The 68,058-nt window shown below is 46.9% G+C and overlaps 8 protein-coding genes, 1 long non-coding RNA gene and 2 pseudogenes across 14 annotated transcripts; 10 read left to right on the top strand and 1 right to left on the bottom strand.

Annotated features, from left to right (window-relative positions):
* The first annotated feature begins 622 nt into the window (after positions 1-622).
* LOC4324151 (ATP synthase subunit beta, mitochondrial-like) lies at positions 623-4,901 on the top strand. The gene is made up of 9 exons (XM_015765493.2): positions 623-1,247; positions 2,126-2,201; positions 2,304-2,392; positions 2,536-2,653; positions 2,736-2,839; positions 2,929-3,087; positions 3,230-3,454; positions 3,537-3,848; positions 4,522-4,901. Exons 1-9 carry the CDS (start codon positions 771-773, stop codon positions 4,633-4,635), a joined length of 1,674 nt encoding a protein of 557 aa, XP_015620979.1. The 5' UTR covers positions 623-770; the 3' UTR covers positions 4,636-4,901.
* An 876-nt stretch (positions 4,902-5,777) lies between these two features.
* Positions 5,778-10,031, top strand: LOC4324106 (65-kDa microtubule-associated protein 3). Its single transcript, XM_015773279.3, has 13 exons — positions 5,778-6,027; positions 6,185-6,280; positions 6,386-6,592; positions 7,196-7,444; positions 7,575-7,784; positions 7,862-8,017; positions 8,115-8,274; positions 8,368-8,519; positions 8,610-8,697; positions 8,815-8,891; positions 8,975-9,049; positions 9,139-9,373; positions 9,464-10,031. Exons 2-13 carry the CDS (start codon positions 6,209-6,211, stop codon positions 9,850-9,852), a joined length of 2,070 nt encoding a protein of 689 aa, XP_015628765.1. The 5' UTR covers positions 5,778-6,027; positions 6,185-6,208; the 3' UTR covers positions 9,853-10,031.
* Positions 10,032-12,339: 2,308 nt separating this feature from the next.
* Positions 12,340-13,243, top strand: LOC4324107 (uncharacterized). Its single transcript, XM_015787220.3, has one exon. The coding sequence runs from the start codon at positions 12,456-12,458 to the stop codon at positions 13,020-13,022; it is 567 nt and encodes a 188-aa protein (XP_015642706.1). The 5' UTR covers positions 12,340-12,455; the 3' UTR covers positions 13,023-13,243.
* A 4,808-nt stretch (positions 13,244-18,051) lies between these two features.
* Positions 18,052-22,962, top strand: LOC4324108 (uncharacterized). Of its 3 annotated transcripts, none has more exons than XR_010742509.1 (9): positions 18,052-18,403; positions 18,498-18,618; positions 18,713-18,792; positions 19,753-19,854; positions 20,334-20,427; positions 20,526-20,595; positions 21,302-21,375; positions 21,919-21,979; positions 22,619-22,962. It is a non-coding gene; the product is annotated as an uncharacterized lncRNA (long non-coding RNA). The 3 variants fall into 3 exon arrangements; XR_010742510.1 differs by having other exon boundaries at positions 18,052-18,400; XR_010742511.1 differs by lacking the exon at positions 21,919-21,979.
* Positions 22,963-25,995: 3,033 nt separating this feature from the next.
* Positions 25,996-27,859, top strand: LOC4324109 (gallate 1-beta-glucosyltransferase 84A24-like; annotated as a pseudogene).
* Positions 27,860-30,544: 2,685 nt separating this feature from the next.
* LOC4324110 (gallate 1-beta-glucosyltransferase) lies at positions 30,545-32,464 on the top strand. Its single transcript, XM_015787833.3, has one exon. It carries the CDS (start codon positions 30,676-30,678, stop codon positions 32,110-32,112), a length of 1,437 nt encoding a protein of 478 aa, XP_015643319.1. The 5' UTR covers positions 30,545-30,675; the 3' UTR covers positions 32,113-32,464.
* A 2,603-nt stretch (positions 32,465-35,067) lies between these two features.
* LOC4324111 (uncharacterized) lies at positions 35,068-40,264 on the top strand. Its single transcript, XM_015756390.3, has 7 exons — positions 35,068-35,449; positions 36,619-36,747; positions 37,370-37,561; positions 38,033-38,129; positions 38,871-38,974; positions 39,448-39,499; positions 39,754-40,264. Exons 1-7 carry the CDS (start codon positions 35,151-35,153, stop codon positions 39,964-39,966), a joined length of 1,086 nt encoding a protein of 361 aa, XP_015611876.1. The 5' UTR covers positions 35,068-35,150; the 3' UTR covers positions 39,967-40,264.
* Positions 40,265-42,159: 1,895 nt separating this feature from the next.
* Positions 42,160-44,117, top strand: LOC4324112 (uncharacterized). Of its 2 annotated transcripts, none has more exons than XM_066307355.1 (2): positions 42,160-43,660; positions 43,807-44,117. In XM_066307355.1, the coding sequence occupies exon 1, from the start codon at positions 42,304-42,306 to the stop codon at positions 43,651-43,653; it is 1,350 nt and encodes a 449-aa protein (XP_066163452.1). In that variant the 5' UTR covers positions 42,160-42,303; the 3' UTR covers positions 43,654-43,660; positions 43,807-44,117. The 2 variants fall into 2 exon arrangements, with proteins under 2 accessions (XP_066163452.1, XP_066163450.1); XM_066307353.1 differs by having other exon boundaries at positions 42,160-43,649.
* Positions 44,118-45,560: 1,443 nt separating this feature from the next.
* On the top strand, positions 45,561-48,144 carry LOC4324113 (uncharacterized; annotated as a pseudogene). Its single transcript, XR_003238446.2, has one exon. The product of XR_003238446.2 is annotated as an uncharacterized protein (transcript).
* Positions 48,145-48,351: 207 nt separating this feature from the next.
* Positions 48,352-51,279, bottom strand: LOC9269132 (uncharacterized). Of its 2 annotated transcripts, XM_066312320.1 has the most exons (9): positions 50,928-51,228; positions 50,363-50,691; positions 49,982-50,040; positions 49,703-49,857; positions 49,430-49,497; positions 49,197-49,347; positions 49,017-49,097; positions 48,832-48,924; positions 48,352-48,713 (listed from the first exon to the last, which is right to left on the bottom strand). In XM_066312320.1, the coding sequence occupies exons 2-9, from the start codon at positions 50,611-50,613 to the stop codon at positions 48,624-48,626; spliced, it is 948 nt and encodes a 315-aa protein (XP_066168417.1). In that variant the 5' UTR covers positions 50,614-50,691; positions 50,928-51,228; the 3' UTR covers positions 48,352-48,623. The 2 variants fall into 2 exon arrangements, with proteins under 2 accessions (XP_066168417.1, XP_015635074.1); XM_015779588.3 differs by lacking the exon at positions 49,982-50,040 and having other exon boundaries at positions 49,703-49,774; positions 50,368-50,691; positions 50,928-51,279.
* Positions 51,280-53,771: 2,492 nt separating this feature from the next.
* Positions 53,772-56,364, top strand: LOC4324115 (guanine nucleotide-binding protein subunit beta-like protein A). Its single transcript, NM_001406100.1, has 2 exons — positions 53,772-54,759; positions 55,922-56,364. Exons 1-2 carry the CDS (start codon positions 53,869-53,871, stop codon positions 56,033-56,035), a joined length of 1,005 nt encoding a protein of 334 aa, NP_001393029.1. The 5' UTR covers positions 53,772-53,868; the 3' UTR covers positions 56,036-56,364.
* Positions 56,365-68,058: the final 11,694 nt, after the last annotated feature.

Here is a 68,058-nt window from a genome sequence, read left to right on the forward strand (position 1 = left end):
GCTCGTGAGCAGCTAGCTCGTTATAAATAACGAGCTAAAACGCTGAGCCGAGTGAGCTTTTCGTCCAGCCCTACACATGCATGAAAAATTTGCCATATTTTTTATTGCTTTATTTATTTATCTACAACTTATATTCTTTTTCTTAGCAAACATCCCTGTTCAGTTTTGACAGGAGCAATTTCTCAACCACTTGAAAAGAACCACAATCACTATGTGTTGGTTTGGTTTGAGGCCTATATTGGCCTTACCAATATTTAGCAATTTCAATAGTGTTTATTGTCTATTTGGTTTGGAGCCAAATTTTGGCATGCCTAAGAAAATAGTCCATTTCAACAGTTAATTTAGGCTATTTTGGCTTCAATCCAAACATAATTTTTCCTTTGCCAAAATTAACCATGCCAAAAGTTACCAAAATTTAACATTGACAAAAATTGGTAAGACCAATTTAGGCCGCAAACCAAACTAGCCCTGTATTAACATTTCAACTCTGCTCCGTCACAAGCCGTTAATGACACATCAGCAGGCACGCTCCACACATCTCGGTCCACTGAAGACCGCGTCCATCCGCGAATCCCTCCGCGCACTCCCACCCCACCCCACCCCACCCTCCCCCCTCCTCCTTATTCCCCAGCCCGACCCGATCTCCAAACCCCTACCACCATTCCCCGCAGCGCGGAGCCGCCGCCACTCCCCCCCACCCTCACCCCGCAGACCATTCGGAAAACCTAGATCCGAGCCTTCCCCCTTCCCCTCCCCCGGCGGCGGCGGCCATGGCGACCCGCCGGGCCCTCACCTCCGTCCTCCGCTCCGCCTCCCGCCTCCGCGCCGCCTCCCCTTCCCCGTGCCCGCGCCGCGCGCCGCTCCACCCCCACCGCCGCCCGTCCCCCGCGGGCTTCCTCCTGAACCGCGCCGCCGCCGCCTACGCGTCGTCCGCCGCGGCGCAGGCGGCCCCCGCGCCTCCCCCCGCGTCGGGCAAGGCCACCGGGGGCGGCAAGATCACCGATGAGTTCACGGGCGCTGGCGCCGTCGGGCAGGTGTGCCAGGTGATTGGCGCCGTCGTGGACGTGCGGTTCGACGAGGGCCTGCCCCCGATCCTGACCGCGCTGGAGGTGCTCGACCACAACATCCGCCTCGTGCTCGAGGTGGCGCAGCATCTCGGGGAGAACATGGTGCGCACCATCGCCATGGACGGGACCGAGGGGCTCGTTCGCGGCCAGCGCGTGCTCAACACCGGCTCTCCCATCACTGTAATGCCCTCCCCCCTCTTGTTCCTTGTCCATCACTATGTTTGGAACTGTTTATTTGGATCTAGTCTGACGAAATGACGGACCAGTAGTCGGTAGATTTGATCTAGATGTACGGATCCGTGTATTGATTAGGGCAGGCTCACCTTACAGATCCGCGACTATAGTTTGTTAATGAATCCATGCACTGATTTAGTGCGGATTCACATATCAAATGCCAAATGGCGAGGCCACAAATGGAATTTGACTCTTACGAACATAATTATGCAATACATTTTCTATGTTCAAATGCTGCCCCGTAGATTCATTTTTCCAGTCCAGTCATGCCATCTGGAGATGGAGAAAACATTTACCGTTGGATAATTTGGTAAAGGTACTGAATGCCCTTATGGGCCTTTTCCTTTTCGTCTCTATGGTCCCAGAATCACACAAATCAAGGAGGGGCCTTTTGTCTTTTGGGTGTAGGGGCTTTATGAAGGGAGGGTTGAGAGAAAATGCATGTGACCCAATGTAGGTTCCCAATCTCAAAATGTGCTATGGGATAACGGGAAGTCCAAAAATGTTTCTTTTAAAATAAAGTTAAAGTTATCATGTGAAGTTGAAAGTTATATTTGTTTTCCTGAGAAACTTAGGAAGCTTAAGATTAGGTGATGGGGGTTGACCCTTTTTTTTTTTGTTTTGCTTACAGATATTGTGGTTTGCTGATTATAAGTTCTGTCACTCTGTGCGGCTTATAATGTGTGTCAAACTAAAGATCATTTGTTATTTACCTGTGACAAAAGGCTATATATATTGTCCTTGAACTTTGATGTTGTAATGTCAGTATAACCATCTTTGATCTAAACCATGTTCTTTATATTTCTTTGTTTTGTCTGTTTTAGGTTCCTGTTGGTAGGGCCACACTTGGGCGTATTATGAATGTCATCGGTGAGCCTATTGATGAGAAGGGAGATATCAGTAAGTCTAAATGATATCCATTTGTATATTGTAGGTGTATGCATACATACTATATTTTCTTCCTTATGATCTTTAGTTATTGATTACCTTTCTTTGCCACAGCAACAAACCACTTCCTCCCTATCCATCGTGAAGCCCCTGCTTTTGTTGAGCAAGCTACAGAGCAACAGATTCTTGTTACTGGAATTAAGGTACACTAATTTCTGTCTCTTCTGAAATGATTTTCTTAAACCCTGTGTCTTTTTAAATTTCCTAGTTGGTTAGGTTTCTTAATTGTCAAGAGGCGTTCCTTTTTGTACCATTTTGTCTTACACAAGGATTGCACATTTATCAGGTCGTGGATCTCCTTGCACCCTATCAAAGAGGTGGTAAAATTGGTCTCTTCGGTGGTGCTGGGGTGGGCAAAACTGTACTTATTATGGAGTTGATCAACAATGTTGCGAAGGCTCATGGTTTGCTTTCTACAGAGCTTGATGGTCATATCCAAAGTCTTGTGCTGTGCATTGCCTTATCTGGTTGACCTGTTTATTTTAGGTGGTTTCTCTGTCTTTGCTGGTGTTGGAGAACGTACTCGTGAGGGTAATGACTTGTACAGGGAAATGATTGAGAGTGGTGTGATTAAGCTTGGTGACAAGCAGGTAAATAAGTCACATTTCAAATATGATATCAGTATATATTTTCTCTTTAATGAAATTTCTCCTTACAAGGTAGTATTTTCCTTTGGCAGAGTGAGAGCAAGTGTGCTCTTGTCTACGGGCAAATGAATGAGCCCCCGGGTGCTCGTGCTCGTGTTGGACTGACTGGTTTGACTGTTGCCGAGCATTTCCGTGATGCTGAAGGGCAGGATGTGCTTCTCTTCATTGATAACATTTTCCGTTTCACTCAGGTAAGTTTTGTGAGACCCTTATGCCATCTCATTCTGGCAATTCTAGCAATGGTATTCATGGTAGTTGATGCACACATTATTTTTTGTTATGTGCATTATTATTACACCTGACAAAGCTGTTCATTTGATTATTCTGTATTAGGCAAACTCCGAGGTGTCTGCCCTGCTTGGACGTATCCCATCTGCTGTGGGATACCAGCCAACCCTTGCTACTGATCTTGGAGGACTGCAGGAGCGGATTACCACCACAAAGAAGGGTTCTATCACATCTGTTCAAGCTATTTATGTGCCTGCTGATGACTTGACAGATCCTGCCCCTGCTACTACATTTGCCCATCTTGATGCTACTACTGTGTTGTCACGACAGGTATGCCTACCTAATCTTTTTACAATTTGAAATATTAATATCTTTCCTATCATAAATGGATTTATTTGTACTGGATATGCAGATTTCTGAGCTTGGTATTTATCCTGCTGTCGATCCTTTGGATTCCACATCCAGAATGTTGTCTCCCCATGTACTGGGTGAGGACCACTACAACACAGCTCGTGGTGTTCAGAAGGTTCTTCAGAATTACAAGAATCTTCAAGATATTATTGCCATTCTGGGAATGGACGAGCTCAGTGAGGATGATAAGTTGACAGTCGCTCGTGCTAGGAAGATTCAGCGGTTCCTTAGCCAGCCCTTCCACGTTGCCGAAGTTTTCACGGGTGCACCTGGAAAGTATGTTGAGCTGAAGGAGAGCGTTCAAAGTTTCCAGGTATGTATTTTGACTGTTGTTATTTATTCCCCTTTGGAACAACATTTCCACAGTAGAGTTTTTGGCTGCAAGTTACAATGTTTAGGCTATCGTGATTATTTAGATACAAGAAGAGAGCAGGGTTTTAGTATTTAAGTTGGAACTTGGAGATCATGTGACAAGAACTGTGGTTCATGAGATGAACTCATCTGTTATGGTCATAGAACATAAATTAAAACCTGATGTGGCATAAAAATCAATTTACCTGCTATTTAGCTATGCTAACTTGACAATATTTGTCAAGCCCTGTATCATCTTCCTTTTCCTAAGTCAATGGTTACGTGGCTACAATATAGTACTCCGCAAGGCAGCAGCATATTGTTGCAGTGTAACAAGTAATAGAAAGTAGAAGTGCTAACATTACTCTTGTGAACTCGTGTCAAACATTACCAGTACATCTGGCCATTTTCTTATTAGTGAAGAGATATAGTTTTTATGACAGCCAAAAATGCGTCTAAAAAGCAATATGTTTTGTTATCCTTGTTTCTCATGGTGCATTATCTTTGTCCTCGGGGGTCTTACAAAATCATCACTCCAATGTCTACTCTTTTTTTCCACCAGTCATATGATCATGACTCTTATCTTGTGCTGTCTGCATTTCTACCGAGTAATGAATTTTCTCAACATGTCACAGGGTGTATTGGACGGGAAGTATGATGACCTTCCTGAGCAGTCATTCTACATGGTTGGAGGAATCGATGAGGTCATTGCCAAGGCAGAGAAGATTGCCAAGGAGTCCGCTTCATAAGCGATGCAATTTTTAACATTTGGAGGTCAACATGTTGTGCCTTTTATGTTTGTTAGCCAGGACATGTACTTACATGCAGGAGGCCCGGCCCTGCTGATCGATGTTTTTCCCCTCCACTTTTTTCCAAATAAGGATTTGCAGTGACCTATTTGTTTGGCTTACTGCCCTTCAAGGAAGAATTGAGTTCTCTTTTTGTGTGATGTGCGGCCAGTCCGGCAGTCCGTGAACTTGTTACTTGCTGAAAACACTGAAATATTGGTCTCCCATACAGCACCTCTGTGAAAACTCCTCATTTATACTTCCAACATGTTTTGAGAGCCGATATAAGCCGTGTTTCGATTCAAAATTTTTTCTTCAAACCTTCTATTTTTCCGTCACATCAAATGTTTGGACACATGTATGGAGCATTAAATGTTGACGAAAAAAATAATTGCACAGTTTGCATGTAAATCGCGAGACAAATTTTTTAAGTCTAATTACATCATGATTTGATGATGGATTAATTATGCTTAATAAATTTGTCTCGCAGTTTACATGCGGAATCTATAATTTATTTTGTTATTTGTCTACATTTAATACTTTAAATGTGTTAAAAAAAATTTTGGCACACGAACTAAACACAGCCATAGAGCATATCATTGAGGTTTCTAGCTGTTCCGAATCCTCTTCGAGTTTCGTTTTCAGCGTAATTTGTATGGTTCTATTAACCTGCAATTTCGAAATTTCGATGTTCATTTTTTATCGCCTCGCCTTGCATATTTTCCATGTCGCCTATATAGTTAACATCTTCGGTGAAATATTGCTCTTTTTTTAAGAAGCCTTCCTGAAATATTGCACTTGTAATACGTAGCGATAATTTTCGCATAACCAGCTTATATTTTGTAGCTTAACGTGAGACAGAGGTTAACGGGCCTACAAATTTCGCGTTTAACACCTGGCTAGCAAACAATGGGCCCCACCTGTCAGTACACCGTGTCCCGTCTCCCACGTGTCCCATTCGCATCCGATTTGGCAATCTCCTGCGCCCAGAAGGCCGGAACAGCTCAATCGCGACCGCCCAATTCAAAACGTAGGCCCGGAGATGCGATCGCTGCGGGGAGCCGGCCCAATAAAGGCTCCCTCGCTAACGTCTCTCTGCCGCTGTCCCCTTCTCCGGATCCCTTCGAATTCTGAAATCCCCAAATTCTTCTCCGCCTCTCCTCCCCTCCCCCTACAGTATTTCAAAATATTTCAAATCACACTACACTCTCCGTCGTCTCCTCTCCTCTCCTCTCCTCCCCCTCTCCTCCGCCTCTCTCGCATCTGAGGCTCCGATCGCCGGCGACCCCAGCCAGAATCCGCCGCCCCGTCTCGCCCTCCCCGCTCGACGAGACCGCGCCGAGCGGCGAAGAGGTAAGCCCCCAACTCGCCTGCGGTTTTCTCGGGCCCGAAACCCTAGGCTTAGTCGCGATCCCGGCGGGTTACTGACGCGCGCTGCGGCGGCGGCGGTAGCGGCGCGGCGGGTGTCTCGCTGAGGAGGTTGGATTTGATATCTGTGACTGCTCTGCAGGCCTAGTGTTCTTCGCACCTCGCGATGAGTAGCGCGGTGAAGGACCAGCTTCACCAGATGTCGACGACATGCGATTCGCTTCTACTGGAGCTCAATGTATGTCACCGCTTGCCGATTCAACCATTTCCCGGCTACTCGTGTTGGTTCTGGCATGGCAGTGGAGGATTTACGGGGTTTTTTTCTTCTCTCGTTCTGTTTCAGGTGATTTGGGATGAGGTCGGTGAGCCCGACACGACGAGGGACAGGATGCTGCTGGAGCTCGAGCAGGAGTGCCTGGAGGTCTACAGGCGGAAGGTCGACCAGGCGAACCGGAGCCGCGCCCAGCTGCGGAAGGCCATCGCCGAGGGCGAGGCAGAGCTCGCCGGCATCTGCTCAGCCATGGGCGAGCCGCCCGTGCACGTTAGACAGGTTAGTTTCTGGCTCCACCAATGGCTGTAAAAGAGGTATCGCATGGTTGGATCAAAAGATGGAAGTCGAATTCCTGTGGAACTGTGCTAATTGGCGATGGAAGAAAAGGAAGATTTAGTAGAGAACTAAAAGCTACGATTTCTGTTGTAAGATGATAGTACTACTGCTTGCATTGTTGATCTGATGGAGGTAAACCGTGTAGAACTCCATCAGCAGTTAACATTTTTCTAACTGATTAGTAGTAGCGTATCAATATATTAAGGGAAAGTGTTGGCAGAGCTTACATTTCTTTCTCACTTCTATTCTCGACTTTATGCCCAGTTACTGCTCAATCGGTTCTATACTTTTTACTGCTGTTCCCATGCATTAGCAATTTAGGATATATGTTTTGTAAAATTTATCTGTTTCCTTCAGTTTGAATATGTTCAGCATGAATAATATATTTACTGTTTTACCGGCAGCATGACTAAGTTACTGCCTCAAGTACGTTTTATTTGTTGAATACATTCTACCTTCTTGACTAATCAATTCTGCTTGACTGTAGATTTTAGCACTTCCTCAGCCATTCATGCAGTAACATGCATTTCATCTGAAATTTTGCAGTCAAATCAGAAGCTTCATGGCTTAAGAGAGGAGTTGAATGCAATTGTTCCGTATTTGGAAGAAATGAAAAAGAAAAAGGTCGAACGATGGAACCAGTTTGTTCATGTCATAGAGCAGATTAAGAAAATTTCGTCTGAAATAAGGCCAGCCGATTTTGTTCCCTTTAAAGTTCCGGTTGATCAGTCTGACCTGTCATTAAGAAAGCTTGATGAGTTGACGAAGGACCTGGAATCCCTTCAGAAGGAGAAGGTCATCATCACTAATACCATCTTTATCCATTTTCACCAGTCATGTTGTCATCGTGTCTCTATCTATCAAGAATCCTTTTCATTTCTTGTATAAAATCTCACTATGCCATATACATGTTTGTTTCTCACAGAGCGATCGGCTAAAGCAAGTGATAGAACATTTGAATTCTTTGCATTCCTTATGTGAGGTGCTTGGCATAGATTTCAAGCAAACAGTATATGAGGTGCACCCTAGCTTGGACGAAGCTGAAGGATCAAAGAACCTGAGCAACACTACAATTGAGAGGCTTGCTGCTGCCGCAAACAGACTGCGTGAAATGAAGATCCAAAGGATGCAAAAGGTCAGCATTGCCTGTACCATTGTAGAGGTATCAATGAACACTTTCAGTCTTTAACTTGGTTAATCTGATTCTGGCAGCTTCAAGATTTTGCTTCTAGCATGCTCGAGCTATGGAATCTCATGGATACTCCACTTGAAGAGCAGCAGATGTTTCAGAATATAACATGCAATATTGCTGCTTCAGAACAAGAGATAACTGAACCAAACACCCTCTCCACAGATTTCCTGAATTATGTAATTTATCATCACTGAGATTGCAAAAATTTATGTTCGTACTGTGTTATATTTTTATTAAGATATGAATGTTCATCGACTATACTTATAACTGTAGGTCGAATCTGAGGTGTTAAGGCTTGAACAACTGAAAGCAAGTAAGATGAAAGATCTTGTTTTAAAAAAGAAAGCAGAACTAGAAGAGCATAGAAGACGTGCTCATCTTGTTGGCGAGGAAGGTTATGCAGAGGAGTTTAGCATTGAAGCTATTGAAGCTGGTAAGATACTCTCCTGCCTTACTGCCTTTTATTGTGCCTGACAATTGTCATACCAGACAGAGTTCATATACCTGGTCTGTGTTCTGTTCGCAGGAGCTATTGATCCCTCACTAGTACTTGAACAAATTGAAGCTCACATTGCAACAGTGAAAGAGGAAGCTTTTAGCCGGAAGGATATTCTTGAGAAAGTTGAAAGATGGCAAAATGCTTGTGAAGAGGAAGCCTGGCTGGAAGATTACAACAAAGTATGGATGCTAGCTGAAGCTACGTGGTCTTTGTATATTTGTTTAGCAAATAATGTGGTACTGATATTTCCTGGCTTTGGCTTTTTTTAGGATGATAATCGTTACAATGCTGGGAGGGGAGCACATCTAACACTAAAGAGGGCTGAAAAGGCTCGTACTTTGGTCAACAAGATTCCTGGTAATGTTACTCAATGATTTATGTGTTTGGAACTTCCTTATCAAGTGCATATTTAATTTACAATTTTAACTCTTGCCATTACTACAATCTGATATCCTGCTGATTTGTGCTGAGCAGGAATGGTAGATGTTTTGAGAACAAAAATTGCTGCATGGAAAAATGAACGAGGAAAGGAGGATTTCACATATGATGGTGTAGGTTTTCTTACTCTTACACATTACATTGATCGGGTCTATTTTTGTTTCTTGCTGAAGTGCCTTTCTTGCAATTCTTACAGGTTAGCCTTTCGTCAATGCTTGATGAATATATGTTCGTTCGTCAGGAGAAAGAGCAAGAGAAGAAGAGACAAAGGGTATTATGCTCTCGCCTAATATTCATGTATTGTCTAAATCATCTTTTCACCTTCTGTGAATACGCTCTAATACTTGAATATACCTGCAGGATCAGAAGAAGCTCCAGGATCAGCTCAAAGCGGAGCAGGAAGCTTTGTACGGATCAAAACCCAGTCCATCCAAGCCCCTAAGTACAAAGAAGGCACCTAGGCACTCTATGGGTGGTGCAAACCGAAGGCTATCTCTTGGTGGAGCCACCATGCAACCCCCGAAGACTGATATACTGCATTCAAAGTCTGTTCGTGCTGCCAAGAAAACTGAAGAAATCGGCACTTTGTCCCCTAGTAAGCCCTACTAGCTATCATGTGTCGATATATTTCTTTTTCCTCTTATTTTCACTTGAACATATGTCTAACTCAAGCAAACAATATCAGGTAGTAGAGGTTTGGACATTGCCGGATTGCCTATCAAGAAGTTGTCTTTCAATGCCAGTACTCTACGTGAGACGGAGACACCTCGTAAACCTTTTGCTCAGATCACACCAGGAAACAGTGTCTCGTCGACGCCTGTGCGCCCTATCACCAATAACACTGAGGATGATGAGAACAGGACTCCGAAGACATTTACAGCACTGAATCCCAAGACTCCGATGACTGTTACGGCTCCAATGCAGATGGCAATGACTCCCTCTCTGGCCAACAAGGTTTCAGCAACTCCAGTTTCCCTTGTTTACGACAAGCCAGAGGTAACATTGCAGGAGGACATCGACTACTCCTTTGAAGAAAGGCGGCTCGCCATCTATCTGGCCAGGCAAATGGTTTAACTGTTGATCAATTTATGTACGTAGTTGAAATCTGACTGCATTTTCTTGTCGGTGGCCATTGCGTATGTTGGTCAACAATAGTCGGCCTTTCCAGTAGCACTATTCTGATTTACTGCAATTGTTTTAATGTTTTCTACAACCAGTAAAACAGCTCTATACATTAGCTTGCTCACTACTCAGTACAGCTTTCTCGGCAGCACGAAACATTTCTGTTCTCTTTGATGAATACTTCTTGCTGTGGATAGGGATAGTTACTGTTACATATACTGTATGCCCTCCAGAATAGAAACCTGTTAGTACGGGAGGTATTATAGGAAGGATCGTTTTGGAATTTTGGTGGTTAGCCTGCACAGTAAGTTCCATCAGTTTCTGGATTGTCCCTCGCAAAGAAAAAAGTTTTCTTGATTCTGGTAATTCGTTTGTCCCACCTGACTCCTTGAAAGTCTTCTGGACATGGGAAGCTATCGTATCGTATCGCTCGGGCGAACATGATGTGTGTGTCACTCTCGAGTGAGCAGGCCACCGAAGGCTGACTTGACTGACTCCAGCAACCAACAAACGAGCCAGTCATTTTTCACCCCGGATTTTTGTCCCAAAACACTTTTCCACCACCGTCAAGCCTCAAGCAAAACCAAAACGCTACGTAACGCCCATCAACACCATGAAATCGAGCAGCTAGTTGTGCCTGCTACTGGCCCCCCAGTGCCCTGTACCGCCCGTTCTTTTCAGCCACCCGGGGGACAGAAGAGTTTCCCTCTCAATTCCGGCTGGAGCCAGAGCCGCACGTACGACACAGTACACCACCCGCCGCGCCACGCCACGCCACACCGCGCGCCGAGGGCGCCGTGAACGTCAAGACGGACGCGAGACCGCGCGCGACGACGGGTGTGTGGCCGGCGGGGGCACAACCGCACGACGCACGTACGCTCGCCCGCACGCATAATGCCGCCCAGGCGCGCGCGGGCGGGCGGGGCCCGGCATGTGCGCGGCCCCGGTGTCATGCGCTAGCCCCCGTTGCAACTTGCAAGCACTCTCGCCCTGTCTGTCTCCCCCATGCGTGCGGCTTCCGGGCGGTTTCGTCGGTGACATTATCTGGTGGCTGTGTGGACTTGTGTACTAGTTGTGTGTGAGGAGCTGTATTGCATTGCATCACTTCATCATCATCGGTACAGGTTACGGTTGGATCATGTCACGTTTTTGGTGATGATGAGGGCCTGGAGGGACCGGAGTGTGGGAGTCAAGTCCTGCACCCTTTTCCGGGGTCAAGCTGCGTGTCCCCCCTTAACATCGCACACTGATCAGCTCAGCTGGGCTTGTTTCGCCCTGGACTGTCGCTGTCGCTGTCCGCGTCCTACCGTTTGGGTACAGGTCGTACAGCCTTGTACTACCTGGAATTTGTAGGCGCGACTTCGAGGTGCAGTGAAAGCGAAAATGGTGACGAATGATGAACTGCCGTCCTGGTGATGAACTGCGTGCTGCTTACTCAAAGTTGACGGGCGCGGGACAAGCAAGTTCCGGGTCATTTATCCAGCGGATCAAGTGTGTTCTATAAACGACACATCATCCACGTACTGAGGCCACACACTGATCTATTAATGCCTATCATATGCGCATCAAATTTAGACCTAAATTTCCAAAATCTCCCAAATTTCGGGTTATTTTGGCTGCTGCACTTTTTAAATTTAGCAAAAAAAGAACTTGTTCGAAAATAGCAAAAGTTCTTCATTTTTTCAATATTATTTAATTGAAATCTTGAAGTTTCAGTCCACCCCGAAATGATTGTGCATACCAAAAAGTAAACCCTGCTCACGAGTCATGGAAATTCCTGCGCTTCAAACAAACCTACATGTTGTTCCGGTGTTTCGTGCCAAATAAATATGTCGCCCTGCCATCTCATCCGCCCTACTACATCCGTGCACCATCTTTCCCTTTCAGGTGTTTGGGATTCACCGAACACACGAGACGGAAGAACGAACCAGCAGGTTCCACCACGCGCCGTGCGGCCGGTCGAGCCGATCGAATCGATCGACTCTCTCGTCAGTTGTCACGTCACCGGCGGCCGCACGCATCGCACCAAGCAAAGCATATCATAGGCTCATAGCACCGGACCCGAGCCCCCCGCGCCCGCGGCGCGCCGTGGTCGGTCGGCCCCACGCCCGGCCCTACGCGCAAATCCACTGCGTTTCCACACTTCCACCACCACCACCACCACGACCCGCCCGCGAATCCACCGAGCCGGCAGCCCGGCACCACGTACGCCACCGCCATCTCACGCAACTTTCCCCTCAGAAACACATCTGACACAACACAAAATCACCAACACACCCATCGCGCCATCGAACGCCCAGTTCGCCGCCCGCTGCGCCTTTTCCCTCTCACGTCGTCGTACTCGTACGCGTTTCCGCCAAGCAAAGTCCACGCCACCCGCAACCACCACTCCATCACCACCACCCCACCTATATATCTCGCGGCCTCGCATCCCACCGCGACAAACCAGACACACACTCGCGCACACACACAAACACTGGCACGCTGATCACCCAGAACAAACGCAACACTCTCTTCAGCTACCAAGCGTAGCCGGCGAGCTCTACCTCGTTGGCATGGGGAACCACCTGGCGTCGTGCACGATGGCGAGGGTGCCGGGGGCGGCGAGGGGGGCGAAGGTGGTGCTGCCGGACGGCGCGGTGAGGGCGGTGAAGGTGCCGGCGAAGGCGGCGGAGCTGATGCTCGAGGCGCCGGGCCACTTCCTCGCGGACGCGCGCGCGCTGCGGGCGGGGGGAAGGATCGCGGCGCTCGGCGCCGACGAGGACCTCGAGCTCGGGGGCCTGTACGCCGCGTTCCCCATGAAGCGACTGGGCGCGCCCGCCGCGCCGGCGGACATGGCGCGCCTGGCGGCCGCGGTGTCCAGGGATCAGGCCGCCGCGCGGAGGTCGTCCGCCACGGCCAAGGTGGCGGCCGTCGTGGTGGCGCCGCAGCACGACGCCGCGATGGCCGAGGAGGAGGAAGACGCCGCGCGGCCGAGGCTGGACGAGATGGCCGTGGGCGACGCGGCGGCCGAGGCGGAGATCAGCGAGCTCAAGCAGCGGATCAGCGGCGGCCGCCGGTCGAGGCGGCCGACGTTGGAGACCATACACGAGGAGAGCTACGCTCCAGCAGCAAGATGCTAGTGATAGTTTAATTCAGTAGCCAACAAGTAACACAACTGGGATGGCAAAAGGCCATTTCTCGTAATATTTTTTCCTTCTTTTGAACGCTATGTAAAATATTTCTTTCTTTGGCGCCACCTCTTTTTTCATGTTTTTTTTGAGAGAGGAAAGGGGAATATATGGAAGAAAAAGCTCGGTGGAAAGATGATTAATGAAATGAAGATATTTGAACATTTCACCTACTTATGCACTCTGATTCAGGTCTGTTTGCAATGAAGAAAATTGCTCAGATCATTTTGATCAGTAGGAACTAGTGCATATTTTCTAGAAAACGAACTACAGATCCATCTGTTCTATAGGCTTAAATCTGTACTTATGCTGATCTTTTAAGAAAGAATTCCAAGAATCTCTTCTTTTTTCCTTCTAGAATATTAGAATGGATTATTGGAATTGTATATTTCTAGATCCAAAGTATCTAAATCTAGCGAAAAACTGTTGATTTTATAGCATAAACCATTTTCTGCAAGGTTGCAAAAGTCCAAAAACAATTCTGTATGTCAGATATTTGTGGATATTTTCTGCTCCAATCCTCACAAACCATATGGTCAATATCTGAATGGCAAGTTCTGGTTTGTTTGGTCAAATCGTATCTCATGGGCTCCTTGGCAACTTGTTGAGCTAAAAACACATTAATTCCGTCTCTCCAACACTGGCCGTGATTCTATTGGCACACCAACACAAGTGGCTACTGCTTCAGTTAGAGAACTGAACAAAAGTAGGTTATGGAGCAGTATAAATCATTGACTATCGTGAGGGTAGAATGACTCATGAAGTAGTAGCACTCACGCATGCCGTGCTCAAGACATATGAACCGATTGTCTCGTCAGATCAAGCAAATCATAATGCAAATGATGCTAGTATATGCTAAGGGCTTATTTTGAAATGTAGGATTTAGAAAACGGAGAAATAGGTAAAGCATGGGATTCTGATAGAAATTTAAGTGTAAAATAAATAATTCTAAAACACAACAATATATAGAATCATAGAAAACTTTCTATGAGGTTTGGACCTCATGTTAAAAATCCTCCAAAACTCTTTATGAATTTCGTAGGATTCAATAGTTTTCAATCATTTGTTCCAAAGGGCTATATAAGAAAAAATCTTTTATGATTGGAATTCTACAAAACTTTTATTCCTATATTTTCATTTTAAATAAAGGGGGCCTAAATTCACATAATTTTCTTTTTTTTCTTGAAAAACCAAACCAGCTGGTTGATTCCAGAGACCGAAGAAATTAATGGCTGATCCTTTCAGGAAAAGTGGAGAACAGTGTTCTTGGTCGTTCTCTGGTCTACCATATACTCATTTCCAACCAGTTATTTGAAAAGGCGTCGAAATTATAGAAGTCTAGTGCAAAAAAAGAAAGAAGAAATGTCTTGCTCCATTTATTTATGTGACGCCCATACGTTGCTTCCAAGCTTTATCAAACAGCGACAGCAAAGGCACGTACGACATCTACACAGCAGCTAATGAAATTATTGGCTCTCAGCCTCTCACACTGTGTCACTGCTCCACTCATTGTATTTTTGTTAGTGAATAGATCAATCAACCAACCATGTAATCAAAGTGGGTTAATTACGCTGTTGTTTTCGAAACACTGTTCCTTCCCCCAATTCTTCAGAGGAAAGCAAAGCTGCAGAGTGCAGACATACACATGAGAGAGGAGAGCAGAAAAAGAAAGGTTGACAGATTAATTGACGAAATGCAGTGTAGCTACTACTAGCAAGCAAGATTAAAGCTAATATAAAGATGCTTTGGAATAATGCCATGACGCAACCCACACTATATGGTGGTGCTGTGCTTGCTAGGCTAGCTTTGACGGTGCTGATCCGGACCAGCGAAGCCACAAGTCCCTCCACTATCTTATGCAACTGCAAGAGAGAGACAGAGAGGAAGAGAGAGAAACCGGGATATCAAATCATGGCCTGCGAATGATTAAGGGGGTGTTTAGGAACTTAGGGACTAAATTTAGTCCCTCTCACAAAATTATAAGTCCCTATGGTAGGGACTAATGTTTTTGTGAGAGGGACTAAAGTTTAGCTCCACTTTAGTCCCTCCAACCAAACACCACATAATTGCTTGGAGTTCACTTGCATGCAGAACAAGTTGCAATGGAGGATGGTGAGGGATTTTATTTCTCAGGTCAGAGCCATCTGCTGATTAGTTAGCGGAGATCTCATGCATATCAACTACAGGCTCTAGCTAGCAGCGCAGTGTTTACAATTTCGTTTTGCACATTTCTATAGGCGAGACCAAAATTTCGGGACGAAAAACGTAAATAAATTTTGAGTGACTTTAAACAAATTCACACACACAAAATTTGTTGGGCGGAAAATGGTTTTCAAACCCTGGCTAGCAGTGACGAAGGAAATTTTTTCTTCCAGTTTTACCAGTTTGCGGTGGATGTACTGGCTTGTCCATCAACCAATCTGGTAGGTTAATTTGCTGCGAAAGCTGCTGTTTACTGGTTACACAAATATCCAGTGACTTTGTAAAGATTTCGGGGTGTGGCTTAGAAATATTCTATGACTAACTGTTACACACGTACTAACACGCGCACACACATACATACAGAGGCCGTAGAAATGTACTTCCTCCGTTTCACAATATAAGTTATTCTATCATTTCCTATATACATATTGATGTTAATGAATCTAGATAGATAATATCTAGATTCATTAACATCAATATGAATGTGGGAAATGCTAGAATGACTTATATTGTGAAACGGATATAGTAGAATACTTCCTCCGTTTCACAATATAAGACTTTACAACATTATCCATATTCATTTAGATGTTAATGAATCTAGATATATGTATGTGTTTAGATTCATTAACATCTATATGTACATGGGCAATGATAGAAAGTCTTACATTGTGAGACGGAGGGAGTACAAAACTGTATCAGACCTTGTCTGATAGACTGAAATTCCAGTCGATTCGTATGTACCCGTATATACCAGTATGCCACTAGGCCATGATCCTATGCCATACACGTGGATGGGCCACTATTGCAGCCCTATGCAAACAGGCCTCATTGCCATGAATCGGTGACGATCCTCTTTGAGGAGATAAAGGACAGGGACAATAGACCACAGCGTCGGTGAGCCTGGCCCTGCCATATGCAATCCCACCCTCCGCCACTGGGAGAGAAGGAAAAAGTCTATTTTGACTCCCTCAATTATAGGCCAAGTGTAATTTATGGGCATGTTCAGATTGTAATCAAAATAAACCTTATTAAGTTTTGGCGATTGCCAAAATTTTGGCAGTATTTTTTATGTATTGACTAAATTTGATAACAAACTAAACGTAGACATTTTTTTTGGCAATTTTGCTAAAAAATGGTATGGTAGAAAATGACATCAAAGTGAACAGACCATATATCTCTCAACCACAAAATAGGGTATATCGCTTCTCACAAGTGTTAAAACTGGTACAAAACAACTTTCTTTATTGTTTTGAGGGTGGTTTGGCTGCCTCCTCGCGTGCCGTCTCAATGCACGGGTGGCGTCCATGGATCACCATGCTCTCACCTTGGCAGTCATTGCCACCATCGCTGGCTTCTAGATCCTCTAGTTCCTATCCTTTAGTAGGCTTCTCCCTGGCAATCTGTGCATCAATGAGGAAGGAGGTGGTGGTGTTGGCCAAGGAGGCATCAACAACAAGGACCAAGCGGTGGCGAGTTCTCGGCAACATCCTCAACGGTGGCAATTGATTGAGGAGCCAAAGAGGGGAGCCAATTCAGCGTGGAGAACAACTACGGATCGAGGAAGATAGAGGAGAGTGGATCTGGCGTTGGCAACCTCCCTTCCTAATGAATGCCAAATCCGAAGAGGTGGCATGCTCCACACGATGTTATCCTAGCGGTGAGCTCGGGGACGGGACTGACAAGAGGGTGGCGACGAGCACTGCGTTAAGATGCCATGATGCTCGGGGCAGCAACATGCCTCCTCCCGCACTGATCTAGGGATCTAGGGCTGAGCCCGTTGAAGAGGACTGCCTAGCCTCCACTGAGCTCCCCTTGCCATCTTCCTCTCTTCATTGCCCAAAGCGTCTCTGGCTCCCCTCACCACACCATCGTCATCTGGTGGAGCTCCGCCTCTCCGAGCACACCGGTGAGTTCACCTCCCTCTTCTCTCCATCCAGTCGCTGGTGGCCTCCCTAGCTACGCACTATCGTCCCCAATGTCATAGTGGCCAGTCGCAATCGAGCGGCGGCATCAACTTCTTGAGTGAGAAAAAGGACGAAAGGGAGGAGAAGGAAGAGAATGACAGGTAGGCCCAACTTTGTTATGCATATATTTTTTCTAAGAGCCTTATGTATGGGTCTCACCTATTTTTAATTTTTAATTATTCTTGTTTTCATATTGAAATGGTGTGTAAGCGCCACATAGGCGCTTTGTCATGTAAAATACAAAGTAAAAGTGATATGTAGATGCCAAATAGGATTTTTTTAAGACAAAGAGGCAACAACCCCTGGATTATTTATTTGAGAACTGGAAGTACAACTAGTGTTGCATAACAGTCCCTTAAGAAGGGGGAATTACATAGAGGTCCAGATTTAAGCATAGAAGGATAAAGTAAAATACTTCCTCCCTCCCATAATATAAGCCATGGTCAAACTTGGCACAGTTTTCAAAACTAATCTTTAACTTATAATTTCTCATATACTATAATGTTTATTGCAACAAAACTATAACCATCTTAAAGTAAATTTAAATATCATTCCGATGATATTAATTTTAGCAAATAAAATTTAATTTATATTACACTCCCTCCATCTACTTTTGATTCATATTTAATCTTGACACATGTACCAAGAACAAGTAATTCTACTTATCATTTATACTAATATAAGAAGGAGTTCACCCCTAACAATCTTACAGGCCAAATCATCACACATGATCTCATCCGTCCATCTGCCATGACATCTAATCTCATCCGGTCTTGCTGCAGATGAGTTCGACGACCCTATCCACTCCACCGCCCGTACTCCTATCGCAATGACACTCTGCCTTCGCCCCCCGCATGCTGCGATGACTCCGCCCTCCTCCCATCCCCGCGCTATACCTCGCTCCGCACTGCTCGCTTCTTCCCGTCGCCGCCGCACACCACCACGCCCTGCCCCACCAGCGCCAGGTGGATCTCCTTTCCGCCGGAGCCCCCGCCAGCGCCGGGTGGTTCCCCTTTCCGCCGGAGCCCTGCCTGGGATTACCCGTCCTCCGCCCTCCTCGCTTCTTCCCGTCGCCGTGCACACCACCGCGGCCTGCCCCCGCCGGCGCCGGGGTGGTTCCCCTTTCCGCCGGAGTCCTGCCTGGGTCTACCCGACGGCGCCGAGGTGGTATGCCCTTTCCCAGGACCCGCTGCGGCACACGCCACTCTGGTTTGCGACTCTCCTCCCCTGACGACATTTTGATCCCCTTCGCATGCCTAAGCAACCCATGTGAAGGACAACGCCTCCAGCTGCATCGCCTCCAAGCCATCGACTGCGGCCGGTATAATGGAGGTGATAAGGAGAGGTTCGCGGTGATTTCTTCCCTCCTTTCTTTCGCCCAGGTGAAAAAGAAAAATCCCCTTTATATATACTCCATTAGTTTTGGTTTGCTTCCATTACTGGCGCACTGAGACATGATCTTTTGATTCTCTCTAGCACCTACTTTTGGTTCGACTGGATGAGGCAATTAGCCAAACAATAGCAGTGGCAGGATGCAAGCCATGACAGCCATGGAGGCAAGCCTATACCTCCCCATCTCTTCTATATCATTATATATGTGTATGTTAGAGTGTACATTAGATTAGTCCTATACCTCCCCGTCTCTTTTATATCATTATATATGTGTCCGTTAGAGTGTACGTTAGATTCATCTACATCTCGCACATAGGGAGGAATCATTTGATCTCCATGTTGGTAATTTTGTTTTTATTTGATTCTATTGTCAAGATGGATTAGGGCATGGTAGGATTATTGTATATAAAATATGTAGTAATCCATGGTCAACTCTAGGTCTGCAACTTATTTTTATGCATGACAAACACAGGAGTTTCTCTGCCTTTTCTGATCCGATATTTGCATCTGTTTATCTTTACATAAAGATATTCGAATATCTTTACATAAATTTATCGTACTTTACATAAATTTACATAAATTCATCGTACTTTACATAAATTCATCGTACTTTATCTTTACATAAATTAATTTGCCTTTTATGTAAAGTACGATAAATTTCTTGGTTGGTGTGTATGTTAGTAATCATCGTACTTTACATGTGAAAGTACTAATGTTCAGGTTCGTTCAAAATAAGATAGTACTAATTTCACCATGAATCAGAAAATTAATGTTTGGCGTTTGTTTGTTAATGGCTATGTAGGTTTAATGGACTAATGATATCTCTATTAGAATTATTCAGAAGAGTAAATCTTTTGGTGGTAAAATTCAGGCTAATTGCAATGTACTGCTTTTTGACCTCTAATAATATTTCATCCCAGTTCCACCTCAACTGTTGCATATTTACTTACTTAGGTTCTTATCCTAAATGGATGTTTTGGTTTTTAGGTAGCAACATATGTTCTTCCTACAATTGGATCTTCAAAAGGAATTGTTAGGAGAATAAATACCCAGACCTTTCTCGGCTTTGTAATGGTCTAAGTACTCAATTTGTTGTTTTTTGGTTCCTCTGTTTCATATTGCAGACTATTTCATTGCTGCAGCCCACTGCTCTTCCAGCTCTGCCGACAACCACACCTACAAGAGCTACAGCTGAAGCATCACATAGGGCAGAGGAGGCATCACAGGTCTGGTTTGGATTCAGTTTGATGTTGCACTTTGTATAGCTATATGCAGTTTCAATTTCATCTTTTGTTTCTACCACCTTGCAATGTGAGAGTTGGTACGAGAAGATCTCACCAAAGTTCACTGTTTTTTATATTGTTCAAACATCTAATTCAGCTTTTGTAGTAAATGTACCTCACATTCCGAAAATTTATGTAAAATTGTAACGACGTCAAATTTGTCTACTCCCACTTCTTCAGCCATTGCAGGTTGAGGCAAAATCTTTTTTGTTGATAGCTAATATGGTTGCTCAATTTGTCCCAACAAGTATTTTCTAATTAAAGTGCCAAAATATATTCTGTCATTTAGAACTGATGTTACTTTTACATTTCAATTGGTGCCTCTCCCCAACCTCATCAATTTTTCGGTTGTCACATCCAAACATGTACATTCTCTTCTCATCCTAGGTTTACAGATTTGTCTTGCCCTCACCTCTCTGCAGTCCGCTCTTGACGGCTCTGAAGGACACCAAGGTCCCAAGCCTTAGGTTCTGTAAATGATCCTGACTAGGGTGACCAGTAAAAGCGAGGATTGTGGTACTGTTATTCACTTTGTGTAACTGTGTTAGGCATTCCGGTCCTGCTTTGAGCAAAGCCATCCTTATTTATATCATGCTTCTCTTGATTGATCGCAGGTTTGGAATTATGAAGAGCGCATGACGATTTGCAGGTGATTGTGAGCATATCACGCGCACCTAGCAAAGTGTGAGTACTGATTACAAACTTGATTTTTTTTTTAATTTTACGAACCAATTGGATTCAATTTTCTCTGCTAAATCACCTCATCATCATCGGTGAGATGTATGTGCACTTCCAATTTGTTTTGCTATTACACTTTGTTCCAAAATAGCTATAGGTTTTGCAGGTCTGTTGAAATAGATTTGGAATACCAGAACACCTACCTCTAAAACACAATAAAATTACTTTTCACTTTGGAATCTTAAGGTGCAGAACAAAGGTTTTTTACTGCAATACAAATTTTGTGCAATTCCAAATGTTCTCCTTGATGTACTAGGTGAGATTTTTAATCACAGTGGCCTAATTGATATATGTATCTGAGCTGGCAAGGATGTGGAAAGCAAGCATATTCTTGAAGCTATCTGGGCTTGACCACTTAAATCAAAATGATTTCTTGCTATTCCATTTAACTAATGTTAAAGTCGCGTGAAAGTTCTCTTAGATTAGATATCCTTATGCATGCTTCTACAAAAGAGTCCTTTTCATCTTGTTGGGATGGCCTATTTGTTGCGAATCACATTGTTGGGTTATCCTGTATAATAATTACCCAAAAGTATTTGGGAGAGAGAAGTTTCTTTGCCACAAAGAATTTGAATTTTGATAATGTAAATAACTGACTCCTTAATTAAAGGTCTTCTTCTCCCTAATTAAAGTTTTGTTTATTCTGTATCAGGCTTGTGTAGAGGAGAAAGGGAAGCTAGCAAAATTTGTGGGTGAAGAAACTAACAGATTGAAGTCCAGTCCCTTGTTAGTGTGATTTTTTTTTTTTTTTTTTGCGATTGCATTCATTAGTTCCATCACTGACAATCTGCCTGCCATACTACCCAACTGTAGTAAAAGATATTGATAGATGACATGATGTTTCAAATAGTGGTTAGCAAGTAAATCAATGTTATATTAAAAAAATATTTACCTTGCTACCCAACTAAGGGCCTGTTTAGATCCCCTGGCAAGTTTTTTCATCCTGTCACATCGAATGTTTGGACACATGCATAAAATATTAAATATAGACAAAAAAACTAATTACACAGATTATGTCTAAATTGCGAGATGAATCTTTTAAGCCTAATTGCTCCATGATTTGACAATGTGGTGCTACAGTAAACATTTGCTAATGATGGATTAATTAGGCTTAATAAATTTGTCTCGCAGTTTACAGGCGGAATCTATGATTTGTTTTATTATTAGACTACGTTTAGTACTTCAAATGTGTGTCCGTATATCCGATGTGTCACGACAAAAATTTTCACCCCTGGATCTAAACACAGCCTAAAGCAATTTGCCTTGCAGGTTCATGAATAGATTGATGTTTTGATGATATGACCAATCTGCTGCTAAAAATGTGCTACAGGTACCCAAATCTCAAGCCTTATTATGGCACTGAATAACTTGAACCGAAAATTTGATGTTATATAAATTAAGTAGATCTCATCTACTATAAAGATCTTCAGTAGCCATGTTTAATGAAATCATGAGGTAAGTACATATTCATGTTTTTTAGAAAACTAGAGCTTCACATAGACACATATCTAATTTGCTGTCACTAGGAAGCTTGTTGTTAGAGGATTTTACAGTTTTCTGAAGTTTGAAATTAATTCAGTTCCTTTTTAATGGAGGTAGTCTTGGTACATTGGCTCATATATATACGTGTTTCAAATTAGTGTATTACTTGAGTTCATTTTTTGAGTGGATTATTCAGTGATAATGTACTCTACCATTTTTTCTTTTCTTCTTCTTTTATCACAGATTGAGCCATTGGATTGTTTTTCAATCGTTCACTATCTTACTATGGTAGAAAACGAAACTTTAATCTGTTTTCATATCATTTGTCCTTACTAACTATCCTTTTATGTAGTCCAGAAAATTAGGTCGCAGGTACCAAGGTATCATTAGTATGGTCTCCATTTATATGCAAGCACTAGGTTTAGTGTCGGAATGGTTTGTTTTGGGTTCTTGGTCTTTTATGGTTGTGTGTTTGTGTCCGCTGCAGGTAGAGGGGAGTTGGAGGGGAATGGCAGCTCGCTGCAGGTAGAGGAGAGTTGGAGTGGAATGGCAAGTGCGAGTGAGGCGAATGGATTGTGCTGCCATTCAAGATTGACTTTAGAAGTTCTCTTCTTTTTTTCATCTTACCGATAATTCAAGATTGTGCTACCATATGTTTATCTTTTGAGTTAACACCAAATGTCTGGTGGTTGCCGATTGCCGTGTGGATTTCGAAGCTTGACAATTGCTTATTTCTTTAGAGTGAATCTATTTCTAACATTTCATATTACTAAACCATATAAGTTTGATTCATGAGGTAAAGTTTGTAATATATATGAAGTTCCTACGCCATCTTACTTATTTACCTCTTGGAAGTATAATTGCTTCCGCAAATTGATGTTAGATTTGCCATATAAGGAAACAATATGTTTGATTATAGGCAATATATATTTTTTAATTTCTCATGCCGCTACGTGCATGATTACTAGTCTATTTAAACATGTTACTAGTTATTAAACAAGCGATTCATTAATATTTGTATTTCTCGATGTCTATATAGCCAATTTTGTGTGGACCAATGGAGATTTACGCATTAAATCCGAGAAAGTCATTAAGAGAATATATTGTTGGATTGAAATATGCCTATAAAAATAAATTTTCCAGTTTTGGAAATATGCCTATTAAAAGTTGATGGATGGAGTAATAATTGTTGGCCAAATGTTTTTAAAGTTGAATCTTAGAATATTTGCACACCTTATATTATGGGATAGAGTGAGTATGAAAAAGGTGATCAAGTCCTTCTTCAAGCTCTAGCCACAACTGGCAGCCTTGATGATGTTCGGGATGACGGGATGCCACATATAATGAAACCACCTAAACCCTAAACCCTTAGGGGAGATGAAAGATTCGATTTTAACACTTGAGGGAGGCGGTATAACTATGCTTTTATAGTTGAGAAATACGGAGTATAAATTAAATCCGGCCTATGGTTGAGGGAGTGAAATAGACCTTTTCTTGGAAGAGAAACACTATTAATGCAATTTCATCAAGACACTCTTATAGTCTTATATATGTGTGCTTGGGCTTTTTTCCAAAGCAGCCGAGCAGGGGCCAGCCGATGGACTGCGGTAATGGCCTTCAAGTTGTCTATGAGAATAGGACGCTGAAATTCGTCATAGCTCATAGAGCAGTTTCACAAACTATATACAGTTCTCCGAACAACGAACTATGACGAGTTTATTTACAACACGATCAGCCGGTGATACAGTTCTCCGAACAACAAACTCGTAAATTTTTGTTTCTTTACAAACGACAAAGCGATAACCATACAAAAGAACTTAACCTGCAAATAGTAAATAAACAAAAATATAAAAATTGAAGATGTTTTTGCCGATACTTTTGGTACGTCATCCGTGTTTGAATCGGTTTTTAAGTTCATTCGCTTTTGGAAGTATATATCCGTGTTTGAGTCGGTTTTTAATTTTGTTTGTTTTTAGAAATACAGAAGGAGTCATATAAAAAATCTCTTTAAAAAACTTGCATGCTAACTTGAGATGATCGGACCCCTAATTGCGGCTCATGATTTTATAAAAAGAATATCCAAGCGAATTCCTACAGTGAATTTCACCTTAGCTAAACTGCACAATAATAATCTTCACCCGTTGCAACGCAAGGGCATTTTTCTATAAACAAAATTTTACGAAACGAATCGGTATCACGGTTGGTTTTGTGTGGAATGGAGGGAGTAGTAGTTAGGAATAGTATAGGCTAAAATTTCCATCCACTTGTGTACTAACAATTTCTTTTAGTAATAAGTCTATTTGCCTCGCTCAACTCATGCCTATGGTTGAATCGTATCCCTTAACCGTAAAGCCGGGTATAACTTATCCCCCAATTCCAAAAACCGTAGCAAATCGACTCCCTAGACGGTTTTATCCCACGTGGCATCTTTGACCCGTTAACTGGTTGAGTCATCAGGTGGGACCCACTTATCAGCGGCCTCCATCTCATCCCATCCTCTTCCTCACCTCTCTTCCTAGATCCCTCTTCCTCCTCCTCCTCCTCCTCCTCTCTCTCTCTCTCTCTCACTGTCTCACCTTCCAGTCCCCCTCTTGTTGGTTCTGCCACCGCAGCGCTCATCACTTTGCTGCCGCTGCTGACGGCCTCCCCCTTGCCCTCGCCGACCTTCGTCCGCACTCCTACCACGAGGTGGTTCAAGGGCACTGGCGACAATGGAGACTCGGGACTGGTAAGGGGAGGAAGGTTCCAACTTGCCTCATGGCTTGGTTTTCACCACCATGGATGCCAGCGATGGCGTCGGGTTGAAGACTCTGCCCACGCTACGGCTCGGGGCGATGCCTGTGGCGGCTACGGATGAAAACGGAGCGGATACGGACGGATAATGCTAATACCATATTCGTTTTCATTTTTTTTACCGGATATGAAAACGAATACGGATAGCTCCAATACGGAAAAAAATACGGATTATCTCGAATACAAATAAGAATCGAATATGATCAGACACGAATACTGAAACATTTTTTTCTCGGAATACGAAAACCAACTCAACTTCTAACAGAAACACATATCAACATATATAATTAGCTCATTTTATATAAAGTGAAGTATAATTTATAAATGTTTTTTTAAATTTTAAATAATATTAATAGTATGGACTAGCGTTAAGAGATAAACTACTATTAAAATCTATAAAGGTATATTGAAGGTTATAGAGTTAAAAAGAAATAGGGTATATCTCATGGCTTCTGCGGATATCCGAATAGCACTGTTCACCAGATATCTGAATTATTATCCGTATCCAACGGAAACCCCGATACCATATCCATATCCGTATCTATATCCAAACTATCCGAGAATTATCTGATCTGAAAGGGAAACTGTGACATCCCGGCTCACGGCTTAATAGGATTAATAGAATAATCGTACCAACAAGTTGCAACTTCTTTTTCGGAAGTCGATCTCAAAGGAACTCTAAAGTTAAGCGTGCTTGGCCTAGAACAATTTCCCGGGAAATTCTTGTGTTGTTGTGTTGGTCTTGAGCAATTTCGGGATGAGTGACCGACCGAGAAATTCTTGTGAAATTCTTCCCGGGTGCGCACGAGTGACGATAAAGTGTGCAGAAAAGACTTGCGGGATGATACGTAAAACGAGGTGAGCCATTAGTGCATGATTAATTAAGTATTAACTATTTTAAACTTTAAAAATGGACTAATATGATTTTTTTACAGCAACTTTTCTATAGAAAATTTTTGCAAAAAAACGCACCGTTTAGTAGTTTGAAAAGCGTGCGCGCGGAAAACGAGTTACAATCTTCCCTTTCTCATGTGAACGAACACAGCCATAGAGTGGTTTTGGGAGTTGAGGGATAGGTTATACCCGATTTTACGGTTGAGAGATGCTATTCAACCGGGGGCATGAGTTGAAGGAGGCAAAACTACTTATTCCATGACAACATCTTGGGCCATAATTATGCATGGGCGGATGGGCCTATCCAAGTGAGACCTCAACGACCTGAAAAGAACCCTGGCCTGGCATCCTGTCCCACACACTGACCCACACTTTGGCCCTTGAAAAATCGAGCTCCGTCCGTACTGATCAGCCTTCAGCTCAGAATTCAGTATAATGAGCCAAGAGACGCCGGCGCGGCGTTCGCTGCCGCACCTCCTCCTCGTCTCCGCACCGTTACAGGGCCACGTCAACCCGCTCCTCTGCCTGGGCGGGCGCCTCTCTTCCAGGGGCCTCCTCGTCACCTTCACCACCGTACCCCACGATGGACTCAAGCTGAAGCTTCAGCCAAACGATGACGGCGCCGCCATGGACGTGGGAAGCGGCAGGCTGCGCTTCGAGCCCCTGCGCGGCGGCCGCCTGTGGGCACCCGCCGATCCCCGGTACCGCGCCCCCGGTGACATGCAGCGCCACATCCAGGACGCCGGTCCAGCTGCGCTCGAGGGGCTCATCCGCCGCCAGGCCAACGCCGGGCGCCCGGTGTCGTTCATCGTGGCGAACGCCTTCGCGCCGTGGGCGGCCGGCGTCGCCAGGGACATGGGCGTCCCGCGCGCCATGCTGTGGACGCAGTCCTGCGCCGTCTTGTCGCTGTACTACCACCACTTATACTCGCTCGTGGCATTCCCCCCGGCCGGAGCGGAGACGGGTCTCCCGGTCCCTGTCCCTGGCCTCCCGGCGCTGACCGTCGGCGAGCTCCCAGCATTGGTGTACGCGCCCGAGCCGAACGTCTGGCGCCAAGCGCTCGTCGCGGACCTTGTCAGCCTCCACGACACACTGCCCTGGGTTCTCGTCAACACCTTCGACGAGCTCGAGCGCGTGGCCATCGAGGCGCTCCGCGCTCATTTGCCGGTGGTGCCAGTCGGCCCCCTCTTCGACACCGGCAGCGGTGCGGGCGAAGACGACGACTGCGTGGCGTGGCTGGACGCGCAGCCGCCGCGATCGGTGGTGTTCGTGGCGTTCGGGAGCGTCGTCGTCATCGGCCGTGACGAAACGGCAGAGGTCGCGGAGGGCCTCGCGAGCACGGGGCATCCGTTCCTGTGGGTCGTGCGCGACGACAGCCGCGAGCTACACCCGCACGGCGAGAGCGGCGGCGGCGGCGACAAGGGCAAGGTGGTGGCGTGGTGCGAGCAGCGGCGAGTGCTCGCGCACCCCGCCGTCGGTTGCTTCGTGACGCACTGCGGGTGGAACTCGACCACGGAGGCGCTGGCGGCGGGCGTGCCGGTCGTCGCCTACCCGGCGTGGTCCGACCAGATCACCAACGCCAAGTTACTGGCGGACGTGTACGGCGTCGGTGTCCGGCTCCCGGTGCGTCGACGAGGTCATGAGCGGGCCGGAGGCGGAGGCGATGCGGCTGAGGGCGCGGGAGTGGAGCGACAAGGCGAGCGCGGCGGTGGCTAACGGCGGGTCGTCGGACATGGGAATCCGGGACTTCGCCGATGCTCTGCTGTCCTTGTCCGTAGAACATGGGTGCTGACTTGTCAGCGCTCTAGCGGCACATCGTACAACTGTGCATCACTGCGTGTCAAAATAAGCTGTGTTTGTACGTAACAAGTTGGGATTGGTTGCGTACATGTGGCTGTATATCACTTCCTAATCCTCCCATATTTTCGCGTTTGCATGGTGCATAAATTAAGGCAAATATTTGTGGACTCCGGCAGAGTTCGTACATGTGTGTACTCCAAGTATGAATAAAGTAATCAATTGACGGATACATTTCTAGTAACACCAGCATTTCCACACTATACGTTAAGGAAGTACTCCCTGTCCCATAAAAAAAAAACCTTTTATCAACCCTAAGCATCCCCATAACTCACTGGGCAAATGTTTTAGAGCTAGAGCATCCCTCACCAAGCACCAAGTGGTGCAGCTCGACACTTATTTAGCCCTACAGATTGCATGCACGTAATTTGAATGAGAATTGAGTGCACGTGAGAGCCTTGGAATGGGAACTGAGTGGTGAGTGTACGTGAACCGCCCGGGTGCTCAATTTCAGTGCATTCGCGCGCACCGACGGCACGAGTAGTCTCCGTTCGTTTCAAGTCTCAACACTCAACTAGATTACTAGAACACTAGTGTAATGTACTCCTAATCACTACTCTCTGCCTACATCACCGATTCACCGTTCCGGCAAAGTCTATGTTAAATATGTGATCTGAATTTCGGGCTCACAATATATTTGGATTAGTTATCTAATAGGACTCTATTTTATAGGATTAGTTTCCTATTATGGCTCCTAGACTTCTGCTATATATATCCCTTATAAGCCGCACCGGGAGGGTGCGACAGCCCAATGTATCACCTGCGTTTGTATCCAATTCCTCTATAGTGATCATTGCCGGTCGGCGCCCATATTTTTTTCACGCAATGATTTTTCACGTAAAATTCGTGTCTCCGTTGTGCATCTATTTTTATAACAAGTGGTATCAGAGCATTGGAGATCGATCTACTAATCACACAGCCACCGGTGTGATTTTTCGGATCGGAGTATATATCGATCTGATTGGCCTCGTCGTCGACGCCGCCGGGGAAGGAGCAGCAGCGCACGTCGCAGAGAATCGGCCGCAGCAGCAACGCGTCGTCATCATCGCAGAAATCAATTCGGTGAGATTGAATCACCGGTGAAGCAAACCCGAAGCGGTGTCGACCAGATCGATTTAAGCAGGTGCTCCAACACATCGATATGAATCACGTCCATCAAGCAACGCAGGAGAAAATCAGAAGCAGCAGCAGCAGGGTTGAAGCCATTGATCTATTCCGCACGCATCCCGAGGAAGGAGAAAAGTCCAAGCCTTCAGTAGCTTTCTCGGTTCTGTTCATGTGAATTAAATTTCACGTTGGAATTGTTACGTGCACACGCCCTTCGCACCAGGGATTTAAGCCTTGCATTGTTTTGGTTCTGTTCAGGGGAACACAAATTCACGTTCTAAATTGCTATATTCACAAGCCAGTCTACCAGGAGGTTCTGCATGGAAATCAACTTCGTTTTATGCACCCAGAGTGTTTCGAGTTTCTGTTAGGGTTTGATAAATTGTACCAGCAGATTCAGGATTTTATTCCCAAGGCGAGTTAGAAGTTTGATCTACCACTCCTGGATTGAGATGCAATCTCGTTATGGCAAGTGAAGATGCAAGTTGGCGCATGTTTCAAGGAGGATAAGTCATGCACCTGAGATTAAAAAAAAGTACATTCAAGTCGTCGAGAGGGAGCCTCGCTCCTGTCTAGATCACAAGATGATCAAATTGTCCGGTGAATTTTGCTACCATTGTATCCAACATACCAGGAGGTTATCAGGGGATCTAAGTACTTCGTTTTTGTGCACAAGAATTTTTCGCGTTTCTGTTTGGATTCCAGAAATTAATGCCAGCAGATTCAGGATTTTATTCCCATGGCGAGTTTGAAGTTTGTGCATCAGTTTCACGTCTCTGCTGGGTTCCACAATGTCATACCAACAGATTCAGGATTTGTTTCCAATGGCGAGTTTGAAGTATGGTCTACCTCTTCTGGATTAAGGGTGTTATGGATTATAGTCCAAGTGACTATTTGGCGCACATTGATTTTATCATCACGAGGTTCTTTGGAGATTGAAGATTTTTATGCTACAAGGGAAATTCGTCTCAAGGTGGAGATTGTTAAATATGTGATCCGAATTTCGGGCCCACAATATATTCAGATTAGTTATCTAATAGGACTCTACTTTATAGGATTAGTTTCCTATTAGGGCTCCTAGATTTCTGCTATATATATCCCTTGTAAGCCACACCGGGAGGGTGCGACAGCCCAATGTATCACTTGCGTTTGTATCCAATTCCTCTATAGTGATCATTGCCGGTCGGCGCCCATGGTTTTTCCCGCAAGGATTTTCCACGTAAAATTCATGTCTCCGTTGTGCATCTATTTTCATAACAGTCTGTGCCCCTATGCTCGCTTCCCTCGAAAGAGAGAACTATTGTGTCCATTTGTGTGTGGGAGACGGTTACGTGCTAACGTGCTAGCACGAGTAGTTGCGCCATTGTAGCAGTCGGGCCAGCCACGTGGTTCCTGACTTAAAATACTACTTTCTCCATTTCATATTATAAGACTTTCTAATATTGCTCACATTCATATATATGTTAATGAATCTAGACATATATGTGTGCCTAGATTAATTAACATCTATATGAATATTAGTAATCCTAGAAAGTTTTATAACCTGAAACGGAGAGAGGGAGTAGTATGTTGATAGCTTCCCATGGCTTTTACTCTCCACTCGAAATCTCGTAACAGCTCTTGTTTAATTTCGGTGGTTATTCAATAACCAGACCGGTTCGGTTGGCCATCGCGCTCCCATGCTCGGCAAAGCCCAGAACCGGCGTGCGTTTCTGAGGAGATACTGTGGTGCCCACGCCGTGATACCGATAGTTCCAGGAGCAGACACAGCGACGCCGAGCTGGAGTAGAGTTTGTTGGTTTTTCTTGTCTCATCTCGGAGAAAAGCGGCTCCCCTCCATTATCCGATACATCGGAGATTTGGACTTCGTTGGTAGCTGCACTACTGCCGTGCATGCAGCCGCGCGCAGCCAGCGAAATGAGCCAAGAATCAGCAGCCGCCGCGGCCACGGGCATGGCGCCGGCGCCGGCGAAGGCTCAGCCGCACGTGCTACTCGTCTCCAGCCCTTTCCAGAGCCACGTCAACCCCCTCCTGCGCCTCGGCCGCCGCCTCGCCGGCAAGGGCCTCAGCGTCACCTTCACTACGGCTCTCCGCGACGGCATCCGCGTCTTCGACGACGGCGACGGCGGCGGCGGCGGCGTCCGCGTCGAGCGCCTCCGCGGTGGAGGGATGTGGGAGCCCGACGACCCACGGCTCCGCATCCCTGGGGACATGGCGCGCCACGTCGAGGCCGCCGGGCCGGCGGCGCTCGAGGAGCTCATCCGCCGGGAGGCCGAGGCCGGGCGGCCGGTGGCGTGCGTCGTGGCCAACGCCTTTGTCTCCTGGGCGGTCCGCGTCGCCGGCGACGTCGGTCTCCCGTGCGCCATACTGTGGATCCAGTCGTGCGCCGTCCTGTCCGTGTACTACCACTATGTCTACTCGCTCGCGGCCTTCCCGTCCGGCGACGAGGCTGACTCCTCCGGCGCCGTGACCATCCCGGGTCTCCCGGAGCTGGACATGGACGAGCTACGGCCACTCCGGATTTACACTTCCGACCAGGAAATGTGGCGCCAGATGCTCGTCGGGGATCTCGGCAGCATGACGGAGAAGGCGCCATGGGTTTTCGTGAACACGTTCGACGAGCTCGAGCACGAGGCCGTGGCGGGGCTTCGCAAGCATATACCGCTTATACCGGTCGGTCCACTCGTCGAGCCAGACGACGGCGGCGTCGACGACGACGACGTCCACGGTTGCACCGCGTGGCTCGACGCGCAGCCACGGAGGTCAGTGGTGTTCGTGGCTTTCGGGAGCCTCGTGGACATCGGCCACGACGAGGTGGTGGAGATAGCGGAGGGGCTTGCCAGCACGGGCCGCCCGTTCCTGTGGGTGCTGCGCGACGGCAACCGCGCGCTCCTCCCCAAGGACGCCCTCATCGACGCCTGCGGCGGCGACCGGGGAAAGGTGGTGCCGTGGTGCGAGCAGCGGCGCGTGCTCGCGCACGCCGCCGTGGGCTGCTTCGTGACGCACTGCGGGTGGAACTCCACCGCCGAGGCGCTCGCCGCGGGCGTACCGATGGTGGCCTCCCCGAGGTGGTCCGACCAGCGCATCAACACGCGGTTCGTCGTCGACGTCTACCGTGTGGGCGTCCGAGCCCCGGCGACGCCGCTGACGAGGGAAGCGCTCCGCCTGTCCGTCGAGGAGGTCACGGCCGGGCCGGAGGCGGAGGCGATGGCGGCGCGCGCGGCGATCCTGGGGGAGAATGCGCGCGCCGCCGTGGGCGGCGGCGGCTCGTCGGACCGCGGCGTCCAGGCGTTCGTTGACCGGATAACGTCCGGAGGCGCGGAGCCGTGACTTGCCCGATCGGATCACGTCGCGTTGGCGGTTTGGCGCGTAGTAGTTTGCATGGGTCACCTTGAAGCTTGAATTCCTTCCTGGATAGGCATGTGAGGATCTGTTTGCATGTTCAATGGGTCACTTGACCTCCCGAATAAAGTTTAGCAAAACTAGATATAGTTTAACAGACATTGCATGTGCAGTGGATGCTGTCGGCCTGTTGCTACTTGCACGGTCATCTTCTACCCCTGATTTTCCAGCCTTGCAGGAACAGGAAACCAGAGGTTCGTGGCCATCTGACTGCTGAGTGCATGTGCTTATTACCTGTGTTTTGCAGCAATGATCTGTTTTGTGCTTTGTGTTTGCCCAACCTCTCTATTTGTAACTGTTATATATGTGACTGCACGGCCCCGTTCGTTCTCTCCAGTTGTAGGGATATTTTCAACGCACTGAAACGAAAAAAACTCATTAGTAAATGTAGTGTATAATGTTCGCACCTAAAGTCATCTATAGTGTATACAGCGGTTTATATAGCACGAAATGTGAGACCATACAACAATTAAAAAAAACAGATTGGCTCTGTGGTTGCACAACAGCGATCATTTTGTCAAATTTTAATGGATTTAGCTGACACATACAATTTTTTTTAATCGTCTCCAGGATTTTGAGGCCCCGGAACAAAATACAAATTGGGTCCTAAAATTTAATAAACCAATATTACTTTCATTCAACTATATAACTTTAATATGTATTATTCTGTATAATATTTATAAATACATTTTCAAGTATTAATGCTAAGAGAGTATAAAGGTAATACCTTATATTCTACTGAAAAACATCATTCGCCTAGTTAAATCCGTAGTTTCTCTCACAACAAATTTATCAACAGCACTTTTATGATTGAGCTGCTTCATCTAATCTTTGGTTCTTCTTATGTTTTTGAGCATCCGAATCATACTTCATGTTTCTAAATGAAATGCTGAGGATTTGAGTAAATGAATGTCTTCATGTTTTATAAACAAAAGAGAAGACATTCACATTACTTTTAATTCAATAATCAATCTATGGATCATTCAAAATACTATAATGTAATTTCATTAGGTTTGTTTCAAATTAGTAAATTACCAATTCCAACTTTTCAATTCCCGAGGACGAATAGATGACTCAGATGAGAATTGAGAAGTTGAGAACACCACTCGGAGCTGTTTGCCGTTCGCCGCTGCTTGCTAGGCGCTACGGTTGGACCTCGCAGCCTCGGAACCTCGATCGCCGCCGCTTGGGTCGGTGCGCTGCTTGCCTTCTTGTCGTTCGCCACTGGCCATGGGCTGGGTGTTGGACCTTGCGGCCTTGGCACCTCACTGCTCCACTCAGCAACGTTGGTGTTCACGATCTTGGCGTTTGGCGACGTCAACATTGTGCTACTTGTTGTCAAGACATTGTCGCTACCACTTGCTGCACTACACGCCGCAAGTCGCTCCTCCGCAAGCTAATAACGAAGCCGAAGCGAAATTTGCCTTCTGCCTAAGCACTCTTGACTCCTTGCCTCCTCGTTCGTGGGCCGCTGAACTTAGGCTAGGCTGCAAGCCTACTTTGTGATGGGGGCCCAAAGAATTGGGGGCCATGTGCGGCTACATGGCCTTCAATGGTACGAACCACAATTTTTTTCCTTAGCTTCAATACCTGTAGTGTATGATCGGATCAAGCTTATTTCTCCATTTTTTTTCCGATTTTGTGATATTTTGGAGATGGCCTAAGGGCTAAGGAGTGCCGTATTTATCCTTTTCATGATCATTTCACTTTTTAAAGCACATAAACATTACATGGCGTTTTGGTTTGATACCAAAATGTGCCATACCAATTTTTAGGTAGTTTGAATAGTAAATGTAATGATTTGGTTTAAAGCCAGATATTTGGTAATGCTTATACTTAATTTGGCACAATTCTAAAATATTCTTACCACAATTTGAAATTTGGCTCTCAATTGACATAAATCCAAACACATCCATTTACAATTCTACCCTATCAAAATATTAATAGTACCAAAACTTGCATAGATTTTGGCACTACCAATATTTTGGTAGGGTACTAGACCAAATAAGCCCTACATTACATTATATGAGTGCTAGGCAGTTCTTAGAGATGTGTTCGAGTTACTCCCTCCGTCCCAAAAAAAGGCAAACCCTGGGTTTCCGTGTCTAACTTTGACTGTCCATCTTATATGAAATTTTTTTATAATTCATATTTTCATTGTTGTTAGATGATAAAACATGATTAATATTTTATGCGTGACTTGTCTTTTTAATTTTTTTCATAATTTTTTAAATAAGACGGACGGTCAAACGTTGGACACGGAAACCAGGGTTTGCCTTTTTTTGGATGAAGGGAGTAGGTTGTAACTGGAGTACCATGTTGGCAACTTAACATACTTTATAAACTGGTGTAAAGTACACGGCGTGACGACAAACCCATGTAAAGTTTGAAAATTGAATCACTCACCCGATTGTTAGGAACATATATAGTATCATATATATGTTTTTCTATATTCTTCTTCCACCGTCAATGAGAGGCCAAGCTGGTCTAAGCTAGGTTCCGTTCATCGTCTGTATTTCAATACTTCTTGACAAGGTGATAAGTGGCTTCGCGTGTTTTATTATCTCTTAACTTAAAAACGTGGACCACTTTGATGAAACCTAAATCCAAGCAAAGTTACACGTGCCACGGACGGCAGGTCCAAACTTTTTCTCATGCACCGGTGCGGCGGCCACGAGAGTGGCACGAACCCTTTTCCGGATGGAAGCAAACACATCACCGCTCCAGTGTGTGCAGAACCCCGCGAGTGAGGGAACCCCCATCTCCTACAAACGCGGAATTATTTTACCCATTCACCACCGCAAACTTGACCCAAATTCGAAACGCGTCCTCGCGTCCGCGGTCCAAAAGCCCCTGCCCCTCCTCGCTCTCTCTCTCTCTCTTGTGCCTCCTCCCTTCGCAATCGCCGCCGTGTCCGTGCAGCCCTCGCCGCGATCTCCCTTCCCCTCCTCCTCCCGATCCCCACCATGGCTGGAATAAGGCTGACGCCGGAGGAGCCCGAGCTGCCGCAGGGCACCCCGCCCCGCCCCCAGCTGCCGCCCGCCTTCGCCGGCGCGGGCGCCGTCCTGGCTGGCAGTGGCAGCGGCGGCGGCGGCGGCCTCGAGATGGCGTCGGACGACGAGCGGTCGGTGGCGGCGGACTCGTGGTCCGTGCGGAGCGAGTACGGGAGCACGCTCGACGACGACCAGCGGTACGCCGACGCCGCCGAGGTGCTCGCGGCGGCCGCGGCCTCCGCCAACTTCCCCTCCGGTGCCTCCGATTGCTGGTATTTTGGCTCCTGGCCCTACTTAACTCGCGTTGAATTGTCTGTCTGGGATTGCGAACTGTGACGCTAGCGGCTCTGGAATGTGGATCTGGTGAATTTTGTTGGAAATAATAATGCTTGATCTCATGGACGCCTTGCCTTTCTAGATACCCTACAGGGTTATGTAGTCTCATGCTCTTGTGGAGTTGCCGTCCGTACCTTTTACTTTGTGCACTTTCTGGTTGCGACTAGCTTGATGATTGCATTTAGGATTGTAATCAAATATGTGGAAAGAGGAAGTGCTAGAGATGTCTTTGCCAGCTTCGTGGTTATTGGGCAAGTTGGCATCGGAAGTCAGATGCGCATCCAAATTGACTGTGGTCAGACATCCAAGCGAGTTTATTGTTGAAAAGCAAAGCAAATTCACCCACTTTGTTTTTGTGCTGGAGTTTAAGCCTCGAGGCAGTGCAAATCATCCCTTAGCACTGAAAAATGTGACAAATTACACATGACGGTTTTTTAGAAGACCCTTTCTGTTTAGTTAGTGATACTTGATGATCATATGGACCCATCACCTACACGCGTTTGATTGCCTAATCCAATATAAAGTAGACTTTATTTTATCTATTGCTGCTAGATAGGTTGGGTTATGGGTAGGTGTCCACTAACCAGTGGCAGAAAATACATTTTAGGTATAATCATAGCTTCCTGACTGCCTGTCCACTATAGGACTAGAAAGCCACTAGAACCATGTAAGTTCCTCCAGGGGAAATATACTCCATTCTAAAAGACAAAGTCCATTCTGATGTCACGTTGAAGGACGAGACCAAGAGGTTGAGATTGTAATACTGTATCACTCCACCTCATTGTTTGAAGGTGGCCTATCTACGCACTCTTTAATAGATATGACATGGATCGATGCAATGAGCATATATCATGCTCCAGAGTGTATAATCAGAATACATACATTATATTTGTAGACAATTGGTACATTTTGCTATTTAAGGATGGATCAATATACTAGATCGTTTATGGCATGTTGCATATCAGCATAAATGGCAAGAGGGGAAACGTGTCTGTTGCCTACTTATTTCTTTCCTTTGAATTTTCTTGTGATTAGTTTTATAATTGGTCTGTTATTATCAGCAGTTTTTGTTTTAATATTCTAAAATATTGCTGTGTTGACACAGTTCTGACAAAGATGATCAAGATCCTAGCGAGGTTGAAGGCTCAATGCTGGGGCTCCAAAGTTATTGGGATGCTTCTTATTCAGAAGATCTTGCAAATTTTCAGGAACATGGGCATGCTGGAGAAATATGGTGACTACATACCATGATTTTTTATACCGAAAAATTTGGTCATTCAGATTAAGTAAATAGAAAACTGAAGTGTTGATATATCAGTTGATGCAAAAAAGCCCAATAAGTTGACACTAATTAGTTATAATTTTTATCTGTTGATAATTGACATTGCTTAAACTCAGAAAAATGCAAGTATGGTTGTGTAGAGTTTCTTTTTCTTTTTTTAAAGTAGATACCTCCCAAGGAATGTAAAGGAACCTGGTAGTGTGAACTTAAAGTTGTTGGAGGTGTACTATCATTCTTTTGTTGTTTTTTTTCACTATCTGCTGAAAATCCAATTTAGTACCTGCTTTGATTATGTATGTGACTGTTTAGGTCTTTTCAATTTTTTTTAATGGTACAGATGTATTGGTATATGCATCAATCACAAGCTTCGCAAACCTGTGGCCAGAGTTTGATCCTCAAACTCAGAATTTGGATATCAAAATATCACCTTGCCTTGTTATTTACTTAACTTGACTCTCATGGGGTGGTTTTTATTTATAGGAAATTACTCGATGATTCATTGGCATTTCTCTAAAAATTTGGTTGATTCAGGATTGTCTTTTGGGTTGTGAACAGAGCTTTTCTCTGTTTGTAGGTTTGGTGCAGATGTAATGGACACCATGGCTGTTTGGACAAAAAAATTGTGTATAGACATTATTAATGGTGGGACTCCATCTGGTAATGAAAGCATCAATTGTGAAGTTGATGAGAAGCAACTATCCAACTACCCTGTGCTCGATGTTGGAACTGGGAATGGGCTTCTTTTGCAAGCACTTGCCAAGCAGGGGTACAACCTAATGTTTTCTTAAATATGGCTTAATTATCCTCCCTTTTATGTGCATTGCACCGAATTTTGTTTCGGATTTGTCTTCTGAATGATTGACACCTCCATGTTTTCTTTTGTTTATTGGACTGGGATGCTTTTCATACAATTTCAAAAGTTTTAACAATGATAGTTGTGCCTCATTAATTATTAAAAAGTCAATAAAATAAGTTTTTGGCGGATAATAGAATATATTTGAATCAAACTATCAGATAACAACACATAAGTTTTCTTCCTGACTTTCTTAGAACTAACTAGGGACTTATTGAACCTTTTGTCTTTGTTCATGTGCTTATACCATATCTTATTTTATCCTGGCTAAAATTTTCTAGTGGACTTTCAAAATATATGTTTGCTTATAGTGTTTCCAAAATGATAGCCCTTGACCTCATTATTCATTTCAAATAGAGTAAACTGAATATCTTGTTTTTTCAGGTTTTCAAATTTAACAGGGACTGATTACAGTGAAGGAGCCATTGAACTTGCAAAAAACCTTGCTGCACGTGATGGGTTTACTTCTATAAATTTCTTGGTTAGTGTACTATATTCAAGTCGAAGTTTCTTCTTCCTTGAGTGCTGCAAATACTTTCTACTTGAAGAGAATCTGCCCGGCTACATTTTTCAATAAATATCATGTAAAGTTCTAAATAATGTTGAGTTACTATTGTCAGATGCACTGCAGCTCAAATAGCAAGAGTCTATGGGAACAATAGCTACTCTACTTGTTTTATCCTAGAAGCATATTTGCATCAGTGTAGAATGAAAAACTAAAGGTTTGATAGGAAACGCTTAGTTTGTTTATCCAAACCAGCCTTTTACTTCAATTTCTCATGTCTCTTCAAGTAAACGTTTGGAAGATCATTACATTAACAGCATATTATATATATATATATATATATATATATATATATATATATATATATATATATATATATATATATATATATATTTAATCACAACATGTATGATAGCTGGCAGTTGTGATGGTTTTTGAAAGTTAAAACATCAAACTACCGTAATAGCTGTGGGACATATGCACAAAAAGTTTTGGTTCCTGAATGAGAAAGCATATTTTCTTTATAATGTCTAAAATGTCCATCATTTCTGCTCATCTTTGATATTCTTTTATTGTACCTTGCATATTGAGGTTGATGGTTTCTAAGCATGGCAGCTGACACTGGATGACTGGAAACTTACCGATGCATTTTTATTCGAGTACTTACATCTGTGGTGCTCTCATGACGGTGGTCACTTATATTTGCATCTGTAATAGGTTGATGATATACTTGAGACAAAGTTAGATAGAAAATTCAAAATTGTTACAGACAAAGGGACATTGGATGCCATTGGATTGCACCCTGATGGTCGTATAAAAAGGTACAACAACATGACTTGCTTGGTCAATGTTTTGTTAGCTAGCCCCTTATTTAATTTCTAATGCATTTCATAAATTATTCCAAAGCTTTGAATATTAAATTGATTATGCATGTAGCTGTTGATATATTTAGTGAAGATATAATCATCCAAGATAAGCTATCCAAGCATTGCATGCTAACATTGGAATAAACTGGGTTCATGAGTTGTCCTGCCCCATTCAGCTTATCTTGATATCCTGCAATATTTGAACAAATTTAGCATTTATGTTGTATAAATATGACTATCAACAGGATTTTGTAGGTTTAGGTTTAGAAACACTTGATTGTACAGGCTAACAGTACATTGATGAGTGTTGCCATGCACCTCGTGGTGATACCATTGGGAGACTGTAACTTAATGTTAGACATACTTGGTTCAATAATCAGTAACTGTATCAACTTTAAGTCTGACCTTTTCTCATTATTTTTTTCCAGAGTAATGTATTGGGAGTCTGTATCGAACTTGGTTGAACCTGGTGGCATTGTGGTCAGTACTTTATTCTTTGAAATTCTAATTTGTACCTCTGCTCTCTAATTCTAATTTTAGGTAGGAGTAATATCTACCAGTAATTCCTATTATATTTATTCCACTCGGTACCTCATGTTTTTAATTAACCTTTGCATACCTTATTATTGTACCTCTCATGACAGTAGAAAACTCCTGTACCAAAGTTCGATGCTTGTATTATATTTTTTTTCTGCAAATTCATGTAAAAAACATCCTGGGGGATACCTCTTCAGGTCGTAACATCGTGCAACCACACAAAGGATGAGCTTGTGCAAGAGGTAGAAGATTTCAGTAAGACGAAATCTGGTAAGGAACACTTGGATGAAGGTGAAGGTAATGTGCCACAGATCTTCCGGTACATCGATCATGTCCGGACATACCCTACCATTATGTTTGGAGGGGTTGAGGGTTCTCAAGTGTGCACGGTGGCCTTCCAACGGGTGTGAGAACTGAGAACCACTCATTCTTGGCCGTTTAATTATGTTGTCACCCGAAGAACTAGAGAGAAGGAAGTTACGTACTTCACCTCTGAGATTATTATCATCTCTGCTCATCGTAGTTTAGCCCTTCTGTACGGTGTAGCTCAATGTATCCTTGGTTATAACTGTTACTATACCAGACTAGAGCACGGGACTGTTCCATTTCAGTTACCCAGAAAGAGAGTATTAGGACATCTCCGAAGCAATTTTTGCAATCAGGCATCCTTACCTGTACTATTAATTCACCATGAGCTTTTACACCGCATTTTTGTTTGAAGCTATATTTAGGCCCTCTTTAGTTTCCAAAACAAAAATTTTCACGCTGTCATATATGATGTTTTGACACATGTATGGAGTATTAAATGTAGGCTAAAAAAACCAATTACACATATTGCGTGTAAATTGCGAAATGAATCTTTTAAGCCTAATTGCACTGTGATTTAACAATGTGGTCCTACAGTAAACATTTGCTAATGACGGATTAATTAGGTTTAATAAATTCGTCTCGCAGTTTCCTGGCAGAATATGTAATTTGTTTTGTTATTAGAATATGTTTAATACTTTAAATGTGTGTTTGTATATCCGATGTGACAACTAAACCTAAAAATTTTCTCCAACTAAAGGCCTTACAAGCCGTACTTTTCTAGTATTGCACTCTCTTACGCAATCGGAATCGCCAGTAGCATCGCCGATGCTGATGACGATTCCGATCTCCATGGTACCAAGTCCCCACTATAATAAAGGCATGGCCATAATTCTACCCTAATAACTATACCTACCATATAATAGTTATATTTCTCCGTTTCATATTATAAGATTTTCTAGCATTCGCCATATTTATATATATATATATGTTAATGAATCTAGACACATATATAAATATAGGCAATGCTAAAAGGTTTTATAATATGAAACGGATGAAGTATATGTGTTTAAAAATATGTACAACTTTATACAAAAGTTGTTATATAAAGGTACCATGTAGTTAATTAGAACTAATTTTATTATAGAGTAAATTGCACTGGTGGTTCTTAAACTTGTGAGGAGGTTTCATCCAGGTCCATGAACTAACAAATCCAGGGTAAGGGCACTAATCTTGTTTTATTGTATCAATCCGGTCCAGAGAACGCTTTGACTCATTTCGTGCATACGTGGACAGCAACGTGTCACGACATGTGTGATGCCACACCGCACCATCCCACACCGTGCCCTTTTTCATCTAAGCCCCTCTGTTCACTCGAATTCTTTAAACCCTAGCCCTCTCTTCTATCTGTTCTTCTCCTCTAGACGACGAGTGAGGGCGTGGGAGGGCAACTGAAGAGGAGTGGCGAGGGAGGGCTTTTGGCTGAGAGTCGACGGCGGGGGAGGGCTTCCGGCTAAGAGTCATCAAAGAAATAGACCACAACTAGCACAACTACCACCCATCTGCAATCAACCCAAAAAAAACTCAAATTTTGGGTCCATTCTACATACCGTACACCGGCGGCGGCTCCCCTACTAGTCGAAACAACATGCCTCCTCACCGGCTTCAACACCTTCGGGAGGCCAGCGTCAAGACTCCGCACCCTCCCCGCAACCTCTGAATCCCTATCTCACCAGCGATCGCAGCCCTCAATTTCTATGGCGATCGCCTCTGCTTCGTCGTCCAGAGGAGAAGAACAGATAGAAGAGAGGGTTAGGGTTTGGAGAATTCGAGCGAACAGAGGGGCTTAGATGAAAAAGGGCACGGTGCGGGGCGGTGCGGTGTGGCATCACACGTGTCGCGACACGTTGTTGTCCACGTATGCACGAAACGGGTCAAAGCGTTCTATGGACCGGATTGATACAATAAAATAAGATTAGTGCCCTTGACCCCGGGTTTGTTTGTTTATGGACCTGGATGAAATCTCCTCATAAGATTAAGGACCGCCAGTACAATTTATTCTTTATTATAGTTAAATTTGATTTTTTTTAATCGAGAAACTTATGATAGTTTCTTTTAGCAATTCCCAATTAGAATGGACCCTCTCCAAAAGAAATCCGGGTGCAATCGACGGAAAGGAAACGTATTGCATGACGGTGGTCTACGGTGCACCGAATCCACGCTCCCTTCTCGTCGTTTTTTTCTTCAAGGCCATATATCCGCATATCGTGTGTTTCTTTTGAGTTTTGCGCCGTTCTCCTTTCCTCTCACGGTCACGGGTCGCCACGCCCCTCCTCTCCTCGTCCGTCTCGACTCCGGAGGCCGAAGCGCCGTCTCTATCCACGCAGATCCCCTCTCCCCCTCTCACGCCGTACGTTCACCACCACCTTTTGATCCATCTCATGGCGTCGGTTCCGGATTTGAATCCGTGGGTCGTGCTGGACAGGTACGTGAGGGATGCCGATCTCGTCGACACGCAGCGAGATCCCAGGTGGGCGGCCGTCAAGTGCGCACGCAAGGAGGCCTACGGCTGCGGGGAGTTCGGTCAGGAGCTGGTGGATGGCCTGACGCTGTACGTGCGCCGCAACGATGGCCCCAGCGACGATCTCTTCTCCGCCCTCGCCGTCCGTGCCACCGACGAGATGCTGCGGAAGGTCGCGGCGCCAACGAAGATCCAGAAGAGCCTCATCCGCCCGCTCTTCCGCTGTCAGGCAAGTATGAATGCCCGCGTCACCTTCGTCTGCGAGTTGCACGCCGCGGAGGAGAACCTCGTCGTCCTCTCCGCGTCCTTCGACCACGCCCACCACATCTACTACCTCGTCTACGACGGCATCGACGAGTCACTCACCATGATCCCGAGCCTGTCACCGCACCGCTTCGTGGCCTTCCACCCGCGGCCTGTCCTAAGGCGCCGCGCCACTGGGGGCTATGACCTGGCCCTCATAGCGAGGTACCTCAGCAGGAAGAGCAGAGAAGACGGGGACGTTCTCCTTCTGTTTACCAAGGAGAAGGAGAGTTCCTGCTGCTCCGATCAGTGGATGGAGAAGAAGAAGGGTATGCGCCTCCCAACGGGGCCCCTGGGCTTCTTCTGCCCGGACATGATCTTCTCGTTCAAGGGCAACACTTTCTGGGTCGATCTCTCACAGGGTTTCATGTGCTGCGACACCAATGTCCTCTTCTCTGGCGACACCGTGGATTTCAGACACCTCAGCTTCCCCCACCAGTACCTGCTTCATGACATTATCAAATCCCAGGAGCTTGGCCCGATGGAGATGTACCGGACCATGGGCGTCTCCGGGGGCTCCATCAAGTTCGTCTCTATCAACACTCCGGCTACTGATGCCGCGGCAGGCAAACCGCCGGGCAGGCCCTGTCATGACGCCACTGCATTAGCCAACACAACAGTGGCCGTGTGGACACTGGACCAAGGTGGCCTGTGCTGGAAAAAGGATGTGGAGTTCAGGCTGGGGAACATATGGTCGCAACGGGACTACAAGCAGTCTGGGTTGCCCAGGATGGTACCCGTGTGGCCCTTCCTAAGGCCGCACGCACATGGCACACTCTACTTCCTGGTGCCGAAACCGATGACCGGACCTAGTGACCCCCAAATGTATCACATTTGCGGGCTCGACATGTGCACCAAGAAAATCCAGTTGTCGCAGTACTCCGTCCGCTCCAATATCCTCCGGCCGGCTGCCTTCCCTACCAATGCATTCCAACACCTTGATGAGTCCCCACTAGCTACAAAGTAATTCTACTGTAAGGACTGCTACATCATTTGAATTGTAAAATTTGTACTTTGCTTTTTCTTGTGGATCACACACGGCACGCCTCGTCTTGTTTATATCACTGAAAAATATCTAGCAGGGTTACCATCTAAGTTCTATGATGTTTTTGTCTGGCAGGATTGCTTGAGTTAACTGGAGGCAGGGAATGTTCATCAAGGCAGTGCGGAGTTGGGATTCTATATGCAAGGTTGCTTATTACTTTCTAGGTATCGTGTTTTGGGTCGAAGGCACTTCCCAACTCGTAATTTATCGTCACTCTATATAGCCTAGGACCCTATTGATGCACTTGCGAAACTGATTATGTGCTTCCTTATTGATTCTGTATCCGTGCGACGAACTAATCTAGCTACTTGTTATATTATTATCTATCTAGCGCTGTGGTTCAGGCTGAAATGCTGAAATGGATTTGGCCACAATATTTAGAGTAACATCTCTCTTTGATTGTCCTTGTTGGATAATTGTGCTGCGATTTGCCAAGTTGTTTGATATTGTTTGCAGCTGATCGAAATTCGCTCCTGAGCAGCTGCTTTGGTATTTACAATACCATTTGAAATTCGGAAACTTTTCTGAATATCTGAATTATGTTCGTTTTTTTTTCTCTTTTTGAAACTTGGATGGTTTTGCTTAATGGTTTGTTGATGCGAACTGGAGTGAATATCATTTGTACTCCTGATTCAGCGTTGTCTGCCATTCAGTTTTGACAGCAAGCACAGCACAAACCTGAAGAATGAAAATCTTCAATGCTTGGACTAAAAGTATGTGGGTGTTCTTTCCTTTCGCAATCTTATTATGCAATTGCTTAGTATGTTGGTTGTTTTAATTGGATTGGGAGTATGCCAATCCAGATGGTCGTTATTAGGGGCTGTGTAGCAGGACAAAATTTGCTCTCAAATCAAACCACGACTCTGCCAAAGTTTTTGTCACCTAGGACCATATGTCGTTGGAGTTTTTTATTTGACAATAATTGTAGCTACATAATAATCTAGCACTCTAATAACGTGTCGTGTTCTTCATGCTGAAATGTCTCACATATTTAGGGTTTATCTCTCTTTGATCATCCTTGCTGGGTTATTGCCTTGCAATTTGCAATTTGTATCGGTGTTGAGCGCAGGGTTTGCAGCAAACCTTGTGAAAACCGTTTGAAATATGGAAACTATGCTGAAATTCGAATCCAGTTTGATCTTTTTTTTTCTTTTTGGAACTTGGGCGGTTTTGATAGGAAGGTGCAGGTAATGTGCCCCAGATCTTCTGGTACATTGACAGTGAATTACACGTTCTATTTATAGTCAAATTTATTATTTTTGTTTATACTTGTATAAGTCAAATTTAAATTTGCATGTTTGTGAAATGACATATCACATATTGATCTATCGTAATATTTTTTTTTCAATTTTTTTGATGATTTTTTTAAGTAACATGCAAAAATGAGGATATCCCCTTAATTTATGAATTGAGTTTTCAATGTATAGGACTAGACTACTACAGAGCATAGGACTGTTCCTTTTCATTTACCTGTCCCGTTTCAGTTATCCGTATAGAGGGTATTAGGACAATTTATAAACAAATTTTTTGGCATGAGCATGAGCATGGCCATACATGTACTATTATTAATTCAGCATAAGCATGGCACCGTATTTTTGTTTGAAATTATATTTTTCAGAGCTTTAGTTTCGGACTTTCGGTTCACTACCCTTTCCAGTGTGTGTGCACTCCAAATGAATTTTCAGAATTCCGTGTCGGACTGCCGTGGCCATACGCAATCGGAATCGCCAGTATCACTGACGCCGCTGACGAGTCGGAGTCGGATCTCCTTTGTATCATCACCCGCCGCTATAAAAGCATAACCATGCCCCATAATTTCTCTCAACTTCTCACGGATCGAGGGAGTTTGAGACCTCGCCGTAGACAGCGGGAAACGCGGGCGCGCGCGCGCAGCGCAGGTAATGGCCGCCGCCGTCGTCGCGATGCCGGTGGCGCTGGCCCTGCCGTCGGAGGCCGACCTGCCGTACGAGGAGGACGTCCTGCGGGACCCGCACAGCATCCGCCCGTGGCGCCGCTACCTCGCTGCCCGCGCCGCCGCGCCCCTCCAGGAGCGCGCCGTCATCTACGAGCGCGCCGTGCGCGCCCTCCCGGGCAGCTACAAGCTCTGGCACGCCTACCTCCTCGAGCGCACCGCCGCCGCCGCGCGCGCCAAGCCGCATTGCGGGGAGCACCCGGCGAACGAGGCCCTGAACCGCGCCTTCGAGCGCGCGCTCGCCACGCTGCACCGCATGCCGCGGATATGGGAGATGTACCTCGCCGCGCTCCTCGAGCAGCGCCTCGTCACGCGCGCACGCCGCGCCTTCGACCGCGCGCTGCGCGCGCTCCCCGTCACGCAGCACCACCGCGTCTGGCCGCTCTACCTCCGCCTCGCCGCCCTCCCTTCCTGCCCCGCCGAGACCTCCATCCGCATCTACCGCCGGTTCCTCCAGTTCGAACCCTCCCGCGCCGACGAGCTCGTCGAGCTCCTCGTCTCCGCTGGGCGGTGGCAGGAGGCAGCCGATCACATTGTCTCGGTCCTCAACGGCGGAAGCGACGTCAGTGACAACAACCGTGCTCTCCTGCTCAAGCTGTGCGACCTTCTCGCCAAGCACGCCGACGAGGTCGCCGGGCTCAAGGTGGAGGCCGTGCTCCGCGGCGCCATGCGCGAGTTTCCGGACGAGGCCGGAAGGCTGCGCGCGCTGCTCGCCGAGTGCTACGCACGAAGAGGGCTTTACGACAAAGCCAGAGACGTCTTCGAGGAAGGGGTGACCACGGCGGCCACCGCAGCTGAGTTCGCGCTGGTGTTCGAAGCGTACGCGCAGCTCGAGCAGAGCTTGGTCGCGGCGAAGATGGAGAAGACGGCGGACGAGGAAGGCGACAAGCTCGTGACCGGTTGCTGGTTGGCCGACGGCGACGACGGCGACATGTGCCTGGCGAGGCTGGAGCGGCTGCTCGACCGCCGGCAGGAGCTTCTCAACGGCGTCCTCCTGCGTCAGAACCCGCACGACGTCGCACAGTGGCACCGGCGGGTGAAGCTCTTCGACAATGACCCCGCGCGGCAGGCGGCGACCTACGTCGAGGCCGTCAGGACCGTCGACCCGGCGAAGGCGACGGGCAAACCAAGCACGCTGTGAAGATGTACGAGGCGCACGGCAACCTGGACAGCGCCGACGAGGTGTTCGCGAAGGCCACGCAGGCGAGCCACAGATCGGCCGACGACCTGGCCACCGTGTGGTGCGAGTGGGCGGAGATGCAGCTCCGGCACAAGCGCTTTGACAAGGCCATCGCCCTGATGCGACAAGCCACCGCGGAGCCCTCGGCCGAGGTGAAGCTGCGAGCCGCCGCCGCCGCCGCCGGCGACGACGAGCCTGCCCAGCTGAAGCTTCACAAGTCCGCAAAGCTGTGGAGCTTCTACGTCGACCTGGAGGAGAGCCTGGGCGCGCTGGCGTCGACGCGCGCCGCCTACGAGGGCGCCATGGCCGCGCGCGCCGCGACGCCGCAGATGGTGATCAACTACGCCTCGTTCCTCGAGGAGCGCGGCTACTTCGAGGACTCGTTCGCGGCGTACGAGACGGGCGCCAATCTGTTCGGCCACCCGCACAGCAAGCCCATCTGGGACACCTACCTCGAGAGGTTCGTGGCGAGGCACGGCGGGAGCAAGGCCGAGCGCGCGCGGGAACTCTTCGCTGAGGCCACCCGCCGCGCTCCTCCCCACGACAGGGCGCGCCTCTTCCTGCGCCACGCCCGGTACGAGGAGGAGTTCGGCTCCGCCGCGCGCCATGGCCGTCTACGACGAGGCGGCGCGGTCCGTGCCGGCGAGCGACAGGGCGAGCGTCTACGAGGCCTACGCGGGGCGGGCGGCCGAGCTCCGCGGCGTGCCGAAGGTGAGGCGGGTCTACGAGCAGGCGATCGAGTCCGGCGGCCTCCCTCGCCGCGACGCCCTGGCGCTGTGCCTCCGCCTCGCCGCGCTCGAGGAAGCGCTGGGAGAGGCCGCCCGCGCTCGCGCCGTGTTCGTGCACGCGTCGGGCTACGGCGATCCCGACGCCGACGAGGAGTTCTGGGCGAAGTGGAGCGGCTTCGAAGTCCGGCACGGCGACGAGCGCACCTTCACAGACATGCTCCGGATAAGGCGCACGCAGAAGCACGCGAAGACGCCTGGGGTTCAGGTGAATGGCGAACTGAAAGATGAGAAGAAGAAGAGATGTGCTGATCAGCTTGGCGCCACTCAGAGCAAGAGGCAGCGAGTGTAATCTTGTCAAGCTTTTCTTCCTCTTTCTTTTTCCCCTTTAATTCTGGCCCTAAATGTAGTCTACTGTAGTAAAGATTTCCCTGGTTTCAATTTAAATCAAATTGTTTTGGGGGGAAGAATATGATATTGTACGTTCTAACGTTCCTTCAAATATGATATATGCATTTCACTTGTGAACGCGAGGCACTGATTGGTTGGTCCATTATTATGAAGTTTGGTTGTATGATGTCACACTATCTTTTTTAAGTCCCTTGTAAAATCTTTATTTGGATTCTTGTTCAGTTTAAAAATGGGAAAATGCCAGGTAAATGAACTTTCTTTTAATTGCATCGTGTTGCTTTTGCTTTTGCGGTGCTTCAACTGAAAAAAAAGCTTATTCTTTGACATGAATGTAGGAAAACATGTGCATTCCACTCCAATTTCCAACTTGTCATGTAATATACACATCAAGCCCACTTAATCTTCACTTCGCATCTTCATGGTCGGTGAAGTTGAGTGGCTATGTCTAAAATTCGTATGTACAAGAATACTATCAAATCGCTGTACAACCACTGATTTTTTTTTCATATCCTACTATGGACTTTTCATTCAACGACTCCTACTGAGCTGATGGGTCATATATCAGTTATTTACAGAGCCTGATTACTTATCTCCTTGCAGATTTCTACTGGATGCTGATAACATGCTGTGGAGGTGGCATCGGCCGCAAGCCCTCTCCTCCTCCAGGTTCTGAATCCGTTGCCTCGTGCACTGCCTGAAATCTCATACAAACCCAAATTATGGATGCAACTGATTTTTTAAAGGGAGAAAACAGAATTATTTGAGGTTTTGACAGATGTTGCCTGTATCGATGAAGCAATGTGGTAACAGACCTGATGTTGCCTGTATCGATGAAGCAATGTGGTAACTGATACCAAGATGATGTATATTGGTATGACAATTCCAGCTGTTCTAATCATCAAAAGCTGTCTCATTCAAGTGATTTGTGTCAGTCATTTGTAATCAGGTTATCCAAGCACGAAAGATGCTAATCGAGTTTCAGAAATCAGTATCTTACAGTGAACAGTGCTATCGAGTAGACCTCAGGATCGCCGAGGATAAGTGAGATCGCATCACGGAGCACCAACAAGGCCATCAGCTGAAGATTGCATTTTTTTATTATTTTTTTCAGAAACATTTGATGGCATGATTGAGAGTACTAATGTCCAAATGGAATTTCATGCTCTGCAACACTTACAGATATTGCGACTACACGGCAATAGAAGACACCTTTTGGGCTGGAATTCTGAGAGTCAAAACTGGATGTACCGGCAGCTTGATCTGAGGTTTGCGCAAAGTGTTCTTGACTGCGATCAGTATCAATATTATCTGATCTTTCTCCAGATCTCCTACAATGAGAAAAGGATTTAAGATACCAGTAGATACTGGATGGCCCCTTCTTATAATATCAGTAGGAGCATCAGCTGGTACCTGAAACTAATTAGGTTCCTTCCATGCCGAAACAACTTTAAAGGGGCAGTGTAGTTTGGCGTGAATTGCTGCGGTAAAAGAGCAGAAGTAACAAATCGAATATTAAAATTGGACTGTAAAATTCTTCAGTATAATAACATAATTGCTTCCGAGAGAAGAAAAGGACAGATTGCATTGCATCTGCTTCTTTCCTGAATTTGTTGGGATTTTTTTTTGAAGAGAATTTGTTGGGATTTGGATGATGAATTGTTGGACGGTTTCAGAAAGGTTCACCTGTAAGCATATCTCGCATACTGTGTCTCCCTTCTCATTGCACCACCTTTGGATGCATGCGTGGTGTGCGTACTGCAGACAGTGACAAACTAATTCAAGTAAATATTCGGACAGCAGGGAAATCTGTTGGGTAAGAATGGCAGGCAGAAATAACACTGAAATGAATGATAACATTTTAAATTGTAAGAATCTATCTAATGGAAACCGGGAGTTTTCTGTTTCAAGAAAAGTCTGAATTAGGGTGAATTCGAGGTAGAAGTAATCTTCAACTTCAAGTACCATCTATTGGAAAACTCAAGTTATCAGCATTCACCATAAGGGATGAAACCCCAAATGTCCTATTAATTGCAATATGGAAAACTGAATGTTGGTTACAGCAGTAGAAGACCTGGTAAGAAACTGTCGTGTGATTGGAAACTCAGTAATGGGAATAAAATGATTCTGAATTTGTGCCCAGAAACTCTGAACTTGTGGTTGTCCTGGGGGTTAAACAGGGCTAGAAAATACGTTTTCCAAAAAAAAAAAAGGGCTAGAGATTGAAATAATTTATATCCCGATCACTAATCAATTCAGCAAGCTCTTCCATACATAAAGGTTATCAAAATGGCAACACCTAATCATGTAATGATGCAGAGAATTCAGAATGGGAACAGAGAAAACCTTGCCTTGAGGCTGCCCTTGCAGCAGCAAGGGGTCTCCATGTAGGACTCGTCACCTTCCTCCTGGCAGATTCTGCATTCCACCATGACACCGCTCTTCGCCTTTCCATCCTGAACATCTTCATGAACGGGAAGATCAGGCTGATCATGAACTATCTTCACGGAGGCGACAGCGAGAGCCTCCTGCACGGCTGACTGCAGCGTCGACTCCGTGAGCAGCCGACCAGCCATCAGCGCGAAGTGATCCGCCATCCTCTATCGTTTCAACAAACCCCTATATCGAAACAAAGCTTTGCGTAACATGCAGCCTCCAGATCGTTGGAGCTAGCACTGGAAAATATAAGCCAAGAAGAGATATTCTTCAGAATTCAGAACAATGGCCGAAAAGTCGCCTGAGATTGAGTTGTTTGTTTACAATCTCTGACAAGATTCAGGATAAAAAAAGATCAACACGAACGAACAAATCACACGTTGAGACAGAAGAAAGTTCTCCTTTCCAACCATCTTTCTAGTAGCTAAAAGAGGAGCCATGGCGCCGGTGAAAAAGGCTAAGCTAGTTTACGCACCTGGGAGGAGGATGAGGAGGAGGAGAACGCCGTGCGGCCTGCAAATTAGCTAGCCGATGCAAGGAAAAGCCGCGAGCTTTTTCTCACGCCATGAGGTTGCGATCGAGATATACGGAGTACTAGTTTGCACGCACGCGTGTACTGAAAAGATCCGGGCTTTTCTCCACGGACGAAGAAAGAAGCAAGGATGCGATGCAAAGGCGACGGCGTGGGCAAGGGAGCAGGGGCAAAGAAAAGAGAGCAGAGAAGCAGCCGCAGCAGCAGCGACAAGCCAAGGAGGCTTGCAAGGCGGGACTAGGATATCCCTAACATCCAACTTGATAGCTTAGATATAGCTAGAGGAGATTAGGTTAAGTTCCTTGCTACTTCCTTCATCTTATAATATAACAACCTAAAATTAGATGAGGAATGTGGATTTTCATCTGTTTGCATGTCATCTAAATAGTTATCATAAATTTTTTTAATAAATTGACAACATAAATTAATATGAAATATATAACTTCACAAACATGTAAGACAAAATTCAACTTTTACAAATTGCAACAAAAAATAACAAGTTAAACTGAAAATAGTTATCGCATATTTACAACTATATTTGTTATTTTTATTACAACTTATAAAAGTTGAATTTAAATTTGCATGTTTGTGTAGTGACATATTTCATATTAATCTATGTTACCAATTTTTTTCATATTTTTTGATAGCTATTTATATGACATGCACGAAATAAAAGATATTTCCTTGAGGGATGAAATCACTTTTCCATTAGACATATCGTACTACAAATCTGGTATTGGTCTCAAAACGACTGATTGATGTGGCCTGCCTCGTGATTCGTGCTGCCTGATCATTGCACTGTGGCCCGACGATAACTGATAGTAACGGATTAGTATGGTCAAAATGAAATTTTGATTGAGGCTAGCTACTACTCTCCAGAAGTCCAGAGCAAACCTGGGTGATTGGAGGTGCTGTCATAGATGCTCCACAAAGTGCTTGGCAGTTGGTATTGATTGTTGGAAACTGATCATGTTTTCGGCCAAAGCCCCATTCTCATTGGCCTGGAGCTACATCTTCTTCTTCACTAGACCAAGAGTTACAATATTTTTTTCCAAGTGATTTTAAACTGCAAACAATTACCTGGTGCAATGATTGCCGGAATGACCGGCCATTGCTCGACTCGCCATCCTTGGCATCACACCGTGGCATGATTCGAGCGGAGAAAGTGACAATTGGAGCGGTTAGGGTGGTGGATTAGGGTTCCATCGCTGTACTAATCACACGTATTATTCCACTCGATTTCCTGACCTCTCATCCGGTCACCCCTGCCACACCATGGCATCTGGTGGCTGTGGTCTCTCTCGCGGCTCCTGTGTGTGGTCGTATCCAATCCTCTAGATCTGCAGCTTAATTTCGCTTCGTCATCTCGATCGGCAGCACACGCGGCGCCTCTCTCGCAGTCTCAGCATCCCGTGAGCTGATTTGATCCCTCGATTTCGTGGAGCTCTTTCATGGCTCGGCTAAACTTGTTGGCTACCTAGGCTAAACTTGGCTACACTACTACCTAAATTGCTTCCCGTTTCTTCGAATTTTCCGGGATTACTGTTTGGGGTTCAGCGCTGATGGAGGACAGTTCAGATAAGGGTTTTTCTCATCCGTTTGGACGGTCTGCTGTTTGTTGAGACTGTTGACAGATTGCCAGGAGCAGTGGTCCTTGTTAATCAGTAGCGTTTTCTGAAGATTTTGGAGTAATGGGTTTGGTTTCTCACTTTGTCTACTTATCATTGAGCCTTTTGGGTTGGTTCTAACTTCTAAGGCCTATCAAAGTATCAATAGTGTGGTGCACGCAGCTAGCAATATTGAAATTATTTGGTCTTCTTTACAGCAAAATAATGTAGTATGATGTGTCTTAGGCCCCATTTGATTCAAAGGAAATTCATAGGAATTTTAGTGGATTTTATTCCTATAGGAATTTTTCATACAAAGCCCTTTGAATCAAAGGAATGAACCCTATGAAATCCTATAAAATTTCTATGGAATGCCTCTTCCCATACAAGTTTTAGAGGAATTTTAATAAGAGGTCGAACCTCATGGAAGAAATCCTTTGAGTCTTTACTCTCCTCAAATTCTTGTGTTTTTTCTGTGGTTCAATCAAACGGTCATTCCTAAAATTTTCTTGTGTTTTGCAATACTCTGTTTTACACATATATTCCTGTCAGAATCCTATGTTTTTCTTATTCCTCCGTTTTTTCATTCACAAAGGGGCCCTTAATAACTGGGATACCTCAATAATTTCAGATGGCTGCGTCATGTACAATGGATGAAATTATTCCTGCCACAATCTAATATAAGTCCATCCGTTTCTTTCCGTTACTACTAGGTACTAGCCGGCAATGAAATAACCATTAAAATATTATTTTCCCTGAGTCATCTTATACTTGAATTTGGTAATGGCAGTAGCATCAATCTTTCAGAAAAAAAGAGATGATGGTTCTCCGTTGCAGTTGCCTGATGCGGACACGAATACACGATGAGGCCGTCGCCGATGGTGTACTTTGCACTCGCCGAGGGAGCAAAGCAAAGAATTTCTGGCTGCCGTTGCAGTTGTTAAACTATAGTAGGCCCATACCTCACGGACCTGAATAATCAATGGGCTGCGCCTTGACTGTACATCTGGGATGGGCTTATTAGTGCAGCCCATTTAACTGGACGGCCCAAATACCCTGACCACTGGCATCTAACGGCTAGGATCTTCCACCACCCGACTCCAAAGTCCTTCCTAACCCAGCGAAAACCCTAGCGCCCGCGCCGCCCTCGGTATAAAAGGCCTCGCCTCTCTAATCACCCGCTTCGCTTCCCAATCTCTCCCCAGCGCCGCCGCCGCCGCCATCCTCCCCGAGCCCTAGCTCTCCCCTATCCCTCGCCGCACGCACCACCACCAACCATGGCCGGCGCGCAGGAGTCTCTGGTGTTGGCCGGCGTGATGCACGGCCACAACGACGTGGTGACGGCCATCGCGACCCCCATCGACAACTCGCCGTTCATCGTCTCCTCCTCCCGCGACAAGTCGCTGCTGGTGTGGGACCTCACCAACCCCGTCCAGAACGTCGGCGAGGGCGCCGGCGCCTCCGAGTACGGCGTGCCCTTCCGCCGCCTCACCGGCCACTCCCACTTCGTCCAGGACGTCGTCCTCAGCTCCGACGGCCAGTTCGCGCTCTCTGGCTCCTGGGACGGCGAGCTCCGCCTCTGGGACCTCTCCACCGGGGTCACCACCCGCCGCTTCGTCGGCCACGACAAAGACGTCCTCTCCGTCGCCTTCTCCGTCGACAACCGCCAGATCGTCTCCGCCTCCCGCGACCGCACCATCAAGCTGTGGAACACCCTCGGCGAGTGCAAGTACACCATCGGCGGCGACCTCGGCGGCGGCGAGGGCCACAACGGGTGGGTCTCCTGCGTCCGCTTCTCCCCCAACACCTTCCAGCCAACCATCGTCTCTGGCTCCTGGGACCGCACCGTCAAGGTGTGGAACCTCACGAACTGCAAGCTGCGCTGCAACCTCGAGGGCCATGGCGGCTACGTCAACGCTGTCGCGGTCAGCCCCGACGGTTCTCTGTGCGCGTCCGGTGGCAAAGATGGCGTTACCCTGCTGTGGGACTTGGCTGAGGGCAAGAGGCTGTACTCGCTTGACGCGGGTTCCATCATTCACTCGCTCTGCTTCTCGCCCAACCGCTACTGGCTCTGCGCGGCGACCCAGGACTCTATCAAGATCTGGGATCTTGAGTCAAAGCACATTGTGCAGGACCTTAAGCCCGAGATCCCTGTCTCCAAGAACCAGGTTTGTTTCTCCACCTTATGCTTCATAGTGGTCATCTTGTTAGTTATGGAAATTATAGCTATTGTAGTATACTTAGGTCGCATGCTAATGCTATTCATATGTGGTGAGCTAATGCTTGATGTACCATGTTATTCAGTTTGATGCAGTTCTATATTACTGTCATTCGTCCACATGATTATTTGTGCTATAATTTAATAGATACTTCCTCTGTTTCACAATGCAAGTCATTTTAGCATTTCCCACATTCATATTGATGTGAATGAATCTAGACATATATATCTATATAGATTCATTAACATCAACATGAATGTGGGAAATGCTAGAATGACTTACATTGTGAAACGGAGGGAGTAGTTCCTATGGTCTCCTTTGTTGAAGTTGATAACTTGTGCTATAAACTATGGTTGTGAACTCAATTGTAACTTGTTTCTAGCTTTTATTTGAATATTGTACTTATGCAGGATGATGGTATTTAGTTTGGCAACTCTTCTGTTAAGAATTGTCATTGCTATATCTTAGAATCTGTTCTTTTACATTGTTGGTTATTTTTTGCAGTTTCAAATCGGTACGACAATGTCTATATATGGTCTGATCAGCTTAGACTGTATACACTAAACATCTTGATTCTGTCATCTTAAATATTTGATTGTTAGATGTTAAGTTAAATTCTTATCTACCAAAATAAAGATTCATTCTCATAATACTAAACGGTGGAATCATTTAGCTCATTTACTATCTATATACATAATCACATTATATATATTTGCTAGTAAACCCTTGAATTGTAGTATATTTTTGTTAGTAAATTGCTAGGAGTGCTAGTTTATATGTTTATGTTACTCACTGCATTTTGCATGCTATTCATATTTTTCTATCCATCTATAAAGTATCTTGCTTTGTTTATGAAGTATTATGGGTAGCTTAGCTTTTTAAGATGAATTTTACTTGTTTATGTTTTATTTTTCTCTTGGATTCACTGTTCTTATACTTGTGTTGGTAACCTGTATTCTCAGAGTAGTATGTTTAAGCTGGTTAGTCATAGGAAAACTTTACTGTACCTTTCTGATGGACTATTTTTTGATACATGAAAAACAATCATTTTTTTCTAGAAAATTCTGTACCTATTTTGTTGATCCTTTTGTTGCTCTCTTGGCTCTTGCAGATGCTCTACTGCACAAGCTTGAACTGGAGCGCAGATGGAAGCACCCTCTATGCTGGTTACACAGATGGAACCATCAGGATCTACAAGATCTCAGGTTTCAGCTACGCCGGCTAGAGATGGGGAGTGTTGTTTTAGTTATCGCGTTCTGGTAAACGACTGTGGTATCACCCTAGTGTTCTTTTTGGCTGTTTGAAAGGCATTAATCTGCCTGAGTACTTCTGCTTAATTTACCCATCTATGTAGTAGCTCCAGTACTGAGCTCATGGATACTGTGGAATAGGGATCTGTTTTGCACCATGTTTTGTTTTGACTTCCTTTTCAATATATTGTCTGATGAACCATGCGATCCATGGTGCTTCTCTCTTTTTAATTCTGCCGCAGGCCGCAGCTGAATTTTCTTTGTTTCTTTTTCGATCAGTGAAGTGGACACATAAATTAATCTGCTTCTTGTTTTGCCTGCCTGATCTCGCCAAGGTGTTGCAAAGATCGCGTCGCCTGCGCTTGTCGCAAAGCCTTTTTCGCCGGCGAAGCTACCTACAGATAACAGTGGCGCCAAGTTCGCAAAGCATCAGACCTCACCTCACTCACGGATGGTAGTTGTGGATGTTCACTGTTCTGGTTTTCCCTCTACGTGGGGTCGGCTGACCCATCAACCCAGCCCACAAAGTAGGCACGGAGCAGAACCCATCAAATTTGATGGATCAGATCATGGGTGGAAAAAGTACACCGAAGGTCCCAAAACTTATCATCGAGTTACAAAATCGTTGTTCAACCGTAAAACCAGATATATGACATTCGTCAACTTACAAAACCATTCAATTTAGATCTTTTGATGATTTTGACCTTGGTTTTATTCAACGTGGCGGCTGAGTTAATGTGGGATGCCACATCAGCACCCTCTCTTTTTCCCCTCCTCTCCTGTCCCCCCCTCCATCTCTCTCACTCACACTTTTGTCGAGGAGCACAGCCAGCAGGGGAGGAGTGCCGGCGCGGCGGGCACGCCGGCGGCTGGCGGGGGAGTAGACGTGGCCGGCAGGGGGAGCGCGGCGGAGATAAGGGCCGGCGCGGCGGCCGGTGAGGGAGGAACGTGGCTAAGAGGAGGGCTGGTGCGACTGGCGGCAGTCAGCGACGCGGAGCATGACGACGACTTGGTGCCCCTCCCGTCAGCCCTATCCCTGCTGCCGTGCCCCCACCCCTCTGCTCCCCCGCCTCTATGCTCCGCCCGCCCATAGCCGCCACCAACGATGAGGCTAAGCGGCGCGGAGTCGTCAGCGCCGTCGCTCCCCATCCGCAACCGTGCTCGCCTGCTGCCGCCGCCTCTCTGTTACCGCGCTCGCCTGCCGACGTCGCCTCTTTGCTTGCTCTAGCCGCCTTTCTGGTACGGTGGCGGTCCCGCCTCGCCCCACCGGCCTCCTCTCTCGCCTCGCCCCGCCCATCGGCTAGCGTACGCCTTGCGTAGAAGTGAGAGAGAGAAGGGAGAGAAGAAGGGAAAGCAAGGTGTTGACATGGACACCCTGACATGTGGACCCACATAGGTCCCACGCTGACTCAGCCGTCACGTTAGATAAAACCCGGATCAAAACCACCAAAGGACCTATTTGAACGGTTTTATAAATTGAGAAATGTCATATATCTGGTTTTGCTGGTGGGGGATGATTTTGTAACTCAATGACAAGTGGAGGGACCTTTGGTGTACTTTTTCCATCATGGGTCTATCGACAACGGGCCCGTACGTAACAAGCATACCTCTGGGGGCTGGCACGGGACCTGACCTGGGCTGTGTTCTTACCCAAGTTTCCCAACCTATCTTTCTCGTTTTCCACGCGCACGTTTTTCAAACTATTAAACGGTGCGTTTTTTTTAAAGTTTCTATATGAAAGTTGCTTAAAAAATTCATATTGATTCTTTTTTGAAAAAGAATTAGCTAATACTTAATTAATTAATCATGCGCTAATGGACCGTTCCGTTTTTCGTGCGCACTTTCGGATGGGAACAGGCTACAGCGAACACAACCCTAGTTTGCACGCTGCTAGATCACATGCGCTGCCGACGCATCTTTGACGAAGTCGAACGCTGTCGAAGGGAGCACCCTGCACTTTGATGTCACCAGTTCCGCTCTCCTCCGCCAAAGCAGACCCAAGGCAAGGCCACACCTCGCATCCATCGGACGAGTGTGCCAGCGTCACCGCTGCCAAGAAACAGTCGCGGTGGTGCCAACCCCGTTCCTGGATCTCCTCCGCTGAAGCTGACCCCTACATGCACAAGCGCCATTTGTGCCGGAAGGAATAAGTTTACTTTGGGTCCCTCTATTTGTCGCCAAGTCTGACTTTCATCCCTTGATCGTAAAACCGGGTGCGACAGGTCCCCCAACTTACGAAACCATTTAAATAAGGTCACTCGGCAGTATTTGACCCCGGTTTTGGTTGATGTGGCGTCTACGTGGCTAATTTGACTCGGGTCTTTATATGACGTGGCAATTCGATCCGAAAAATAATAAAATCTATGGGACCCACATATCACTTTCACACACACAATAATAAAAAAAAATAGTGGGGCACACGTGGACCCACGTGGACCCCACCTGTCATCCTTACTAACCTTCTCTCTATCCCTATCTCTCTATCCTCACTCTCCCTCTTCTCTCTATCCCCCCTCTCTTTCCCTTGAGAATGGCGAGCGGCGGCGGGCGGCGCAGAGGGGCGGCGACAAAGCTGAGAGGCGGCAGGTGGCGGGTGGAGTGGCAGCGAGTGGCTACCATCAAGAACGCGCAGAGCAACTACCTATCCATGGACAGCTTCCTCGCCACCATCTCCGACAGTGTCGCCGCCACCATTAGGAAGGTCTCCCGGGCGTGCCTTGTCATGGCGTGCGGTGCTGCGGCGGCCGCCTCCGTCGCCGTGGCCGCGCACCTTCTATTCTTCAGCCTCCTCGTCAGGTGCACGGCTGCTCCTCCCCGCGACGCAAAGGGAGTGACGGGCAGAACGACGCAGATGGGGTGACGGACGGCGGGCGGTGGACAGAACAGCGGCGAGTGGAGCGACGACGGGCGGCGGGTGGAGCAGAGGGGTGGCGGGAGCGGCAGCGGGCGGAGCGGTGGCAGGCGAGCTCATCGGCCAAGGTTGCCGCCCGCCTTGCTCGCTCATTCTTGACATGAACTTGAGGGGGATCGACGTCGAGGCAACGGAAGAAGTGCGGAGCAACTGTCCGCGGATAGTGGTCGGCGAGGACGAGCGGGCAGTATGGCGAGCTCGAGCTCGCCGGCTCCCCTCTCCTCTCCCTCTCCACTCTCGGATCTTCCTCTTATTCCTCTCGGCTCTCCCTCGTCCTCGTGGCAGAGCGGCGGTGGTGGCAAGCCGCTGGCAGAGCGGAGGGGCTGGCGGCGACCTCGCCAAGGACGCCGTGCGCACCTCCGACGCGAGAGGAGCGACGACGCGTAACAGTCTGCGGGAGGGAGGGAGAGGAGCGGCGGTGCGTTTAGGTCGGCGGCCGGCGGGAGGGCGAGAGAGGAACGGCGACGCGCAGCAGCTGGCGGGAGAGGGTCGGCGGCGCACGCCGGCCGATGGGTGGGATGGAGAGAAGCGGCGGCACGTGCCGTGCCGGTGGAGAGGGTGGCCGACGGGAGGGCGGTAGAGGAACGGCAGCTCGCCGGCCTCTCTACCCTTGTCGCTCCGCCCACCGCCCTTGTAGGGGAGAGAGGGGGGATAGACAGAGGAGGGAGGTTGACACATGGGACCACATGGGCCCCACCTTTTTTAATTATTTTTTGTGTAGCTGACAATATGGGTCCCATGATTATTATTATTTTTTCGGATAAAATTGCTATGTGAGCATCACGTCAATGCCACATAAGCGTGGTGCCACGTGGGACGAACAAGTGAAAGGAGCTACATAGGTGCCACGTCGGTCAAAACCGCCCTCCATTCTGCCGAGGGATCTCGTTTGCCCGGTTTTCATAAGTTGGGGGACGGGTCGTACCCGGTTTTGCAGTCAAGGGATGAAAATCAGACTGACCGATAAATAGGGGGACCTAAAGTGAACTTATTCCGTGCTAGAACGATCTCCGACGCCAGAAATAGGGAAAAAGTACACCGAAGGTCCCTCAATTTGTCATCGAGTTACAAAATCGTCCCCCAACCACAAAACCAGAAATATAACATCACCGTTCACTTTAGGTTCTTATATGGTTTTGACCCCAGTTTTATCTAACGTGACGGCTGAGTCAATGTGGGACCCACGTTGGCCCCATATGTCAGGTTATCTACGTCACCCCCTCTCTCTCTCTCTTCCCCTTTTCTCACTCTTCCTCCTCCTCTCTCTCTCTCACCTCTCTACGCAGGGGACAGGCTGGCCAGCGGGCGGGAAGGAAGGTGACCGGCGACGGGCGAAGCGGCCGTGGTGGCGGCGGCAACGACGTCGTCCGCGGCCGGCCGCGGCGGCGCCGTCTCTGCCTGTGCCGGGAGCGTCAGCGGCCACGAGCGCGTAGCGGGCGAGCGCTGCAGCGAGCGGGCGGGCAACGGAGCGGAGCGCCGGCGGCGGCAGGTGAGCGCGCGGCCAGCGGAGCGGAGCGGCGAGCGAGCGGCCGGAGCAGGCCCGCGAGCGCGCGGCGACAGGTGGAGTGGAGCAGAGCGGCGGCGGGCAAGCCAGCCGCCGGACCTTCTCCTCTCCCGCCTCGCTCCGCTAAATTCCTCCCGACCCGCCAGCCTCCTCCCTTCTCCAGCGTCGCTGCCATCACCGCTACCGCGTCGCTCGTCGCCGGCCCGCGGGGAGGCTTTGTTGGAAGTAATCTTGTGGGCCTGCATTATCTTCATCGGTTTGTTAGGATAGTTGCATGTTTATTTTGGATACTGCATGTAATGGGCGACTGAATTGTTCAAAGTTCAGTTAGCTCGTTTTTTTCCTGGTCTGTCTTTCAGTTTTTTGGTCGTAGATAGACTGAGCCGAATTCGGATCGTGGGATGGCACGTTCGGTAGTTGGATCCGGTAATGTCGCTGTTTGTTATGCATGTAACTATCGCAAAATAAAGAGGAGAAGAAATAGATCAGAAAAGCTGCTGAAGTTTGCAGCACCAAAAAGCTTTGTTTTGCTCTGTTCTCAGTTTTTCCTTTGTCAGTATACTGTTTCTCATCTGAAAAACGTCAGAGTTCATAGGCTAGTTTCAGTCTCGCGTGAGTAAACAAGGGTGTTGAGCTGACAATTGGTATGAGAGCGAAGTTCCGGTTCCGTTTTTGATGTCGTCGGATGGGCGCTACACTCCGCCGCCGAGGCGTGGTGGAAGTGGCGGTAGCGGCAGCGAGCAAGGGGGCGGCAGCGCAAATGGAGCAACGATGCCGCTGGTGCCGCTGTCCAGAGATGGTGGCGCGGCTGCAAGGCTGCCGATGCTGGCGAGGACGAACTACCCCGACTGGGCGTTGCTGATGCGAGTGAGTCTCCAGGCACAAGGGCTGTGGGTGGCGATCGACCCCGGCTACGCGGAGTACCGCGAGGACCGCGCGGCCCTCTCTGCCATACTCCAGGCCATTCCGCGGGAGATGTTGCGCGGGCTAGCGAAGCATGACATGGCGAAGGCGGCATGGGACGCCATCAAGACCATGCGGGTCAGTGTCGATCGCGTGCGTGAGGCCAAGGAGCAAGGGTTTCGCCGGCAATTTGAATCGATGCGGTTCAAGGAGGGAGAGACACCGGAGGAGTTTGCGATGCGGCTCACTGCCGTCGTTGCGGACATCCGCGACATGGGAGGAGTCATGGAGGACGAACATGTTAACAAGAAGCTGCTGCGTGTTGTCCCTAAGAAGTACAAGCCGGTGGCAATTTCACTCGAGCAACTCCTAGATATCAAGACCATGGCCTTGGAGGAGCTCGTCGGGTGGTTGTCCACGATTGATTCGTACAGTGACGATGAGGAGGCTAGTGGCAGTGGCAAGCTATACCTCACCGAGGAACAGTGGGAGGCGCGCGCGAAGCAGAAGGAGCAGGAAGGCGCAGCCGCCAACAAGGGTCGTGGCTGTGCTGGCGCGCAATATCGCCTGGGCAAAGTTACTGGGTCACCCAAGGGATAGGAGGCGGCTACCGGGGGGAGCGGCAGTCGTAACATATCCAAGGTGAAATGTTTCAATTGTAATGAATATGGCCATTATGCTAGGCAATGTCGCAAACCACGACGACAGCGTCGTGCGGAGGCAAACCTCGCGCAGGCAGAAGAAGAACCAACCTTGCTGATGGCGCACGTCATGGGTGTATCGCTCGCCGGTGAGGCTGCACTGGGTCGAACACCTAGGGTGCAGGAAGTGCATCTCATGGAGAAGAAGGTTGTGCTGGACCGTGAGGATGTGCGTGAGGAGGAGAAGACTGGAGAGTGGTTCCTGGACACCGGGGCCACGAATCACATGACGGGCGCGCGCTCGGCGTTCGCGGAGCTTGACACTGGTGTTGTGGGCATGGTTAAATTCGGCGATGGCTCGGTGATTGACATCCAGGGCCGCGGAACTGTGGTGTTTCAGTGTAAGAACGGTGATCATCGCTCACTGGAGGCGGTGTATTACATCCCCAAGCTGAGAAAAAACATCATCAGTGTAGGTCGCCTCGACGCGCGCGGCTATGACGCACACATTTGGCATGGTGTTTTCACACTGCGCGATTCGGATGGGATGTTGTTGGCGAAGGTAAACCGTGATTCCAGCTATCTGTATGTTCTCAAATTAAACCTTGCAAACCCAATTTGTATGGCGGCGAGCGGCACCGAGATGGCGTGGCGGTGGCACGCTCGTTTCGGACACCTGAACTTTCAGGCACTTCGAAGGTTGGCGCAAGGAGGGATGGTCCGTGGTCTCCCGCCAATTGACCATGTTGATCAGCTGTGCGATGGGTGCCTGGCGGGCAAACAGCGACGCACACCATTCCCAGAGGAGGCGAAGTACAGAGCTCAAACGGCACTTGAGCTAGTGCATGGTGACCTTTGTGGGCCAATCTCGCCGGCGACACCAGGCGGTAGGAAATATTTCCTGCTCCTAGTTGATGACATAAGCCGTCACATGTGGATTCGGCTTCTCTCCGACAAGCACGAAGCAGCGGCAGCAATCAAACAGTTTCAGGCTGGTGTGGAGATGGAGAGCAACCGCAAGCTCATGGCACTCCGCACTGATCACGGGGGTGAGTTCACTTCTGTGGAGTTCATGGAGTACTATGCAGATCGAGGGGTGAAGCGGCAGCTCACGGCACCCTACTCACCGCAGCAGAACGGTGTTGTGGAACGACGCAACCAAATCGTGGTGGCAGCAGCGAGGTCTATGCTGAAGGCCGCGGGAATGCCGGTGCATTTCTGGGGAGAGGCAGTGGTGGCTGCGGTGTATGTGCTAAACCGATCGCCGACGAAGAGTCTTGATGGAGTAACACCATATGAGGCGTGGCATGGTCGGCGTCCTACCGTCGAACACCTGCGAGTCTTTGGTTGTGTGGGTCATGTCAAGACGGCGAAGCCCAATCTGAAGAAGCTTGATGATCGTGGCACGAGGATGGTTTTCATCGGCTACGAGCAAGGATCAAAAGCTTACCGGATGTATGATCCGGTGGCGCGACGTGTGTGTGTGTGTGTGTGTCGCGTGATGTCGTGTTCGACGAAACGACATTCTGGGACTGGGGTGGCCATGCAGATGAGGAAGAAGCTACCTCAGATGCATTTGTGGAGTTTTCAGTTGAGAATTACACAGTGCCGGTTTATGGGGGTGTTTCGCCTAACTAAGTGACGGAGCAAGCAACTGGCAGTACCTCACCAAGCACGCCGGTAGCAGTATCGGCAGGAGAAGAGGCGTTTGGACCTGCGTCGAGCCTACCACCGGGGATGGAATTTTGTTCTCCTCCAAGTGATGCTAGTGAGGGGACTGATGAAGCACCAAGACGCTACAGAACAGTGGCAAACACACTTGCAACGACAACTCCAATCCTTGATTTCGACTATGATGATCAATGCCTTATGGCAACTGAAGAACCTGCTAGTTTTGCTGAGGCTGAGAAGGAGAGTTGTTGGAGGAAGGCAATGATTGAAGAAATGAATTCAATTGAGGGTAACAAAACTTGGACACTTACTGAATTACCTCCTGGAGTAAAGCCAATTGGTTTGAAGTGGGTGTTTAAGATTAAAAGGGATGCAAGTGGTGCTATCATTAAGTACAAGGCCAGATTAGTTGCTAAAGGGTATGTTCAACAGTTTGGTGTTGATTATGGTGAAGTGTTTGCTCCGGTTGCAAGAATGGAGACAGTTCGGATGCTGATTGCTCTTGCAGCACAGAGTGGATGGGAGATACATCATATGGATGTGAAATCTGCTTTCCTGAATGGTGAACTTGAGGAGGATGTGTACGTGGTCCAGCCTCCAGGATTTGTAGATGAAGGAAATCCTGCAAAAGTGTTGAAACTCAGAAAGTCATTGTATGGCCTTAAGCAGGCTCCGAGAGCATGGAATGCCAAGTTGGATGAAAGTCTGAATTCTCTTAATTTTGTTAGATCAGCTACAGAACATGCAGTCTATACAAGAGGAAGTGGGAGTTCTAGACTGATAGTTGGTGTCTATGTAGATGATTTACTGATTACTGGAGCAAGTGTGATTGAGGTTGAAAAATTCAAGAAGCAAATGCAGAAAATGTTCAGCATGAGTGATCTTGGATTACTGAGTTATTATTTGGGAATGGAAGTCTGCCAGGGCAAAGGAAGTGTGACCATTTGTCAGGCTGCGTATGCTGAAAAAATTGTTGCAAAGGCTGGTATGGAAGGGTGCAACACTGCTCAAGTTCCAATGGAGACAAGGCTAAAGCTGAGCAAAGAAGGTTCATGACAGCCTATTGATGCCACATTGTATAGGAGTGTGGTTGGAAGCCTAAGATATTTGGTGAATACAAGGCCAGATTTAGCTTTCTCTGTGGGATATGTGAGTAGATTCATGGAGGCTCCCACAACTGAACATTGGGCTGCAGTCAAGCATATTCTAAGGTATGTGAATGGTACATTGAAGCTTGGATGCAAGTTCGAGAAGAATGGAGGAGGTTTTCAGCTAACTGGCTATAGTGATAGTGATATGGCTGGAGATATAAGTGATAGGAAGAGCACAACTGGTGTTTTGTTTAAATTGGGAAACAACCTGATAAGTTGGCAATCTCAAAAACAGAAGGTGGTGGCATTATCTTCATGTGAGGCTGAATACATTGCCGCTACTACTGCAGCATGTCAAGGAGTTTGGCTTAGTAGGCTGCTGGGAGAGTTGATGCTTGAAGACCCAAGTTGTGCTGTTCTGAAAATTGACAATAAATCTGCAATAGACCTCTGTAAGAATCCAGTGCTTCATGATAGAAGTAAACACATAGATACCCGCTATCATTTTATCAGGGAGTGTGTTGAGCAAAGAAAGATCAAGGTGGAGCATGTCTGTTCAGAGGACCAGCTTGCTGATATTCTGACAAAGCCATTGGGCAAAATTCAGTTTCAGGAGCTGTGCAAGAAAATGGGACTGGTGAAAGTACAGGCACATCAAGATTAGGGGGTGAATTGTTGGAAGTAATCTTGTGGGCCTGCATTATCTTCATCGGTTTGTTAGGATAGTTGCATGTTTATTTTGGATACTGCATGTAATGGGCGACTGAATTGTTCAAAGTTCAGTTAGCTCTTTTTTTTCCTAGTCTGTCTTTCAGTTTTTTGGTCGTAGATAGACTGAGCCGAATTCGGATCGTGGGATGGCACGTTCGGTAGTTGGATCCGGTGATGTCGCTGTTTGTTATGCATGTAACTATCGCAAAATAAAGAGGAGAAGAAATAGATCAGAAAAGCTGCTGAAGTTTGCAGCACCAAAAAGCTCTGTTTTGCTCTGTTCTCAGTTTTTCCTTTGTCAGTATACTGTTTCTCATCTGAAAAACGTCGGAGTTCATAGGCTAGTTTCAGTCTCGCGTGAGTAAACAAGGGTGTTGAGCTGACAGGCTTTGGTGCCGCGGCGACAGCTTCGGGTCCCACGGCATGCTGGCGAGCCGCGAGCCCATGACCAAGCCGACGTTGCAGAACGCGGTGGCGAAGAAGCCTATGACTAGCTGCATCTCCATCACCAGCGCATACGTGACGGCGCGGCCGCCGGCGACGGCGTGCTTGTATGCGAGCTGATAGTGAGCAGAGCCATGGCGTTCAGCAGCCGCTGCCGCTCGATGAAGCACGCGAAGAAGACGATGAAGGCGAGTTGCGTAGAGATGAGGATGGCGGAGGTGGACACCGGCAAGTAGGTGCGCGAGGCCGTAGTTTTGTGACGAAGTCGTCGACGCCGGTGAAGATGCCAAGCCCCACGCCCGCCAGCAGCACGCGCCGCGGCATGAGGAACAGTGGCGCGCCGCGGTGACGCGCGCGGCGGCTGAAGTAGGACGCCGACACGGGCATCAGCAGCAGTGCGAGCTTTAGATATAACGACGGTGAGACGCTGGCGTCGTCGTCGTCGGGAGCGGCGGCGTAGGTGGAGGCGGAGGCTGAGGCTGACGCTGCGGATGGTGCCCGCCGCCGCTCCTTCTCCGCCCGGCCTCGCGCTTGTGCGTCGTCGTCGTCGTCGGGTGCGGCGGCAAATGTGGAGGCGGAGGCTGACGCTACGGTTGGTGCCTGCTGCCGCCCGGTCTCGCGTGTGTGCGTCGTTGGGTGCGGCCGGCCGGCCTCGACGCGCCCCGCCTCGCCCCGCCCTGGCGCCCTACCAGGCCAGAGGACCGAGAGAGAGTAGGATGAGAGAGAAGAGGGGATAAGAGAGGTACTGACGTGTCACCCTAATATGTGGGCCCCATGCTTACACAGCTACCACGTCGGATAAAACCGGGGTAAAAACCACCTGAGGACCCAAAGTGATCCGGTTTTGTAAATTGAGGGAAGATATATATCCGGTTTTGTGGTTCGAGGACGATTTCGTAACTCGATGACAAGTTGAGGGACCTACGGTGTACTTTTTCCCCGGAAATAGCTACGCTTGCTGACACATAAAAAACGAGCAAACGCCTCGAGTGCGAATCCTAGTGTTGGTCTGTTGATGAAGCAGGCAGCAGCCTCATTTTTGTGGGCCTAATGGGCTACCGTGCTGCCTCTGGCCTCATGAGCCATCTCGTGCCTGGGCCGTGCTTGGGCTGTCAGCTCGGCACATGGGCTGGCACGGTACCTAACGAGCCGTGCCGTGCTGAAAGGCCCATTTAGGCTGCGTTCTTATCAACTCTCCCTCTCGTTTTCCGCGCGCAAGCTTTTAAACTATTAAACGGTGTATTTTTTTAAAAAAAGTTTATATATGAAAGTTGCTTAAAAAAATCATATTAATCCATTTTTTTTTAAAAAAATAGCTAATACTCCTTCCGTCGTAAAGGAAGTCGTTTAGGACAATTTTTAATTCAAACCTGAGAAATATAAATCATGAATAATTCTGAAGTTGTTGAGTTTGAAAATGTAAAAAATATATGAATAGATTTTTCTTGAAAAATAATTTCATAAAAGTATACATATATCACTTTTCAATAAATATTTTTATAGAAACAAGAAGTCAAAGTTGTGTTTTGGAGACCGTGCCGCTGTCCAAAACGACTTCCTTTATGAGTACGGAGGGAGTACTTTTAATTAATCACGTGCTAATGGATCGTTCCCTTTTTCGTGCGGGAGGGATTAGTTCCCATCCCCTGAAACCAAACACAACCTTAGACAGCTATAGTTGACAATGATAACAAAGTGAACAAGCCCTTAATCAATACCATCCACTCCTTTTGTGGCTACTCAACATGATGCATCATAATGCCTTTGGCTCCTATGTGGTTAACTTAACCACGACATGTTAACCCTTTTCTACATGATTATAAGTTGTCGCCAAAATTTTGGATTTGAAACAGACTTGATTTTGGTTTTTTATCTTAGTGAATTTTTCATCCTTAGACTTTTAAGTCATAAATAATATAGATATAAAAAGCTACCTATAAATTTTTAGTTGCTTCATTCATATTACTGCGGCTTATCAGCTACTTCCTCCGTCCCAAAATATAAGCATTTTTGAGGTTGGCACGGGTATTAAGAAAGTAGGTGAGAATGATTGAAGAAGGTGTGTGATTGGTTGAAAAGAGAAAGTAGGTGAAAAAGAATGTTTGTGATTGGCTGAGAGGAG

This window comes from Oryza sativa, chromosome 1 (assembly GCF_034140825.1).
Source record: "Oryza sativa Japonica Group chromosome 1, ASM3414082v1".
NCBI classification, from domain to species: domain Eukaryota; kingdom Viridiplantae; phylum Streptophyta; class Magnoliopsida; order Poales; family Poaceae; genus Oryza; species Oryza sativa.

Bases quoted from the DNA above. Each gene is read 5' to 3' on its own strand.
- LOC9269132 (XM_066312320.1), bottom strand. From the start codon at position 50,613: ATGGCGGATCACTTCGCGCTGATGGCTGGTCGGCTGCTCACGGAGTCG. The intron at 49,098-49,196 runs GTAAGTGTTGCA...TGCAATCTTCAG, and splicing joins GCCGTGTAGTCGCAATATCT to CTGATGGCCTTGTTGGTGCT. The intron at 48,925-49,016 runs GTAAGATACTGA...TGAATGAGACAG, and splicing joins ACTCGATAGCACTGTTCACT to CTTTTGATGATTAGAACAGC.
- LOC4324115 (NM_001406100.1), top strand. From the start codon at position 53,869: ATGGCCGGCGCGCAGGAGTCTCTGGTGTTGGCCGGCGTGATGCACGGC. The intron at 54,760-55,921 runs GTTTGTTTCTCC...TGGCTCTTGCAG, and splicing joins TCCCTGTCTCCAAGAACCAG to ATGCTCTACTGCACAAGCTT.
- LOC4324112 (XM_066307353.1), top strand. From the start codon at position 42,304: ATGGCGTCGGTTCCGGATTTGAATCCGTGGGTCGTGCTGGACAGGTAC.
- LOC4324107 (XM_015787220.3), top strand. From the start codon at position 12,456: ATGGGGAACCACCTGGCGTCGTGCACGATGGCGAGGGTGCCGGGGGCG.
- LOC4324110 (XM_015787833.3), top strand. From the start codon at position 30,676: ATGCAGCCGCGCGCAGCCAGCGAAATGAGCCAAGAATCAGCAGCCGCC.
- LOC4324111 (XM_015756390.3), top strand. From the start codon at position 35,151: ATGGCTGGAATAAGGCTGACGCCGGAGGAGCCCGAGCTGCCGCAGGGC. The intron at 38,130-38,870 runs GTTAGTGTACTA...CATCTGTAATAG, and splicing joins TTACTTCTATAAATTTCTTG to GTTGATGATATACTTGAGAC. The intron at 39,500-39,753 runs GTCAGTACTTTA...ATACCTCTTCAG, and splicing joins TTGAACCTGGTGGCATTGTG to GTCGTAACATCGTGCAACCA.
- LOC4324151 (XM_015765493.2), top strand. From the start codon at position 771: ATGGCGACCCGCCGGGCCCTCACCTCCGTCCTCCGCTCCGCCTCCCGC. The intron at 2,393-2,535 runs GTACACTAATTT...CACATTTATCAG, and splicing joins TTCTTGTTACTGGAATTAAG to GTCGTGGATCTCCTTGCACC. The intron at 3,849-4,521 runs GTATGTATTTTG...AACATGTCACAG, and splicing joins AGAGCGTTCAAAGTTTCCAG to GGTGTATTGGACGGGAAGTA.
- LOC4324106 (XM_015773279.3), top strand. From the start codon at position 6,209: ATGAGTAGCGCGGTGAAGGACCAGCTTCACCAGATGTCGACGACATGC. The intron at 6,593-7,195 runs GTTAGTTTCTGG...GAAATTTTGCAG, and splicing joins CGCCCGTGCACGTTAGACAG to TCAAATCAGAAGCTTCATGG. The intron at 8,018-8,114 runs GTAATTTATCAT...TTATAACTGTAG, and splicing joins CCACAGATTTCCTGAATTAT to GTCGAATCTGAGGTGTTAAG.